This window comes from Glycine soja, chromosome 12 (genome assembly GCF_004193775.1).
Source record: "Glycine soja cultivar W05 chromosome 12, ASM419377v2, whole genome shotgun sequence".
Taxonomy (NCBI): domain Eukaryota; kingdom Viridiplantae; phylum Streptophyta; class Magnoliopsida; order Fabales; family Fabaceae; genus Glycine; species Glycine soja.
In genome coordinates this window covers 37,998,681-38,070,419 of record NC_041013.1, presented here as the reverse complement: position 1 = coordinate 38,070,419, position 71,739 = coordinate 37,998,681, and the positions used below count along the sequence as shown (strand labels likewise).

At 31.9% G+C, this 71,739-nt stretch overlaps 7 protein-coding genes across 10 annotated transcripts in view; 3 read left to right on the top strand and 4 right to left on the bottom strand.

Moving 5' to 3' along the window:
- Positions 1 to 5,919: 5,919 nt before the first annotated feature.
- Positions 5,920 to 6,566, top strand: LOC114378518 (heavy metal-associated isoprenylated plant protein 3-like). The gene is made up of 2 exons (XM_028337117.1): positions 5,920 to 5,999; positions 6,089 to 6,566. The coding sequence occupies exon 2, from the start codon at positions 6,124 to 6,126 to the stop codon at positions 6,514 to 6,516; it is 393 nt and encodes a 130-aa protein (XP_028192918.1). The 5' UTR covers positions 5,920 to 5,999; positions 6,089 to 6,123; the 3' UTR covers positions 6,517 to 6,566.
- Positions 6,567 to 11,182: 4,616 nt separating this feature from the next.
- On the top strand, positions 11,183 to 15,107 carry LOC114379524 (ABC transporter F family member 1-like). 2 transcript variants are annotated; one of them, XM_028338201.1, is made up of 6 exons: positions 11,183 to 11,318; positions 11,480 to 11,705; positions 12,423 to 12,496; positions 12,611 to 12,821; positions 12,906 to 13,140; positions 13,759 to 15,107. In XM_028338201.1, the coding sequence occupies exons 2-6, from the start codon at positions 11,496 to 11,498 to the stop codon at positions 14,814 to 14,816; spliced, it is 1,788 nt and encodes a 595-aa protein (XP_028194002.1). In that variant the 5' UTR covers positions 11,183 to 11,318; positions 11,480 to 11,495; the 3' UTR covers positions 14,817 to 15,107. The 2 variants fall into 2 exon arrangements, with proteins under 2 accessions (XP_028194002.1, XP_028194004.1); XM_028338203.1 differs by having other exon boundaries at positions 11,201 to 11,364.
- A 2,541-nt stretch (positions 15,108 to 17,648) lies between these two features.
- LOC114378333 (auxin-responsive protein SAUR50-like) lies at positions 17,649 to 18,460 on the bottom strand. The gene has a single exon (XM_028336904.1). The coding sequence runs from the start codon at positions 18,290 to 18,292 to the stop codon at positions 17,882 to 17,884; it is 411 nt and encodes a 136-aa protein (XP_028192705.1). The 5' UTR covers positions 18,293 to 18,460; the 3' UTR covers positions 17,649 to 17,881.
- Positions 18,461 to 27,177: 8,717 nt separating this feature from the next.
- LOC114380091 (dolichol kinase EVAN-like) lies at positions 27,178 to 37,729 on the bottom strand. 2 transcript variants are annotated; one of them, XR_003659650.1, is made up of 15 exons: positions 37,195 to 37,729; positions 37,001 to 37,113; positions 36,691 to 36,882; positions 36,286 to 36,390; positions 35,941 to 36,011; positions 35,765 to 35,845; positions 35,472 to 35,686; positions 34,609 to 34,798; positions 33,884 to 33,949; positions 33,321 to 33,409; positions 33,102 to 33,216; positions 30,378 to 30,492; positions 28,631 to 28,682; positions 28,443 to 28,543; positions 27,178 to 27,671 (listed from the first exon to the last, which is right to left on the bottom strand). XR_003659650.1 is itself a non-coding variant. In XM_028339018.1 (14 exons), exons 1-14 carry the CDS (start codon positions 37,428 to 37,430, stop codon positions 27,558 to 27,560), a joined length of 1,740 nt encoding a protein of 579 aa, XP_028194819.1. In that variant the 5' UTR covers positions 37,431 to 37,723; the 3' UTR covers positions 27,178 to 27,557. The 2 variants fall into 2 exon arrangements, 1 of the variants encoding a protein (XP_028194819.1); XM_028339018.1 differs by lacking the exon at positions 30,378 to 30,492 and having other exon boundaries at positions 37,195 to 37,723.
- Positions 37,730 to 39,874: 2,145 nt separating this feature from the next.
- LOC114380261 (ABC transporter G family member 3-like) lies at positions 39,875 to 46,612 on the bottom strand. Of its 2 annotated transcripts, none has more exons than XM_028339264.1 (12): positions 46,420 to 46,612; positions 45,008 to 45,631; positions 44,825 to 44,904; positions 43,771 to 44,057; positions 43,476 to 43,647; positions 43,080 to 43,193; positions 42,847 to 42,975; positions 41,663 to 41,854; positions 41,441 to 41,527; positions 40,741 to 41,013; positions 40,467 to 40,574; positions 39,875 to 40,271 (listed from the first exon to the last, which is right to left on the bottom strand). In XM_028339264.1, exons 2-12 carry the CDS (start codon positions 45,477 to 45,479, stop codon positions 40,011 to 40,013), a joined length of 2,175 nt encoding a protein of 724 aa, XP_028195065.1. In that variant the 5' UTR covers positions 45,480 to 45,631; positions 46,420 to 46,612; the 3' UTR covers positions 39,875 to 40,010. The 2 variants fall into 2 exon arrangements, with proteins under 2 accessions (XP_028195065.1, XP_028195064.1); XM_028339263.1 differs by having other exon boundaries at positions 45,008 to 45,617.
- A 3,657-nt stretch (positions 46,613 to 50,269) lies between these two features.
- LOC114379083 (cell division cycle protein 48 homolog) lies at positions 50,270 to 56,036 on the top strand. Its single transcript, XM_028337644.1, has 9 exons — positions 50,270 to 50,399; positions 50,549 to 50,714; positions 51,340 to 51,568; positions 52,501 to 53,267; positions 53,602 to 53,823; positions 53,912 to 53,983; positions 54,069 to 54,350; positions 54,582 to 54,941; positions 55,527 to 56,036. The coding sequence occupies exons 1-9, from the start codon at positions 50,371 to 50,373 to the stop codon at positions 55,821 to 55,823; spliced, it is 2,424 nt and encodes an 807-aa protein (XP_028193445.1). The 5' UTR covers positions 50,270 to 50,370; the 3' UTR covers positions 55,824 to 56,036.
- A 14,267-nt stretch (positions 56,037 to 70,303) lies between these two features.
- Positions 70,304 to 71,739, bottom strand: part of LOC114378649 (high affinity nitrate transporter 2.4-like) — a 2,463-nt gene continuing 1,027 nt past the window's right edge. The window contains exons 2-3 of the mRNA XM_028337296.1: positions 71,367 to 71,482; positions 70,304 to 71,272 (exon numbers count right to left, since the gene is read on the bottom strand). Coding sequence (XP_028193097.1) covers positions 70,606 to 71,272; positions 71,367 to 71,482 — 783 coding nt within the window. The 3' untranslated portion in view covers positions 70,304 to 70,605. The remainder of the gene's footprint in view (positions 71,273 to 71,366; positions 71,483 to 71,739) is intronic.

Below are 71,739 nucleotides of genomic sequence, written 5' to 3'. Positions count from 1 at the left end.
TATATAATTTTACACATATATATTTAAAGTTTTTCGAGCCCAGCCCATATCTGGACGATGTTTCTCTACGATCGAGACGTTATGCATGCCTTGACACACAAATAGAATTAGGGAAAGTAGCTGGAGTCAATTAGTGTTATCAAAACGAAATAGTCTGCTTTGTTGGACTCAATTCACCTTAATTTATCTTATAAATGGATTAATCCAACTTGATTTATCTCTTCATAAGTCCTAAAAAAAATAGTTTACATCACATATTGATGGGTTAAATAGATTAGTCCACATAAATTAAAAAATATTTTTTTTAAAAAAAAATCTTATGAAAAATAAAATACATTAATGATTGCATTTTGCTAACAACTTCTCTTGTTTTGGTAATTCCAATTTCAAAAAAATTATTTTTTTAAGTAAAAAAAGAACTATTACAAGTTCAACAAGACAAATAATATTATCATACAATAATTTTTCTCATCACTCATATAAGATAATTATTATAAGTCAAACACAACAACAAATAATTATATAACAAAAATATTTTAAGATCATAAAATAGTAATAATTTTTTTTTGATGGGTCAATTTGACCCACCACGGATTCAACCCAAATGGACCGAATCGTAGATGGGTTAGGTTTAATTTTTTTTAGCCTTTTATTTTTTGCTACTCTTCCATTTTAACGACTTTAGAGCCAATACCTGGCATTTATTAGATATTCTGAATCACAATTTTTTTTTATCCTCGCCTATTTTTTTGTCATGTCAAAATTCTTTAAGAGTGTGTTAGTTTATCGTGAAAGGAAAAAAAAAGTAAAAAAGGAGTGAAAAGTTATATTGGTGGGTAAGAAAGGAAACAAATATATGAGATATTCTCATTCACAAACTTAATTTTTTTTTATCATATCCTCATATTTTGTCATATTTGTGATTTGTCATGTCAATTTTTTTTAACTGTGTTAGTTTATCATGAAAAAAAAGAAGTGAAAAAAAGAGTGAAATGTTATATCATTTGGTAGGGTAAGAAAGGAAACAAATAAAATATATATGTATATAAAATAATATAAATATCTTAAATAAAAAAATATAAGATAAATAAGGATATTTTTGTCATTATGCAAAAATAATAATTTATTCTTCACTTTTTCATCCAAATTGGACATATTGCTACCATATATAAATCCACTTAAATTTTTTAGCTAAAATACATTTTTGTCATTTATTTTTTTATTAATTCCTATTTTAGTATTTCATCTTTTAAAATTTTCATTTTAATCCTTTAAATTTATAATGTTATTAAATGATTGGCACAAGAATATAAGATCCAGTTGTGCTCATAAAAAAATGATCTATTTAATAATATAATTCGTACTTTAATCCCATTGTGTAATTTTTTTTAACCAGTTAACCACAAACCACAAACAATAGGTTGTGATATTCATGGTTTCTAAAGCACGACAAAAACAAAAATCCTTTTATCTTGATACTAACACTATTAGTGTTTTAAATATTAAATGGTTAAAAAAATAATCCTTTTGTCTTGATATTTAACCATTACTACTGTAATAGTTTAAATTCATAAATAAAAAAACCATCTATAGAATTTACGAGAGTAGAAAATGAAATAATTTTGATTGAAATGGTAAATCAAATTTAAGCGAAATGGTATGCTCAGATCGATCCAATTCAAGGAGCAATGAACATAGTCAAATTATATATAAAAAAAAATCCCATTAATTATGTTAGAGAAATAAATGAGAGGAAATAAAAATGTGGAAGAGGAGTACCTGAAAGCGTTTCTTTCGCAATCCCAAGTTAAAAAGCTTCTCCACCTCCCAACAGACGTATATATAAAAATACGTTTTTCATTTTTTCACACTCAAAATCATTATTTTGGTGCTGTTTCAAATTAAACCTATCAGGTTTTACAATGGAAGTAACGCTTAGTAAATAATCTTTCAGAAATCTCTCCGAAACTTTATTCATACAGGTTTTCTTGTGACGTACTTAAAATAATTTGGAGTCTATCTCTATAAATCTTAATGTCAATAATATAATATAAGATGCTTATTCATATCATTTGTGTCAACATGCTTAGAAAAAAAATATTTTACTTTAATTATTTTACTTTATATATGTAGCAATGTAGCAAACCCTTATTATTAGCTATAAGTAGACATTTAGCAAAAAAAAGTTATAAATAAAATATCATTTACATATACAATAAGAAAACATATTTTATTCGGTGACACTTTGGTATACACATTAGTCTATGAAATTTTCAATAAATCCAAATGAAAGAAATTATTTCATGAAACTTAAGACACCAATATAGATTAAGATCTTGTGTGAACGCTTAGGTTGAATATTCAATGAAAGAAGCAAGTGAAGGTGGTTCCTATCCTTTTGATCCATTGAACACAGTATGTTAGTTTTCCATTTATTTTAAAACAAGAAAATAAATAAATAGTTATATTTCTTCATTTATCTGAACCAGAAGTCCATCCATAAAAAATAATCAGAAGTCCAAACAATAGTTTATTTGATATGTTTTTAAACGTAATTTATTTTATAAATTAATATAAAATAAAGAATAAAACCATTCAATCACATGCTTATTTTAAAATTAACTTTGACATCAATTTATTTTAAATAAATATACATGTGAACACTTAGAGGATAAATGTCAATTGATATGTCTTTTAACATTAATTTATAAAATTAAATTTTGAGGAGGGCTAATAACACACTCATTCAACTCAATGGGTTGATGTATTGGTGTAAGGTCTTATTGCATTCACACGAGTAAAAATGATCTAGCTAGAGAGTTTATGTTCAATTTCCACCGTATGTAAAAATTTTCTTAAGTTAGCAACAACCATACATTACTAGCCATATTAGTCTCTGAGTATGGGTGTTCACGGGTATATGTCACCCGTGAACCCAAATTAACCTAAACCAATCCAAACAATTTGGGTTGAGTCATTTATGTATTTAAATCAACATTGAATCAAACAGATCAAAATTGTTCATGTAAAGGTTTGATCACATGTTTAGATTTATAGATATCCGATCAAAACCGAATTGAACCGATCAAAATTTTTAGAATTGTTTGATTTGATTTTAAATACTATTAATATTGGGACTCTAAGGGTTGGAACACAATTCTTAATGCATTACTTGCAGGTACATTGTTATTTGTTTTAGCTTTTTGTTATATTTAGTTTTTCTGTCATGTTTATAATATCAATGGATCATATTTTGTTAATTTGTTTTAGCAAATCTGGTTTCAACAAATCTGATTGCAAGAAATTAATTTGTAGAAAATAGGTGTGATTCAAACTATTATAGTAAATCTTGTTGAAAAATATTTTATTTTAATTTGTATCAGTTTATTTTAGAATATTATGTTGATGGTATTAAATGAATCAATTTTACTACTTTCAGATATTTGATAATATTATATTAATTGTATTGGATATTTGGATGAATCATGATATAAAATAGTAATTCTAATAAAAAAATCAAATTTAAAAGGATAATTCCTTGGTCCGAATCGAACCAAACCGTTCATGAATGAGTTGGATTGAGTTTCAAAAAGAAAAATTATGAAAATCGAACTGAATCAAACCGATCAAATTTGATTAAGTTGGGTCTTGAATTTGACCAAAATCGACTCGAACCGGACCGCGAACACCTCTATCTCTGATCCAATGGGATGGGAAACACCCGTGGTGATAGAGGACTGTCCAAGGAGAAAAATTTTGGCTTATGGATGGACCAATCACTAGAGCAATGAGTAAGAAATTTCAAGAAGAATTCAATGAGAGACTTAATTCTTTCATGGAGGAAAGAGAAGAAGAAGGGAAATTCATTTATTTTAGTCAACTTTTAGAATAAGATTTATTTTCATTTTTAATTGTATTTTAGACCTATTTTTAGACTTTTAATGAGCTATGACCTCTTATTATTATTTGTAAGTCTTTAAATTATTAGATTAGTTATTCGGTCTTGGGCCTAAATTAAATTATTAGTAGGAGTTATAAATAGACTTCTTACACACTTTGTTGACAGGTTTTTTTATGAAATTTCATATTGGACACAATTAAGAGAGTGTCTCTCTTGATTCTTGTGTGAAACATAGGTTCTTATCAAAGAATTCTATTCTTTATGACGAATCATCTTCAACTTGTTAATCTTTCAAGATTGTAGCGTTGTTCTTTCCATTTCCTTTACTAATCTCACCTTTTTCTTTTGTATTTTTCTCAATTTCAGAGTGTCTCAAATAGGTTCCTCAATTTATTAATGCTAAAAATTGGATCCGCAAAGTAGGTTTTTTATTGAATATTTGAATGAATCATATGATATAAAATAGTAATTAAAAAAAAGGATCAAATTTGAATGGACAATTCATTGGTGTCGACTGAACCAAACCGTTCATGAATGGGTAGGGTTGGATTGAATTTCAAATTCTTTTTATGAAAACAAAAATCAAATTTGATTGTATTGTGCATTGAAGTTGACCAAAATCGACTCGAAGAGACCTACAAACACCCCTATCTCTGATCTAGTGGGATAAGAAACATCGTGATCTTTAACTTGGAACCAAACATACACTAATCCTAACACACATCTTATTATTGATTGAAATTTATTAAAAATTATAATGTAGGAAGATACAATCATTTAATAAGATGCGAGACCGATAATTTTTAATAATTTCCAACACATTTCAATCAATTAAAGAAAATATATTAAAAAAAGTGTGTCTAAGAGTACCACACAAATATTTCTCTTAATTTTTGTTAAGAGAAACAATATTATTGGTTAAAAATGATAACATTCGAAACAATTTACACCATTGTTACGTTACTTGTTAAGCTACTAAATTAGCAGTAAACTCTACATTTGATTTCAACCCAGAGTTTAAAGTAAATTAAATGTGTAAACGGAAAAGGCAAGGAGGGTTAAATGTGTGAGACAGCCCACGTGGAAGAGCAAGAAGGTCCAGAGCCGCAAATTTGATAACGGCCCAACCCAATCACAGAACGTACTAACAGAAGCCGATGTAAAAAGCTACAGCCTCAAGTTATTATAGTAATTTAAAAAGAAAAAAAAAAAAAAGAAATGTAGAACGTGGCATATTTCACAGTTATCAAGCATTTAACCTCACCTTCCCCCTATCCCCTATCACTATAAAACTTCACTAGCGTCAGTTACGTTTACTTACTGCTATTTTTCATAATCAATAATGGGTCAGGTTGAACTTCAACAACTCCTTCTTTGTTTCTCTTTTTCTTTTCCGCATTGTTAAATGTATATTGTTAGTGTTAATTAAGCACTCCTTTTGAATTGCAGAAGCAGACGAAGAAGAGTGATTATGGGCACAAGAAGAACAAGGAAAAGGACAAAGGAAAGAAGAAAGAGGAAACAACATCCTCAAATCCAACAACGTTAGTGTTAAAGGTGGACATGCATTGCGAAGGATGTGCTTCCAGAATCGTGAAATGCGTTTGCGGTTTCGAAGGTTTACATGCCAACTCTTAATTCTTAAACATAAAACATATATCTTTTTAAAATTTTAATATTGTTTATTTATTTATTTATTGTTTTGTTTTGATTTGATTTAACTGAAGCGTTGAAATTAAACATTCTTGTTGAAGGCGTGGAGAGTTTGAAGCCGGAGATTGAGACCGGGAAGTTGACCGTCACCGGAAACGTTGACCCCGCCAAACTGAGGGACAAGCTCGCTCGTAAGATGAAGAAGAATGTCGACATTGTCTCTTCCCTTCCCAACAAAGACAAGCCCAAAAACAACGACAAAAAATCTAAAGACAAAGAGGTTCTCTCTCTCTCTGTTATTATTTTTAGTTAAAGTGGTGTTTTTTTTTGTCTGATTTTTTTTCATGACAGGCTCCGGTGACGACGGCAGTACTGAAGGTGACGGCGCTTTGCCCATGCCAGGGTTGCAGCGATAGGGTTCGCAGGGCGGTGTTGAAGACAAAAGGTGTCTTTCATAATTTTTTTTATATTTGTTTTCAGATTTTTGTTTGGTGTTTTTTTATTGACGTGTGTTGAATTGGTACTGTGGCGTAGGGGTTAAAGACGTGGGTATAGATAGAGAGAAGGGGATGGTGATGGTGAAGGGAACGATGGATGTAACAGCTTTGGCAAAGAAGTTGAAGGAGAAGTTTAAGAGGAATGTTGAGGTGGTACCTCCCAAGAAGGAGAAAGAGAAGGGGAAGGAAAAGGAAAGCGATGAGAAAGGGGAGAATGGCTCTGCCAAGAAGAAGAAAAAGGGTGACAATGGCCATGGCGGCGGCAAAGGAAACACTGATAAGGATAATGAGAGTGGTGGTGATAATTGCCAGGGGAAAATGGACCAGAACATTGTCAGCTATATGGTACCTGCATATGGTTATGGTTATGGTTATGGTGAATACTCTAATAACTACATGGGGCAATATCATCCTGTGTCGCAGATGTTCAGCGACGAAAATCCCTATGCTTGTCACATTATGTGAGGCTTTGAGTTTATGATGATTTGACGATACTCGGCAATAGAGGATTTGATTTGGTTCTACCTTGTGGTACAATAGAGAATAGTGTATTTAGTTTTTTCTTTCAGTTAGTTAAAAAGACAATCTTTTTTATTTTTATTTTCTAGGTGTGGAAAAGCCTATAGAAAATTTTTCAGTTAATAGGAAGGTCTTCAATATATGATTAACCAATGATGTTCATGTTATAGACTTTGTTATTGTTAGTATATGATGCAAATGTAAATGTTGAAATGGAAGAATACTTAAAGAACCAATTAGCTTGGTTTAGCTTATTTTATCACTCTTGATAATTTTATGATTGGGGATTTGGGGTTGGGACGGAATGAAAATAAGAATGCCGCACCATTTTAAAGACCTTATGAGGTGTCAATATTGTGAGGAAGAGGTAGTTGTGTCTGTCCTTTCTAGCTACCTGTATAATTTGTCCTACTCACAGGCCAAGTGCCATTTCCTAGGTGCCAGGTTTGTTAGTGAAGTTTGAACCTACCACGAGTAATTGAGGATGTTGAACACTCAGTGGGGTCACTCTACTGCTCTTTTCCACCCATGCTACCAATTTGGCTCCTTCCTAGTTTACTGTGTACGGTTATGCTATATTGCTCTCCCTTTCCCCTGCTGAATTAGGTGAATGCTTGATTGTAATTGAAATTATTATAGTGCGTTTTAATGTAATTTAATAAATAAAAGTAAAATAAAATTAAAAGTTAAGGGTTATGATTCTCTTACAAAAATATATTTTTTACCTGATTTTCCAAATATGTACTAATGCAATTGGGTAGCTGGGGTTGGATAATTTTAACTTGAATTATATTGCAATTTCATTGAGGCAATGAGAACCACTTTAAAGCATCGAGAAATTGGGTTATAGTACCGCCGCTCAGTTGTTCCTCGGCATTGTTTGCCTACATATAAAACAGACACAGCAGTGCAACATAAACAGACCGTGGCACCATAAAATCATAGGTGTTTTATGCAAAATAATCAACCAATTACATTGGAAGTTCTTCTTCGCTTCATGATTTTAAAACCCATTTCTAGATACACAAAATTATCCAACAATCTTATATTGTATCTGCTTTATATTGGAACTTTATATTAATATTAATGTGAGGAAAAATCGTAGTCCAATTTTCATAGCACAGTGGTTATAATATGCTTTGTATTGGAACTTTGTTTACTTTCTTAAGCAATGGTTTAATCTCTTTACTTATTTAGAAACCTTCATTGAAGTTGAATATGTTCAGCATATATATAATGTAAATTGGCTTAAAGGGAATGGGTTGCGTTATCCTAAAGAACAATAATATACAAATATTTTATTTTTTTAATCTGATCAACATTTCTCATCTTTCTTTTCCTATATCTTTATCTTTTTATCATTTATGACATAAAAAAACTATCATAATTATATTTTTTTTATCTCTTTCTTTCTGAGTGTCCATTAAACTTTTTTTTTTCCTCTAAAAAAAGGAAATGTGATGATGCGATAATTTATTGACCCAGTAGAGCTGAAAAAGGATAGAGAATAAAGGGTCTGTCACCATGTGGCAACTAGTGTCATTATGCAATCCCATGTTGGTTTCATAATTCCATGGTAGCATATGTCCCCTTCAAACGCACATTACAACACCACAAAAATGAAAGTCTATTAATTTTTTTTTCCTGTTATGAACCTACTAAAGACATGCAATATGCCACTTTTTTTTTCAAGTTAATAATTGGAACTTTAACAATATGTCTCACCTCAAATTTATTCTTATATCAGCTTTAATTGTACAACTTTAATATAATAATCTGATTTTCATGTGTGAAAAAAAGTTACGTTAAGTATATAGAAAATGATTTATATAATACCATGTCTTAGTATTGCAGTTAGTAATAATACTTATATATGTGTTTCTTATTATTCTTTAAGTCTTTCTAAGTATCTAAGTATATATATTAATGAAAGTAGAATTAAAATCTTGAGATTTGAAACTTGATGCAAGTACAAACGATGTATTACCACCTCAGTAATAAACAAAAGCTTGTAGACCATAATTAAATATACCTATAAGCAGAGAAAAAGAAAAGGCCATGTATATATAGAGAGAGAGGAAAGGGTCTGCTTCAATTTTGATATGTTTAGGCAAAAAATAATGAATAAACAGGATAAGAAAATAAATTTAATAACTTGACTCATTAAAAATGCTATAGAAAACATATATTGGTTTCATCAAGATTTAATCCTTCAAAGATGAACTTGAGAAAACTTGCCTACCTTTTCTTAGTGTAATGGAGGGAAGAAAGAGATACAACAACAACAGTGCGTTAGGGAAGAGAGTGCTTTGTTAGTTTCTATTTACAAGTGAGTTTGGTATTGAAAATTTGCAAGGAAAATAGCAATGTGCCCCAATTTATGGTTCTTTTTGTAGAATTTGTATATATTTTCTTTATTGTGTGATTTTATAGAATAGAAACTCTATTTTTGTAACTTAATGTTGAATCCAACTCAGTTTTAGGTCAAAGAAGAGAAGGTAAAAGTTGTTGATGACTCGCTTAGTGAGGAAGATAGGCTCAGAGAGACTCATCCGCTTAGCGAGACATCCAGCTCGTTTAACGGATGGGAAACCCTAAAAAAAGATAAGTCAGAGATCTGCGCGCTCAACGCGCAGCCAGCCCGCCCAGCGAGGTCATTGTCTCTTCTCGCGCTCAGCATGCCCACTCTCCTAAGCGAAAATCCATCAACTCTAACTCAGTGAGACATGCTCGCTGAGCGAGCCTTCGAAAGCTGAGAAGTCCAAAAGCATTTAAAATACTGAGGTTGGTGGGAACTAAAAGAGACAACCGGTCTAGAGCAACAAGGAGAGCCTAGCTTCGTGAAAAAACAGAGAGATGTAGGGTTTAGAGGCTGGAGAAGACATTCTCCATCATCTTTTTCCAATTTCTTTCACCAAAAATAGTTTCTTTCTTGTATTTTGAAGCTTTTCTTGTAATGGAAGGCTAGAACCTCGTTGTTGGGAAGTAACTACTGAAACTCTTGATGTAATACTCTTACTATCTATTTAATGTTATTTCCTGGTGTTCTTTACTTTTATCTATGCTTATTTGACATGCTTGTGGCTTGATCACCCATTTGTATGTGTAGTTAGACCTTTTAGTATTGGAAAATGCTTTAAAACCTTATAACTTGATAGAGCAAGCTAGAAATCTGTATGTCTAAGAATGGAGTGCAGTGATCTAGTTTATTTTACATTGTATGCTTAGTGCAACTCTGTTAGAATGAGTTTGTTAAGGAATCAAGAACGAAAGCTAAGAGAGTTAGGCTCATTCATCTGAGGAATCATGTTCTGAGTATTTTCTCAGTGTAAAAACACTAGGATAGCATTAAATAGAGAAAAACCTTTCATACGGCAAGAGATATTCATTAGGAACTCTCCAACGCTTTTAACTTGATAGTTGTCACACTTTATAACTTTAAATATTTTGTTTTTGCTTAAATAGTTCAATAGTGCAGAAACTCAATTCACACTCTATATTTATTTTATTTCAAGTCTTAAAAGTGTTTACATACTGAATATACATAGTCTAAGTGAAACAAATTCCTTGTGGATACGATACTTGATCTTATCGTTTTATATTACTTGTGCGAATTGGTGCACTTGCCAATCGAACATAACATGTTTCTCTCTCCCACAGAATCAAAGTGCAGATTTGACAAATGAAAAACTTGTCTGTGACAAAAGGGGAGTGGCTTCTCTCTCTCACAGAATCAGATCAGAATAGATAATGAGTGCAGTGTTTTCCCCTTTCCTATTCCTTACCGTAATTGTAACAGTCTCTTCAAGTCACTTCTATTCATAAGTTTATGAAGAATTAAGATAGGGTTATAGGGTTTTTAAAAAATTTCAAAAAAAAAAAAAAAGTTAAGATAGGCTGTTTGAAATTTACTTTTTCAAGGGAAGAAAAGTCACACCTATCTACTCCATCAATTTTTTTTTTTTTTATTGAATCCCTTCCACCATGTTAGTCTTGATATATGATACATGATACATCTTCTCAATAATCTTGCATTCAATTTATATCAATTTATAAATCAAATAGAATTTATGTTATTATAAGTTATAAAGATAATAAATTTTAGTGTAAGCAACTCAACTTGATATCTCTTCGGAATATTCACATATTACAAAATTTTTCCTAATTGTAATCCTAAAATCCCTACATACAATTTAAGACAATTAAACAATTATCAAAATTGAATATCAAAAATAAAAAAACAATGATCAAAACTACAATTTTTTTTCTAATTGTAATCCTAAAACCCCTACATACAATTTAAGATTAATTTGATTTTTTTTAATTTTTTATTCAATTTGATTCTCTAATCTTTAAACTAATTGAATTTAATCTTTTAGTTTTTTCTATTTAATTTGATTTATTAATTTTTAAACTGATTTATTTTTTTAAAAATATGTATTTTGTGATGATAATTTTAAATTATCATTTTTATGATTTAAACTTAAAAAATAAAATTAAATCAATTTAAAAAGTGAAAAATTCAAATTAAATAAAGAATTAAATTGAATGAATAAAAAACTTATTTAAGCTAGAATATACTCGTGGAACGTTTTATCTGCAACATTCTAAACTTTAGGTAACTCCCTCCGGGACACGTGGTCCGTGGAAGCCGACACTTCTATATATTCGAAACCTCACCTTCTTCCCACTCCAACCGAAGCCTGAAGAACCCTAAGCCCTCTCTTGCTCGGGATTTTACTCTCACGGTAGCACCAGACATAGAACTCTAGATCTCTTGTTTTCCTATCCAATGTTTGCATCTTCATTCCTCTGATTTTTCCCTTTTCCCCGTTGAATTTAATTATGTCTACTTTTTTTTTTTTCCCTTTTTCAATTTCTAAATTGGTAGTTGCTTGTTGCTATTCAGAGATTAGAGATTGAAGATGGTGTCTGACGCGAGCAAGAAGAAGGCTGCGCAGAAGAAGGCGGCGGCAGCGGCCAAGAGAGGAGGCAAAGCAGCAGCTGCTTCGTCGAAAACGACGTCGTCGGAGAAGGCCGCCGACAAGCTTGCCAACGGAATTGGGGAAATTCAGATATCCGATCGAACCTGCACCGGTGTCCTCTGCTCGCATCCTCTTTCCAGGGATATTAGGGTGAGAACCATGTTACTCTTATTACAGCTCAGCTGATGTAGAATGTTGAAGAAGGTTGAGCTGGAACAAAGAAACTGGTTTCCAAAGATTTGAATAATCTGTTTCCTGTCTTAATATTAAAGAAAACAAGTACACGCGCCTAAAGCGCTTACTTGTATAGGTGCCTTGATTCCCCTGAATTTGGCTCCATCTAATGTAGTGATAATATGTGTCTAAAATTATGCTGTTATTTGAACTTAGATTTAACATTATTTCTTTTTTTAAGGGTCTAGCTAAAAGTTTATTGCAAAGATTTTTCCCTTTTGTTTGGCCTATTAAAATTTGCCTTGATTTTTCAATTGAAAATATTCCGGCTTACTTTTGTCTGCATATAGTGCATTGTCCCCCCGGAAATAGGAAACTAGAAGAATAATCTATAAGTTCTATAAAAAGACATTTCAAGTATAGCAAGTCTTGCTTCTAGCTTATTGTTGCTTACATGGGAGCATAGCCAAGCAGTTGAGTCTGTAGCATTGGCATTCTACCATGTTGCCAACCTCACAAACTTGGTTCTCCTTCATGAATGTAACCAAATAGCAACCAATTGCGAATTCGTTGGATGAAGGTTGATGTTGTAATATTATGCAATGAAAAGGATATTTCTGCCTTATTAATTGTAGCTAATTGCTTACAGTGATCAGTGTTGTATTGACTTGTTTGTTTATGCCGTCATTACAGATAGAATCTCTGTCAGTTACTTTTCATGGACATGATTTGATAGTTGATTCCGAATTGGAGCTAAATTATGGAAGGTTTGTCATCCTTACATTACAATTTTGTTCTGCTTCTGGTTAGGATGCTCAAGTTTATAATTGTACTATTCTTTTGGTGATTATGCTTGCTTAGTTACTTTAAATTCCTTTCAGACGTTATGGCTTGCTTGGATTAAATGGTTGTGGGAAGTCTACCCTGCTTACGGCTATAGGTTGTCGAGAGCTACCTATTCCAGACCACATGGATATTTATCACCTTACCAGGGAAATTGAAGCCTCTGACATGTCTGCATTGGAGGCTGTCATAAGCTGTGATGAGGAAAGGTTGAGATTGGAGAAAGAAGCTGAAGCTTTGGCAGCGCAGGTGTGTTTAAGTAACATAGAATCTGCTTTTTTCTCACTCTTATGTTTTTGGATCATTGGCTCACTTGATTGGTTTTTGGTCCAGGATGATGGGGGTGGGGAAGCTCTTGAACGTATTTATGAACGATTGGAAGCCATTGATGCATCAACTGCAGAAAAGCGTGCTGCTGAAATTTTATTTGGTCTTGGTTTCAACAAGCAGATGCAAGCAAAGAAGACACGCGATTTCTCTGGTGGTTGGAGAATGAGGATTGCTTTAGCACGTGCTCTATTTATGAACCCTACCATCCTTTTACTTGATGAACCAACCAATCACCTTGGTATGCATTGATTTTCACGTGGCTGATGTGATGATTTTTTCTGCTGTCTCACTTGTTGTGATTTTAAATGGAAGGTCCTGTAGATTCTTTATCTATGATATAAATTATGTCTATCAAATATTAGCCATGAACTTGTTGAATCCTTTTAGTTTACCCAGTAGGTGGGTAGGCCTCTGCATATAGTTTTTAGAGCAACTTCTCTTTGGTGTCTGCTTTAGAAAAAGGATTAAAGGATTGCCATGGAAGGGTTGCTTCGAGATACAATAATATATTCCCAGCTGCTGTACATCAACATGGTTGATTTGTGAATGCCAGATCCAATCGTTTCATTCTTGTAAATGTTAATTGATCTTTCTTATTATATCTTGTTGAGAAATTGTCCACCCTGCATCCCGTCTCTGCATTATCATTTCATTTTATGGTGGTTGCATTTCTGCTAATGCAACTGATGCAATCTGAACTAAAGCTGTCATTGATGTTACTTTTATACTTTCAAATTAAATTTGATCTTTTTTGTGTGTCTATATGATATCTGCGACCGTGAGATGTTACATATGTCAGTGTGTTTCACCTTCGGTCCTGGAATTTATTCATAGTTTTTGAAAAATATATTTGCAGATTTGGAAGCTTGTGTGTGGCTCGAAGAGAATCTGAAGAAGTTTGAACGTATTCTGGTTGTGGTTTCACACTCACAGGATTTCCTTAATGGTGTCTGCACAAATATCATCCACATGCAAAACAAGAAGCTGAAACTCTTCACTGGTAATTATGATCAATATGTTCAGACACGTGCTGAACTGGAAGAGAACCAGATGAAGCAGTACAAATGGGAGCAGGAGCAAATTGCCTCGATGAAGGAATACATTGCCCGATTTGGTCATGGATCAGCAAAACTAGCCCGCCAAGCTCAGAGTAAAGAGAAAACTCTTGCAAAAATGGAGCGGGGTGGACTTGCAGAGAAGGTGGTAAGAGACAAAGTTTTGGTATTCCGCTTTGTTGATGTGGGAAAACTTCCCCCGCCTGTCCTCCAGTTTGTTGAGGTGACATTTGGGTACACTCCTGATAATCTGATCTACAAGAACCTTGACTTTGGGGTTGATTTAGACTCTAGGATTGCTCTGGTTGGACCCAATGGAGCTGGGAAGAGTACGTTACTGAAGCTAATGACTGGTGATTTGGAACCTCTAGATGGCATGGTTCGACGCCACAATCACCTTCGGATTGCACAATTTCACCAGCACTTGGCTGAGAAGCTAGACTTGGAAATGTCTGCCCTCCAGTATATGATAAAAGAATACCCTGGAAACGAGGAGGAGAGGATGAGAGCAGCCATTGGGAAATTTGGACTGTCTGGCAAAGCGCAGGTCATGCCTATGAAGAATTTATCCGATGGGCAGAGGAGCCGTGTGATATTCGCATGGTTAGCTTATAGACAGCCTCACCTGCTACTTTTGGATGAGCCAACGAACCATTTGGATATAGAAACAATTGACTCATTGGCTGAGGCATTGAATGAATGGGATGGTGGCATGGTGCTTGTTAGCCATGATTTTAGGCTCATAAATCAGGTTGCCCATGAGATATGGGTGTGTGCTGATCAAGCTGTGACCAGATGGGAAGGTGACATTATGGATTTCAAGGAGCACCTAAGGTCAAAGGCGGGTTTATCTGACTGAAGAAGATAGTGGGACTGGGACACTCCAGCATATCACCATCTAAGGACTACGTTACGTACTGCTGCTTGAGTTGGATTTCTCCATGGTGATTTTTTTTATTTAAATGGCTCTGCAGAGTAATCGCTTTGGAAATCATGTCCTCCCCCGTTAGATTGCAGTAATTTGTATTTTTATCCTTTAGTTGCCGATCAGCATGATAAATAACAGGGGACCTTAGATGTAATACCTATCTGTATGTGAATGATATGTTGTACCTAGAGTATTATATTTACTGCACTAGTTTCCTCTGCCTCTCTTCCTCCTAGTAATTTTTTATCCTTCGCAAGTTCCCTTCATCTTTCCCGAGAAAATTATTAAGGCCCAGCTATTTTAGAGGTATACGCAAATCAGACTAGATCGGGTTTGATTATACTCGTTACTTCATCTGATCAAAATACTTCAGTTAGGTTGATGATAATAGTTAATTCTTCTGATGAAAAAAATACTGAAAATACTGAAGATTTTTTTAACTATAACGTAGTATATTTGAGTACAAGATGTACTCAAAATACTGAAGCATACCTGATTAGACTAAACGTCCCATACACCACTGTCTCCACAAAATTACAAACTTGAAACACCCCTCACTCTATACTATAGTATCCCATCCCCTGATGCTATCTATCAAATATTGCTTTCCCATTCATGAATTATGACAAGCCCAAAAATAGTTCGTAACTTTATGATATGACTTAACATAATCTTAGTCAAATATGATTAGACTCGTGCTCCCGCAAAACATATTTTCGACTTAGAAAAGTAGATCATCATTATAAAAACTAGCTGAGAGCTGTGTTGACCTCTTCATGTTGTCTACCATAACCATTCTTCTTGAGTATCTTCAAAGCCAACTTCACTTTATCCTCAGAATCCGTATTCTTATGGTTTTGAGAAATTATTACTTGGTACGGTAATACTATATCTATAATCTTCGATCAATCTTCACGTAATTGAGATTTTTAATTGACATTTTTTTTGAATAAAATTTGATTACTTATAATAGAGATTAATTAGGAATACATTATGTTATAATCCCATATTATATAATAATTTTTTCATGATTTTGCTAGCAAGGGTACAGAAAACACAAAGCAAGCAGTTGACCGTGTAAGGCTGTAAGTATCTGATTCATTCGGAGCTGCACCCCTTTGATAACATCACCAGGTTCTTGTATCAACGTCCACATCATGCAGTTACTTTTTTTTTTTGGGTACCTATATCATACAGTTACTTGATGTTTGCTTCTGATGTCTCAATGATTAATTCTTATATGTTGCGAAAGTGCCATGTTTCTACTATTCACCGGTGACTAATTAGTAAAAAAAGGATTTATAATAAATTCATAAACTAATTTTTTAAACGCAATTAAATATGTACAAGAGACGAAATAGGCATAAATGTCTTCATTTAAAGAAAAATTATACATAAATACTCAATATGTCAAGTGACACCTAATAAGAGAGAGATAAAAGTAAAAAAAAAGTATAAATATTATAATTTGATACTAAAAGAGATAAAATGTTTGCTAGGTGTTTAAAAAACATGAATGTTATCATCACTCATGATAATTATTTTTCATGCCTGGCCCGAAATTGAGTACTAGTGAGTGTTCTGCTTGCACAAACTTGAGTATTAGTGAGTATGTGAGTGTATATCTGCATTATTCATTTCATTGTACATCAACAGCTGGTATCATAGGGGCATTCCCAAATCGCAACTTTATGCATGAATTTAAATGCCAAGAAATTTTCATGGCATTAAAGTCAGTCGACAAGCAGTAGAATCATTGGTTGCAGCCATAATTTCATTATAAGTAAGGATGCCCCTAATTATCATAACACCTTTTATCTGGGTGGGGATAGAGGGGCCAAAAAGTGCATCTTAGCTGGTGGGATAAAGGAGACAAGTTGAAGACATTTTATGAAAAAAAAGGAGCAGTTTGAAATTTTCTTAACAGGCTTTGTTTATAATTTAGTACAAATTTGAGATAAAAAATCTTGTTTGAAAATTTTAATTATTGTTTTACTAAACATATTATTATTCCTTTTCAAAAAAACTAAACATATTATTGTTTATGATCGAAATTTACCTAGTGTTCATCCCAAACTAAAAACAAGAGAGTATAATCATCGTTGGAATCATGTAACAAGAATAATATTTTTACATGAGATAAAAAATGAAATGTTTGTGAATTTAATTGTGTAAAAATATGCAAACATGCTGACGTTGGTGTTTATTTGGCCGTGGAAAGGGGATTAATTAATACACTGGTTGCGATTAAGCATCTAAAATGGGTGTTCACTCTTTTTGAAGGAGGAAATTAATATAGAAGACTATAACTAGTGCTGGTTTGTTTGTTTTTTCGTTTAAAAATTCGTTGAATGCCACTAAATCACGTTTAGGTGCTCAAGAAAGTGTGAATAGGGAGAAACAAACACACTGTATCGTTGAGTACAATGTCCACTTATGTTGGAGAGAGGATTGTACCTTTTCCAAACATATATACACAGTTCTTAGATCCTTGTCTTAATGTTGGTATAAATTTTGTTTAACAAAAATAAAATAATTACGTACTATAAATATTATAAGCCTGCGTCAATAAAACGATGCATTATACTAATATATATAGAAAATTCATATACAATATCCGTGCACCATATTAATTAGTATACACACATACGTACCTAGTTCCTACCATGTTTATATCTGATGATAAAGATAATATCAATGAAGACAAACTAAATGACTAGTAATTATTATTAGTAGTGGAATATTCTTATAGTGAATCGTGAATGAAATAAACCAGCAATAAGATACCAGTAAGTAAACTCCTTAAAACTAAGTCAACCCCCCCAAAAATGATGAAAAACATGTATTATGAGAGGAATCTCAAAGCTGGAACTTTTTATTAGCTCTTGGTGGAAGAATCAATTAGACAGTCAAAAATCAATTTGACTAAAGGTGTGTGCAGGAACGAAAGTTAATTATGTAAAAATTCCAGTAGACTACATTATTATTAATAGTTATTAAAATACCAAGGATTTTCTACAAGTTCCCTCTTGATGCCATTGGTGAGCAAGTAGTATCCTCTCAAGTTCACAAGGCCTGCAAGGAATGGTTACTGCACCCTCATGATCAAAGCCGTACTCTTCTTCTGCTTGCTCCAATAGCTTCAAAAACGTTGGGTTTGTTAAACAGCTTAGTGGCAGCACGAACCTCTTTTGTTCCTCTCCACCACCCTCTGCAATCACTGCGAAGTGTCCTTCCTTCACGTCCTCTGGCACATAGCTTGAGTTTGAAGAATCACACCCTTCTTTGTTTCTCCCTAGCAAGATCAGTCTCTTTTGGAGCTTCTCAACCACGAATTTGAACTTCACAATGCCACCTACTACGCTCTTCTTTTTGCTGCTGTTTCTGACACTACTGAAGTTGGCCATAATGACAAGTAGTGTTTGTTGTTTGATAATGTAATAATAACAATGAAAGTGTGTGTTGTGTTTGGTGATGGTTGTTTGAGTGTTTGAGGCAGTTATGATAATTATATATAGGTGTAGCCAAAGGGTGAGTGTAGATAAGATTATTTGGATGGTAGCAGCTTAAGATGAAGATTGGAAAAAAAAAAAAAGGTGTAGAAATGTAGATAGAGATTATTGTTGGAGTGTTAAATTGGGGAAGAAGAGACATGGCATGTGGGTGCAGTGTTATACGACTTTTCATACCATGCAACGTCCCTTTTCGCTGGTCGTGTCGGATTCCAATTCCCTAGCTAATTATTATCCCATATAATTCCATTCCATTCCATTCCATTACTCTCTTTGGTAATATTGGTAACCCTTCTTTCCATTTCTACACACTATGGGTTAGTTTTTTTCTTTTTTCTTAACAATTATAAAAAGTGTCTTACTAAGATATTTGGTTAAGAAATTAAATTTTATTTATTAAAAATCATATGAGAACATATTTACAAATAATAATTTAACGTATTTTTTTCACATTTCACTAAAATATTTTTTACTTTTAATTACTTTTTTTAAACATTGTGTCCGGTGCTGATTATAGCATTTACGCTTTATGAAAATATGCGATTCTATTTTTAAACTTTTGTATAAGAAATTGTGAATATTGTTTCTTTGACAAAATTGCTAAATTCGAGAAAAGCACTTTGCAAATATAAGGTCTCTTATATAATCACACAAGGGTCTCCCTAAGTTGAATTCGGGTAGTTTTAGGGAAATAACAAAATTAGATGAGTTCCGATTGGACGTTTAAGTTGACGTATATGTATATATTTTTGAAATAAAATTATAAAAATTTGAAATAAAAAATGGAGACAAAATAGAAAAAGTGCAAAATGCTACTTCTCTGATTACGCCTTCTTTTAGTAACGACGATGACATTCACTAGGTCTTTTTCGATGACAACCTTATCATCACCGTTAAAAGCAAAACCTTTCACTACACAATCAGATAAGAAAATAGACTAGACTGTTGCAGTAGACGTCAATAATCTAATATTAAGTTCAACTTAGGTCAAACAAATTTGTTAAATAAGTCATCATGTATAATTTTAATAAAAAAAACACTTATTTATTTTAAGGAGTTTAATTTGGACATACCCATAATGTAAATATTTTTACATGAGAAATGCCTACAATGATACTCTACTTAATGTGATTGATTAAAATTTATTAAAAATCATCAATTTTGATGACAAAAAATAGGTATTGGTGATTCCCTTGTAACAAAATTCAATTCGAACATTATTTTGTTAAATATAATTTGGGTCAATTTAAATATGTTTACATCATCTTTATAAATAATTTTATTTTATAATTTTAAAAAGATAAACTAGAAAAAAAATATTTTCTCAATCAAACCCTATTCTTGTATACCATCATATATAGCTTCCTCAGACGAAAATGATTTATATAGATCATTCTATGCATATATTTTAATATTATATATTAATAATCGCCGTGTAAATAATTATTTGTTATATTAAGTGGTAGATTAATTATTAATTGGTATTTAATTACTATTAATGGTCTTCACATAATATACACTTGTGTATGTTAAGGGTTGGTATAATCTTAAAAAGTTAGTTCTTTATTTTTTTTACAGCAGCAAAAAGTTAATTAATTAAACTAGCTGATTCTGTTGTATAGTTTTTAAGAGTTTATTTTTTCGTAACTTATTACTTAACTTAAGCAACCAACAAAATGGTTTCTTACTTTCTTTATTTAATTTGTGTTCACATAATAATAAATTTTGACTGTATCTTTTATCATTTTTTCACCTTGCCAATTTGTCCAAATTGAAGGACACTTATGACATAATATTTGTCTTTTAATAACGCTGCTATCTATGATCTGTTCATGTTGGGCACGTGTATCATTCCTCTCAGTAGCTTGATTCTCTTCATCTAGCCGATTTTGACTCACCTTCTTCCTGATCATGGTTCTGTTCATAATTTCATGTATCATATCATCAACGTACGATTTCCATGTGCACATGTTATCTGTAGTTCTGTAGTTTTGTACTGAGAGTTTGATCGAGATAATATGCATGGCATGCGTCAAGCAATAGGAAGCTTCCACAGAAATTGCACAAACCATTCTTTCTTAAGCAAATGTTTTGCCAAATCAGAAGAATTGCATCCAGCTGTGATACGTTAGTCATCGTCCTAACTCCAACCTTCGTTGTCAGAACGGACGATCTTCACGTTTTATCTGTTATTACAGATTCTTTTTTAGCTTTATTAAATTTTCTGATAATAATTACGAAAATTTTATTCAATGGTTAAACCGATAGAAAAAAACATATTTTATATCATGTTATTGAATGATATAATAGTTATTTAAATTATCTGAACGTAATGTGTCTTTAGATTGATGATGACAAAATTAATTTTAAATAAAATTTATTTTATAGAATTAATTTTAGTAGAAGTAAAAGTTATTTTTACTTGCTTTAATTATTCTCATATTTTTTTGCATCATAATTGATTACAAGGTGATTTTGAAAACAATCCAAACATGTAAAGTTTGACCAAAATCAAGATTAACTCATCTCATTATAATATATTATAATTTTAAAGGCTTTCAAACAGATTCTTAATTTGAATTTGATGCCTATTTGTCTTAATCGTGGTACACTAAAATATAGAAGAGAGGCCAAATTTTTCGTACCCCGATTATATATATGCGGACCAAAGAAGAACTGCAGGGTACAGATTTGAAAGTCTAGAAGGTACAATTTTGAATCTTATGGCTAGAAAATTTTAACTACATATGGAAATATATATTTTTAAATAATGCCAAGAAAACACGACTTATTACAGTTTCATCAAAAACCGTAGTAGAAGGAAGACTCGGACCAGAACTTTTAGATTTAGCAAATCATACTGCATTACTCTGTTGCGTTAATTAATTAATTATGCAGGTTAACATTGTCGTTTACTTCAATTATTACTAATGACAAATGATACCATCGGCTAGCTATACACAGGTTATTTTGTTATATTTGTGTATAATTGTTAAAAAAGCCACTTCGCTACCAAAGATCGATGCAAGCAACACACTACTAATTTATGGAACACGGGCCAAATATAAGGATGATAAAGTATATAATATCCTGCACATATAGATATTCGTAAAAATATCCCATATCCCCAAGCAAAACGGTTAATTATCTATAATATTGTAGTTGGTACGAAGCCGGTATATACCCATAAAATTACACAACTATGAGTGTGGGTACACAAATACTATAATACCCAACTCATCCCATCCCACACATATCATATAATTTTCTATGAATTTTTTTTTTTGCACAAATATGAGGGCGGTACAAATATTATAATACTCAATTGGTTTCATCTCACAAGTATCATATATAATTTTTTATGAAAAATAATTATATTTTTCATGACTAATACTCTAAGTCTTCAATTTCTAATATCTATCAATATTCTCATTAGAGTAAAAAATCTTAAACTTTTAATTAAAATTTTGTTAAACGATTAGAACATTAATTTTAACAATTGTCATGTTAGATGATTCTTTTTGTAATTTTTATTTATTTATGATTTAAGTTTGAATGAATTAATGTTATGTTTATTTGTTTTTAATATTATATGTGTTTTTAATGTTATGTTTGAATAAATTAAAAATAAAATTTTACTATAATTATAATAATTATTTTAATTATTTTTTTATTGATTTATTATTATTAATCTTATATATAAGTAAACTACATGTGTATGAATATATAGATATTCAACATATATAAGATGGGAATTAAAATTGCTAATTGGGCACGAATGAGTTGGGTATGAATATTATTTTTAAATACAGTTTGGAAACAATTACTATAAAATCCTATCCATTGTTATCCCCAGCAAGCAACCACTGTTGGCTATTGGAGGATGAGTCTTATGTGGATCATATATATTAAATTTGAACTGTATAACTAAACAGTCAAAATTTAATGTTATAAGATCACTTAAAAAGTTATATAATTAAATTTTAATTTTTCATATATGATTATGCAAGTCTAAATTTAATTATTTTTCTGTGATAATATGTTTTCTCTCGTGGTACATTAAAATTAAATATAGCACCGGACAAAATTTTGGTACCGATGATATGCGGACCAAAAATGAAGAAGTGCTCGCGACATCACTTTGAATTAAATCGTATGGCTGAAGGTACAATTGTGATTGTTGTGGCTAGAAAGTATAAGAACATAATAAGGCTATGACCGTTTACTGATTCATAAAACCTGTGGAATATTCAGACACCGAATTTTTAGATTATGTCATGTTAATGATATGGGCTAACACTGTCATTTACTTTAGTTATTACGAATGCTTGATCATCGTCTGTGCGTACAGCTATTTTGTTATTATATTTATATATAATTTGTTAAAATGAAATGATCCAAAAAATGTTAGTAACACTCTAATTTGTAGGGTAGTCATCAACAAATCAAATATATAGATACCAACACATGGTTAATTTAAGTGATATGAAATTCGGATCTATTAAAAAAGATCTTAAGTTGGATGCAAAAAAACATTATGGAAATGAGAGACCTCACTAATTAAAGGTGATTAGTATAATTCTCAGTAGAAATTAGTTATCAGCCCAACAAGTAAATACTTTCCACCAATATGTAAAATAACTTAGATTATATTTCATGGCTCATGCATGACTTTAGATTCTCAAATTGCCAAGTAAAACCTAAGAAAACTAATACCTCAGGACACACCACACACAAACTTAACTACAAAGAATTTGCAAGAGACCATCATTACAATTTACAAGGAGATAATTTTTTGTGTTAAACAAAAACTATACTTGACACATTCCACAAAATTGAAAAACAAATCAAAAAATTAAAAACAGACATTTGAATACTTAGGCTTAAACCACATATACCCCTTTTTTAAAAATTAAATTGGGTCGGATTTACGGCATTCACGGTATATGTTAACCCGTTTCCATCGTATTGCTATCTATCACTTGGACATGGCCCCATAAACTAATATTTTTTTGTTTCTTTGATACTTTTGAATGCTCACATTGGCGTACAAGTGTACCCCATGTTAAGCAATTGAGACCTAATTAGTCCCTTTCACTCAAGATATACATCAAGAAACAACACAAAAAAGTTTTTTGTTTTTTCAATGATGTCATGCTGAAGCATTGGATTAACTATTATACAACTCTAGCTGAGTGATTGATATTTTCCTTTGTTTTGCTACACCTGTCAAGAATTATAGACTCGAAACTAGCTGGCTTTAATTGTATTCACGTTGTTAACTGCTCCATGAAAATAACTAGATATAACAATCATTTCCTGGGTAACGTTTATCTAGACTCAAATGAATTTCAAGAAGAATTCTTTTTTAAAAACAATTGAATAAAATTATTATATCTTTTTTTGAACATTTTGGAAAGCGATATTATTCTTTTAATTGATAATAACATTAATATATTTGTTTCTTTATTTTAATTAAAGTAATAATTATTACATAAAACTATTGGTATATATTATTTTATTAATAACACACTAACTTTTAAAAAAGAATTAAATCTTCTTGTATAATTAATGTTTTATTTCTATTTGTATAATTTATTGAAAACTTTCATTTCTAAAAATAAATATAATTTGTTAATATCTGAGCAATTACTATGTTATAAAGAACCATCAAGGTTGAAAAGTTCCTTATAATTTCTCTCTCTATATAATGACTTTAACCTCCCAATATTAAATTAAAAAACTAAAACTATTCCATTCATTTTTTAAATTGTTAAAATTTACTTTGTAAGTGTAATAACCCCTTGATTTGCTATAACTCTTAAAAAAATTTACAATTTCGTTAATCTTATCAATTTGTTTCGTTTTGTAGTATATTTTTTCCCTCACAAAAATCATATTGTAATTATATAAATATATTTCGACAGTAGTTTGTTTGGAAGAAGTCATATCACTTTCAAATACATTTTCTTGTATTTTTAAAAATATAAAAGAAGGCTTTTTATTAATTAGGCGAAAGTGACTTAACTATTATGCTAAATTAAAAACTGAAAACGTTTAAAATGCCAATGAAAAGTGTTTTAGGATTTTAAAGTTAATTTATATCATTTAAAATGCTTAGTAATGGAAAATACATATTCTAATTAAAAATATTATTAAAAACTAAACCAAAGTGGCAAAGTTTTATTCTTATCTATTCACAAATTAATATTCCTAGTTATCTCCTATGTTTGAAAAATATTTTTATTCTGTTTTAGTAAACACGAGAATCTTCTATTTACATGTCACTTTGCTAACAATATTAAAAGCTACTAATAAATAATATTATTTAAAAAATTAATAATAATTTTGATGATTTTTTATTTCTAATTAAGTAATAACCTATTCTTCTTAGAGAGTGGTTAATTATTTTACTTTTTTTGTTTGGTTTAAACGAAGTCATCACCAGTGAAGTTAATTATAGGAAAGCTCATAATTATACACATGAAGTGAAGTCGGAGGGGTGTTAGAATACAAGAAAAGAAAAAGACAAAAAAGTTATAAAAAAAAAAAAAAAGACAGCCAACGTAAAAAATCCACGCAACACGGAGAATATAAGCCATGGAAATTAAGCATGAGAAGCACGAAGTACCTGATGATAAAAAAAAAAAAAAAACAAAAACAAAAAAAACTACATGGTTGATGAAGAGCACCCAATCACGAACTAGAGGAGTAACAATGTCAGAATTATGGTACGAGAAGGATGCATGTGATGAGAAGAGAACTAACAAAAGAAGCATTAAACATGAGATTGCCAACTTTTATTTTCTTTCTTGACAATTTAGGTTATTTTTCGATTGAAAGACTAATCTCAATCATAAATGTTCGGGGAGTTTCATTCCCTCAATCTTCCTACCTATGACCATAATTAACCTTAGGTCATTGAAAGACCAACCTTAACGCGCTTAATTAAGAAGCTCAGACAACAAAATGTCATATTCACAACAACCACCCTTGTCGATCATCCCGAATATTAATTCCACAGATGCCCACCATTCTATCAACCAGGTTATTTTTAACAGGAATAAATTAATGGCTAGTTAGTTGTGTGCAATTTGTTTCTTTTTGTAAATAAAATCTAATGATATTTTCTTTTGGTACAGTATGAAAATAAAAACATAAAAGACAAACTAATCAAGACAGCAGATCAAAGTCGTTCCGTAGTGCAGTTAAAATCTAATGACGATATACCCCTCTAAATAAATTTTAAAATCAGTTGTACTTTTGTAGTAGCACAAAATATTTTTCAATTGATTAATTTGTATTGTTTAATCACTTTTAGAAGTATTTAAAGAGTAATTAATAGTTTGCATGTTAGTTATTAAGAAAGTTCTAGTGTAAAAAAAATCATTATATGATACATATAGAATTTGGTAAGGATTTTTTTTAACTTAATAATCTATACAATATTAATTAGAGTTGGTGCCAAAGAATTATATTAATTGCAATGTTAATTATCAAAAAATTATTTTATTTAGTTTAATAATTTGTTTGGATATTATTTATTGTTAATGATATTTATAGTGTAATTTTAAATTTTACAAAATTAAAATTTAATATTTACACATAAATAATTCTGTAATGTATTTCAATATGCTAGATGTAATCAAAATAATTTGTGACAAATGAATTTTTATTATTTTGCAAGAATTACATATATTTTTGCATCATCATCAACACAACCATATATCACTACACCTGCACCAAATATATTGTTGCTATACTTGCAAAAGTACAGTGTTAGAACATATGTGTAATGGTGATGATAATCGTACATCGATCAAAAGAAAGAAAGAAAAAACGCAACATATTCGGGTAGGGGTACGACGCATCCTCGTCATATCATTTCGCATTTGGCGTAGGCAAGTCTTTTCGGAGTTATTCAACTAACATTCTTCTAAGTTGAGTGACACTTTGATCTTGATAGATAGATGAAGACCTAAGGCACGTGCATACCATAAGCCACCTAGAATGCATTATCACTCTTTAAGATAATGCAATTTAGATGGGACTCCCAGTTGATGAGAAGCTAGTAATTAGTCACGCCACATATTAAGGCAAAATAGTTGAAACTTGAAAACTTACTATTCTCCTACTTAAGGTGCATTACAAGACAACTAGTGGAAGATGTTATTGTTATGGTTACATGAGTGTTCTTTTCAAAAGTTGAAGATCACAAAGTGATAATGTTTAGTTGCAGCGTTATAGCCAAGCTTATGTTTGCAGGCCACTTTAACAGTAGGATACCTTTATAAGAAAATTTTGTGCAAACTGAAGAATATAGTCAGGCGGGTTTAGCTGCTTTGGTATTTTTTTTAAGTGAATTGTACGTAAAATAAAATTCTTTATTATTGCAATGAGATTAGAGGCACAACTCTTCTAAGACCATGTTTAGATAAACCTTTCAAAAAGCATTTATAAGAAGAAAATAAGAATGTAAAATCAATAAATTTCAGACCGGGATAAAGGAATTCAATTCCTATAAATAAAAAATAAACATCATACAGGCGTCACGCAACATTTTCAAGCTTCAACAGTTTTTTACTGTGCCTCTCGCAAACGAAAGCCACATGCGTGGCTCCACCACAACGTGCAACATGACCGCAAAAAAATACGGCCAGATTGTGTTGAAATAAGTAAAATCAATTTTGAAGCGTTTAAAATAATTAAAATATATGTTTAGATTAATCCCAATAACATGTCTTATATTAGAACACGTGTACTGTACAAAGAATTGACTCAATGCAAAACTAATAAAACAGTATGTATATACGAATGAAAAATGAGATATTAACAATTTCTTTACCATTGTCCACTAGATGTTCAACAACTCTCCTCTTGTCATGGCCTCACATAGGTTCCAACAAAAATGGGAAACTGTCACTCTGCATACATTGTGTTATGCGTGTTGGGTATAAACCCTTTAAATGAACACTCGTATATCTATCATTTCTGTATAGATACAATCCTAACTACTATCTACTATGTATACCACAACCCTAAACTGGTAAAGTACAATTGCATTGGTTAATAGTTATCTGACCTCTGCATAAACAATGTGCCCAGAGACAACATATATTTGCAGAGCCTCGTCGCTCGTCCAAGATTAACTAAGCTGTGTCTACAAACAGAGAAGACTATAGAAAAAAAGTGGTATAAATGCATTGTCAAGTTGTGTTGTGTAAGCCTCCAACAAACCACTTACAGTCACAGCTAGAAGAAGAGAGAACCAATGCTGCAAAAAGTTGGTAACAAATACATCATGAAAAACTCAATAACCCAAAAGAACTAATATTATAGAATAGCAGATTTCCATCGCTTAGCTTTATTCATCTCATTTTCTGAATGATAAATGGCAATTTCGTGTACTTTTTTCCTATTAAGCGAGGCAATAAAAGACGAAACTATAGTATAGTTGTAGCTTTCTATTCCTTTCCCTCCCTTTTGAGGAAGGGGGGATCTACGAGAAATTGAAATGAAGAGGATAGCGGTCCCTTAAAGTGGGGCTACTTGTACGTGGGTGAGAAAATAGGGTTGGCCAAAAGGAGAACCAGTACTCCCTTTAAGCCATACTATACGTGGTAATCTGAATTCTGACCTAACTTCACATGCTGAACTTGGATTATATGCATGAATCCAGGAGAATGCTTGGCCACAAGGCTCCTAACTCATTCACCCAAGAAATTGTCAGAGGCCCGTGGCAAAAATAGTACTATGTAAAGCTTTGGTGCTTATATGAACAAAGGGTCATGTGAAACAAGAATGATAGTGGGACACCTCGTCTATGCTAAGAGCGACACAATTCCGGAAGTACTGAACCGAGATATCATGAAAAAAACCCGTGAGGCAGATGGTTTCTGGAGATCAGTTATGCAGGTAAATCAAGTTCGTTTCTAAAACACTTAAAGGTCATCAATTTTATTACTATTAAGTTGACTTACATCCACAATTAACGAAACCCACCCTGCACCCCTAATAATACACAGAGAGAGAGAGAGAGAATCACCTGAGTGAGAATGTATCCAGTCGATGCTAAGAGTGGAAGGAGTAAAGAACAAGCAGCCAATACAGAAGTTATACCAGCTGCAGTACCTTCAACAGTTTTCTCTGGCAAGTGAGAAAGCTACATATTGTCACATTCACATCTCACAAAGGAAGACTCCGATAGAAATCATTAACAACGAAAATACTTACTGCCTGTTTTACTCCACCTCAGAACACCATACTTGTGTCCAACCATTGATGCCTAAACAAAATTAGAGAATCAATTACTATAAACTAGTATTCCGTTCATTCCATGGGTACTCTTGTAAAATATAAAGCATTCAATTAAAATCCAAAAAATGTTCAAAGCTTTTTAATTTTGATTTTTTTTTAAAAAAAAATTAATCTAATTGATAGAAAATTAATTTAATCATCATTTACAATTATTCCATTTTGTTTAATTATTGATTGAAGAAATTTAGGTCTTGATTAAAGAAATTAATCATATTCTTTGAATAATTACTTAAATGGTAATTAAGGTCGATTTGATTTTGATTTAATATGAAAGCTGAGAAAATGTTAAAATATTATATAAGGAAGACACGTGGCATTGTGAGAAAGAATATATAATTTAACTTTGTGAGATTCAAGAACGAGAATTCAAATTTAATATATAGAAATGGATTTAAAAACCTACAAACTACAAAGAAAACCCACCATTAACAGAATAATTTCCTTTTGTATTTCTGTAAAAATAAATATATAGAAAGAAAAACATTTTTTAATGATTTTCTTCGGTCTGGCATGTCTATATAGGCATGACAATTCTTCCCGCAACTCGGGGATCCTCACGCGGACTGCTCCATTCGGGACCCGACGATCGGGGAAAAATTTCCCACGAGGACGGGGATGGGGATGAAACCCGCCGCAGCTAATTTGGGGAAGTAAACGGAGACTATGCTCCCCGCCCCGCAGGGTCCCTGTATCCCCGCGTATATAAAATTTTACTTATATACCCTCATAACTCAACTTATAATATGTATAACATAAATATAAGGATTAATATAGTATTTTCCTAGTAAAAAAATACAAAATAAAATTATTATATATATAAGTAGTATTTTCTTAGTATCTTCCTTCTTCACCTTTGTTCTTTCTTCACTTTTCACACTGTCTTCACCCTTTTCACTTCTTCACCGTTTGTTTCACCGTTTTTTCTTCACAGTTCGTTTCATCGTTCCTTCTTCACTGTTCGTTTTAACCGTGAGCTCATGGAAGCCTTCGTTGCACCTTTTTCTTCTTCGAGTCGCACCGTGCATTTCTGGATTTCGCAACTTCGAATTGTTCTTCCTCTGTTGTGCGTTGTTCTTCCTTTGTTTTATTTATTTATTTTTGTTGTATTTTCAATTCTTTGTTATGCTGCTAGCTTATTGTGATGTTTTGGTTTGGCTGATTCATTGAGTTTAAAATTTGTAATCTAGCAATAAGAGTCAGATTTGTGCATTTACAATTTTACATGACTCATACTTGTAAATTTTGTTATTTGTTTGTTGTACAAAAGATGGGTACGCCTATTGATCCATCAGTTAATAGTATTGCTCCATTAGAAACACAAGTTGCTAATGACGCACAAAGCAATCTGGTGGAAGAAGCAAAAAATTCTCCAAATATAGAAGAAGTTGAAGATGTTGAAAGAAGTCCAAATAAAAGAAGATGAACTTCCGCTGCTTGGACCCACTTCAAAAGAAAGAAAATAGAGGAAAAATGGAAAGCTATATGTAAATATTGTGAAAAGAAACTTGGTGGTGATACAAGATCAGGTACGAAGCGTTTGCACGACCACATTAGAACTTGTAAGCTTCGAACAGTGAGCGGTCCAAAGCAATCAATACTAAAAACTCTTCAACAATCACCATCTAGGAGATAGAGACGAATCTATTTTAATTGGAAACTATACCTTTAATCAAGATGCTGCTAGGATGGAATTGACAAAGATGATTGCATTGCATGAACACTCTCATGCTATATGGTTGATCACATTGGGTTTTGAAGGTTTTGTAATGCTGTCCAACCTTTGTTCAAAGTAATATCCCATTATACATTGAAGCTGGATATACTAAAGTTCTATGAGAGTGAAAGGGCCAAAACTATGAAATTAATTCAAAAAAATTCAAGTCGCATAGCTATAACAACGGACATGTGGACTGCATCGAATCAAAACAAAGGCTATATGACTATTACAGCCCATTTCATTGATAACAATTGGAATTTACAAAGTCGGCTTATGAGGTAAATAATCATTCACTTGAAAGTTTTATGATTTTAATTTTATATAATTGGTAATATGTGTAGTTATAGTAACATGTATTCATAGAACTTGGTTTTAAGATGAATAATTATTTTATTTTAGGTTTATGTATGTTTCTGCACTGCATACTGCTGAAGTTCTTGTAGAGATTATAATTGAACATTATTTTGAATGGAATCTAGATAAAGGTATCTACAATAATTGTTGATAATTGTAGTACTAAGGATGCATGATTCCTAAAATTCTTAGCAAGTTTGGACGTAGTTCATTTATTTTGGGAGGGACTTACTTCCATATGCGATGTTGTGCCCATATTTTAAACTCGATTGAGAAGATTAGGGATAGTGTTTCCTTTTGGGTTGGAACACCTAAGAGGGAAGAAAAATTTATTGAGGCTAGTGAACAATTGGAAATTCCTTATTCAAAGAAACTTAGGATGGATTGTAGAACTAGATGAAATTCAAGCATTTGACTCAACAAGAGCCTCAATATAAGTCATTGCCAAGTGATGATGATTGGAAAATGGCAACTGAAATTTGTGAGAAGTTGGAAATCTTTTATAAAGTTACTGAGTTATTTTCGGGTACACAATATCCAACTTCAAATGTTTATTTTCCAAAAGTGTGTGAAATTCGATTGGCTTTGAATGAATGGATTTTTTCTTCTAATAGCACCATTCAAGGTATGGCTGACAGTATGATTCCTAAGTTTGAGAAGTATTGGAGCATGATCAATGGGGTGATGACAATAGGGGTTATTTTGGACCCTAGGTTGAAAATGAAGTTGCTAAATTATTTTTTTCCTCATGTATGAAAGTGAAAGCACAAATCAATTGAATAAGGTGATAAAATTATTAGAAGATTAGGTTTCTGAATATCAATCTAGGGAAAAGAGGACTACTTCTATTTCCACTTCATCTTCAATAGTGCCTGGTTTGTATAATAATGGTGAAAAGGTTGATTGGAGTTCTGACTTTTTAAAATATGTTCAAGAAACTTCTTCTGTTAATTGTGTTAAATCTGAATTGGGTTTATACTTGGAGGAGTCTGTATTGTTTAATCAATCAAATATTAGTAACTTTGACATTTTGGGATATTGGAAAAACATTGGAGTCAAGTATCCTACCTTGCAAAGGATTGCTAAAGACTTTCTAGCTATTCCAATCTCAACAGTTGCTTCAGAGTCAGCAATTAGACTTGGTGGACAGTTCTGACTCCACATCGTAACAAATTAAATGAAGACACTGTTGAGGCATTGATGTGCTCTCAAGATTGGTTGCGTAATGAGATTAAAGGTAATAAATTTAATTTTACTTGTAAATTTTTCTTTTAAGCAATTAATTTATTTTAATGATTGTATAATTGTGTCATTAGGTTACTTAAAATCAAAGATGAAATTTTGCTCAATAGTTGACGATGTAGACACAACAACGCCAATGGTATGAAAATTTTATTATATTAATTCAAGACTTTTTTATATTTTCTAAACACATATTTACATGTTTTATTGTGTAGATTTGATGTTGAAGATGTTTCATTGCAGTTGGATGGAAGTATGCAGACTTAATTCAGTATGATGATGTTAATTTATTGTATGAAGACTTAATGTTATGCTAGTTTTATTATTTTTATTGTGTAATACTGTAACATTAATGTGTAGTTGGATATTTCTTGGATGCTTTTATGCTTGTGTGATTTTATTAATATTATTATTGATTTATTTTAGTATTTTTAGTCATGTTTTAAACTTAGAATTAAACCTTAAATTTATTATTGTCGATACCCCATCACGGGGAGCAGGGTAAGGTTCGGGGACGGGGAGCGAGGAGTACTCCTCGCCCCCTCCCTCGCCCCCGCCCCGCGCGGGTGTCATGCCTATGTCTATAACATAAAATGGTATCCACAAAACCATCATCCTTCAGACAGCCTTGCTGGAAATTAATCAGTCTACATATACATGTAAAACTGTATAAAATTTTTATTTTGACAGAACTATATACAACTATTAAAGTATTCAAATTTCTCATTAAAAATCATAATTAGTTTTTTATGAAAAATCATCATGACTGGCTAAAACAAGACGAGTAAAAACTTGTTTAAAAATTTATCAGACTTTCAGTATCAAATTTCCAGGTTGATTCAGGTTCTTGCACTTATGGTTACTATAAACATAGTTGACTAGTCTAAAACAGCTACATGTATGAACCATATTTGATCTTATGCACTACGACACAAATTCACTTTTTTCCCATTTTAATAGAAGATACAATTCACCTTTTGAGAATTTTTTTAATTTAGGAGTTCATGTTAATTACTTGCAACGGCCAGGAAGTTCATATGATACACACCAAAAAAATAAAAAATAAAAACTTACCATTGTGTCTCCAATTCCTAGACTCAATATTCCCGCAAAAGGAGCAAGAGGTCGATCATTGTACCCAGTAGACATCCAAATAGGAAGCGCACATCCCAGTAAGAGTGAGAAATGGCTGCACAAAGAAGATATAATCACAAAAGGGAATTAAATATAGCTCTTATGCATCATAAACAGCATGTTCTACAATTTGAGTTATAATGGAAAAGGGGTTGATACCTGACAATGAGAAGATCAGAGTCACGGTGGTCGGTGAATGCATTCATAAATTGATTTATTGGGTGTCCCAAAGGCCAGATTCTCCATACCTAGGTCAATTGTCAAACAATGTTAATATAAAAGCAATCAAGAAATGTCTATCTATCTTTTGTTGCAATTCTTATGTCACATTTAGTCCTAATTTATAAATGATGCAACAAATTTTCATGAAATCCAAAACACTAATGTTCATGACATTTTAAGAAAAAAATTTCTTGCAGAATGTATCCTAATTACATATTCTTACCCCTTTCCCCTTTTTTTCTGTTATCAAAACAGGGACAATTGCACATACATCTCACGGGACCCACCCAAATAAATACTCTCAAAAATCTAAATGGTGGGATGTTCTTTCATAGCAGTTCTTCAAATTTTAAGTATCTGAATTCAAATTTTGATTCCTTCTGCACTATTGACATCGGCGATAAACAATGAACACACACTCACACAGCAACCATTTTAAAATATGACATCACCCCTCCTAGTGCTCAGTTGAATACTTGAATGTATATCAAGATACTTACTCGAATAATTTCTAATGTCAGGAAAATTGCCAAAGCCGCACCAAAAGCTAGATCAAGAAATTTTGGCTAAAAGAATAGAACAGTCAGCAGTAAATCAGACAGACAGTAGTATCAATGAACAACATAAAATTTGTATCCAAACTAGTGGTGGCCCCTACAATGCACAGGTGTAAAGAAAAAAAATAAGATAAATGTTTTTAACTGCATCATGGAATGACCATTCTTTTTTCTTTCATATTCTCAACCTTAAAATGATAACACTAAAATACTATATGTAAAAGAATTATTTAAAAAATAAATTAAAAATCCTTGGAAGAAGAAATTTAGAAAATTGACTCCTTTTTATTTATTATTTATTTTAAAAAAGAAGGTATTGAATAACTTTAAAAAAAATAACTTAAAATAAGGATTTTTTTTTTTAAATAAGGTGGGAAAATTAGAGACCATCATCTGTATTGATCAATAAGTAGAAGTCATATAATGAGCAGCTTTTGTTTAACTTAGATATGGAAGGATCTATTACAAGTTTCACAGAGGTAAAGGCCTTTCATCCAGATTTGAAGGTTAAGGATGGCTATTTTAATACGAGGTAAAAGTCTACGTCTACGGAATGTTTGTACATTTTTCCAGTGTAGTAAACAGAAAATGGATAATGGATGCCAAGTGGCAAAGATCCCTTTTCTATAGTAGAATAGAGACCATACAACCATTTAGTCCCAACTCACCTGGAAGATAAGGGCAGGCAAAAACATCGAGACAGCCATCAGATGGTAGTATTTCCGCAAAAGAATTCTCTCAATCTTACTGTTCTTCGAGATGTTATAGAATCGCAAAACAGAAACACAAATTATACACACCCAATAGATACATAAAGTCAGTCTTTTGGATGGCTCCGAGAAAACAAAGGAAAGCACCCTGCAATGAAATGCTTCAAAAGTGAAAATATAGTAATCTAACAAAATAGCAGGTATCATAATAAAGTGAAGAACAGCTGTTTGACACAAAATAATTTGTTTGAACCTGAAACTACCACCATAGTCATAATTGTATTTTAACAAGCCTCAACTTCTGAAGTGCCTGGAATCTAGTTGAATTAGATTCATTTTATTTACACTATCACTAATTTCTCTCCATACAATCTGATGTGGATTCATTATATAGGAGAGCATAAATTTAGGCTGCTTTTATATCAAACCAAATTTTTTGGAGAATTGCATTCAGATTTTTTAAGATGAGCACATTCATATAAAAATAAAAACCATAGTCAGTATAAGGTTGAAATATATGTGCTTAAGCTTAACTCTGCAAATGAGTGTGGATGCAGTGGAATCAAATACTATCACAACATTCTTCATTCCACAGTTTCTAGTGGAATTAGCAGCTTAGATTGCCTTATCACCTAACAGGTAAGCATGCATCACAGCAGCCAGCATAACAAACTATATCCCACTCAATTTATAGCATTAACAAAACTACTTTCCAAGTGTCCTATTTTTATCACTTCCATGTTATATCAGATCACATCTGAAAACATCAGTAGCAGGCAGCAAACAAAATAATCCACCTATATCAGATATTGATGAGATACCAGAAAAAAGGATGCATTCGAAACTCATGCACGAACTGCATCCATGATGGTACAATCAAAATCAGGACAATTCCAAGGGAAGCAACAAACATAAGAGATCTCCCAATCTCACAGTATCTTCTTGCTTCAGCAGAAGCTGTACTTATAAACCACTCCCATATTTGGAGAATGTATTTCAAAGCTATTGGATATAGCAGAAGACCAAGCACAAGCCCCTACAATAATAGAAGTAGACAACTTTAATTGATCTAGCTATACCATTAATAATAAATTTGTAACTTATGGACAAATACCTGAATTATAATGCTGATCTCACTTCTACTTATTTCATATTCTGCAGTAACTAACTCTGATGACATCAATAGTCCATGTAGCTGTTCAAACAGTGTAATCACCAATTATTATGCACATACATACATATACGTAGGTTAGGTCATCTGGGAACAATATCATGTTAAGAAGCCCTAACCTTTTTAATAGTAAGCAACAACATGTCACCAAAATAGAGAACAATACCGGAAGTCACCAAAAATGTTTCGCCTGGTATCAGAGGCAAAAATAGGATTATTAAAAGAGCAGATGAACCAATTTCAATTGATATGACAGGTCAAGATGATCAGATTTGGCAAAATAGAAAGTGCATTCATCTTCCATAGTTAAGTGAAGGAATCCATGAACTATAAAAACAGATCAATTCCAAGCATTTCTTCCTCTTTTTTATGAAACTTTTAATCCCATATCAGTTGTGACAAAAGTAAATCCCAAACACCAAGAAGAATAGGTGACTAAGACCACAAGTATAAAATAGCAATACCAATGGAAGCACATGAGGGAAAAGTTCTGAGGAAATGCTGAATTAGTTTCACAGATGCCAATCCATGACAAAGGGCCCACATTAGCTTCAGTGCTGGGTGCAACCCTGCGAAGGAAGAGGCAATGAAATTTAAGCAGAAGGTGCATTCAAAACCTATATTGATTTGGCTCCTCTAAAGTGAAATGATAAAGTAGGTATCCTCAGTCATTAACAAGAAAATTATGGGTTAATATTCCAAGTTTCCAACACATTTATCAACCATTGATTTTCTCATCAACAACTAAAATTGCTTTACTCTCTAAAGTGAGCGTTGCTCACTTTAGAGGAGTACAATGAACCTATATAATAATAGTATAACAGGAATGCTTATTTCACAGTTCAAAAATCCTCCCAAGAAACACATACCAATTTGAGATGTGGTAGCAAGGGCAGCAACAGAAACTAGAGCTTGAAAGAAAATGGAGCATAAGCTAAACCTCACACCCCAATGAGAAGGGGATGAAGGGGCACGGCGTCGTCGAGCGAAGGCGAGGAACAAAACGACGCTGCAGGCGCTGGCAGATGTGGCCCAGTATTGCAATGTCAGATATTGAATCTCTATAATAAATTCAAATTTTACACATCACGAAATTGCATATTGCAACTCCAAATAAATAATAATAAAACAGGCATCGATCACAACATAGCGAGAACAAAAATGAATTAGAATGAAAACCTTCAAGATGAAGTTGAGCGAGTGAGAATTCCCGCGACAGTTGGACCAATTTGGAGAGAAGAAGAGAAGGGAGAGTGACAGCGCCGAGCAGAATTCCAGAAGAAGCACCTGGCCTGAAAAGGAATTTAATTAACCGATTAACGAAGAGAGAGAGAGAGAGAGAGAGAGAGAGGAATTGGAGAATTGGTGGGTACCTGGTGCGGAAAAGAGAAGGGGAATTGGAAGAATCGAAGGAGATATCGAGGGAGAAGGAGGCGAGGGCGAGGAGAGAGAGAGCGAGGCCATGGGAGAGGAGAGAGAAAGTGAGGGAGTAGAGGATTCTGCAGATGAAGAAAACCACCACCGCTCTCTCGCCGTTCAGAAACGACGTCGTCATGGAAGGACGCCACCAGAATCGGGTTTTACGCGGGAAGAGGATCAGATCACGCATGCAGTGAAGCAGAACAACAACGCAACACACGGATTCCTAATTCCTAATCCTCTCTCATCTCTCCCTCCAAACGCAACCGTCACGGTCAGTTTACGCGGTTTTCAAACATTATCAACGATGATATGATATTAGTAATTCATTAATCGTAATTTAAGGTCAACTAATTTTCAAATGTTAGGTTGCAATTTTTTGTTGGTTCATATAGATTACGATTCGGAACTTAGAATTGAGAATATGCTGCGTTGCTGTGAATTGGGATTTTGGACTTTTCGCCTTTGGGTGACCGATGAATCGTAATGGTTTGTCCTAATTTATTTTTTCTAATTGAGTTTTGCTTGTTTATGATACAGAAAGAATTAAATGAGTTAGGTCTCGAAAATTCATAAGGATGAAAACATGTTTCAAAACTCAGAATATTTTTAAAGGTATTTATATATTATTTATTGACAAAATTTTCGTATCAATGAAAACTAAACTCACATTCTCCTAGATATGAATTTTTTGACATTTATGACAAAAGGTATGAAATAGTTGTAAAAACATACAGGATATCATTTTCTTTTATCTTCATTGTGTAGTAATTATAGAAGAAAAATTCTAACGTTATTCTTAATATACTGATTCAAGAAAACCAAACTACTTGATGAAAAAAAAAAGGATTAAAAACACAATTATTTAATACTTATGTTTTCAATAAATTAAAAGTCCTTTCTCTATAGATGCCTTTGATATATGCAACTCAAAAAATAATCGTATTAAAGAGCAGCTTCTTACTTACTCCTCAGTCCTCAGAAACTGTGTCCCAAACCCAAATGATGGCTCTTTGGTGCTCTTACATGACTCGTTATTCACTTTGTGTTTAGCTTAGGTGGTAGTTATGAATTAACCTTCCCTACTTAATAATCAAGAAAAAATAATGATTTCTCATCCCTCACTACGTAACAATTATACCCCGACGTAACAATTATACCCCGGGGCAGAGGGAGTGGGGGACCTGTAGAGGTCATGTTCCTCTTGGATCAAGTCAAGAATCTAAAATGAAAAAGTTGAATAGATTCTTTTAAAATCTTTATTAAATTGTTTTTAATACCTATTAAAAAATTCACTTTTTTAAATTAATCAAAATTTATTCAAAAGATCTTTAGAAATCATAAATGATTACGATGAGTCTTTGAAATCAATTTTACTCCCAAAATTATTATAAAATTTAGAAAGTTATAGAAAATAAAAAAAATCACACACATAAGAGGTTAAATTAGTTCAGTCCAATTCAGATCTATAACCAGTTTGTTTGAAGTCCTCTTAAAATTTTTACTATATAAAGAACACTAGTACAAATATTATGCACATACAATTTTTCATCTAATATTTTTTTATCTTACATGTTATTTTTTTAATTGAATATTTTAAATAAGAATCCAAGGAGTAATAAAATACTTAAAATAACTTCATATCTTTTATAAAATGATTAACTTATAGAAAAACTAAATTCGAACAAATAAAAAAATTACTTTCTTTTAATAATAATTTATTAGATTTATAGTTTCTATTTTTGTTAACTATACATCTATACTTAGCTAACTTTTATGAGCATTTATTATGTCTTATTCATTTAACCAAATATTTTTTAAGAATATTTCATGTGTTACTCAAGTATCTATTTTTGAAATATTTAAATAATATATTTTGATTATAATAAAATTTTCTTTTCACTTAACTTGAATAAAAAAAATTCTATTTTCTTATTCTTTTACTATTCCTATTAGTCGTACTTGTTGATTAGTATCTCTTATGCTCAACATAATTTATATATTTCGTTTTGCTCATAAGAAAATATTAGGTATATATTAATCTTTTTATAAATGTAAAGCATGTTAAATATTAAATATTCTTTTCCAGTCATTTTTTTTTATATTGCCACCCTAATTATACCATCGACAATTGTTAATCCTTTTGTTTCATCCTACAAATTTTCATGTGAACTATTAACCGCCTGTGGTCAAGATATGTCCCAACACTTGATGAAACAAAACCACGCTTGTGTAACACGTTATGCAAACAACCCAATATCGATGAAAGAAAGAGCAACTTAAACGTAACATGTGGACGAATCATATAGAGGAGCGTGCCCCCTTCCATCAGCATCGAACCTGCAACTCAAATTTCAATGCTTGTGGAATTGACTACGTCAAAAATCAATTATTTATCACAACAAACATGTAGCTTTCTGAAATTTGTTGCCTCAGCTGTCAGCGTGACTGAAATCAGTAATACCACTAACATCATGAGCTCTCATGGTTAGCACATACTACAGGAAGTACTTGGTACTAACACATGAAAGAGAACAAGTATAAATTAAAATAGATAGAGGGAAAAAATGTTGTAAAAAATAATGAATAATACAACTCTTAAACCTGGTATTGAGCAAGGCATTTGGAGGGAAATCAAGATAATGCTAATAATAATATTACATTTGCTCTTCATTAATCAAAGATAAATTCACAAAACTAAAGAGTTAACAAGCAAAACTCGATCAAAAGGAATTATACAAAGTAAATGGCTGAACAACGTTCCTTCCTATCAACTTGTATCTGTTGTGTCCCTATTATTACACTTGAAACATTTACGCAGGGATATTTTTCTCCCCATGAAGAAAAACAATAAAATGAACACAAAAATACGATAACCAATTGCCATTAGAAACAAAACCAACAAATTTTTCCACTTCGAATTGCTGTCGGGGGAGATATTGTACACATTTTGGAGAGCCTGAAAGCCAGATATGGTCCTTACCTGCCCCACTGCAAAGGAGGTTCCTAGGTACTCATTCTCCAATAGCCCCTGCCAGATACAACCAAGTAAATGCTTCAATAAATACCCATCTAGGGAACAAAGATTGGATCATTTAAATCAAATATCCTCCTAGTTTTGGACGTTGAATCCCAACAAAAATCAGAAACAAACATAAAAGTCTAGTCTACTCAGAATTACTTTCTCTAGGAGCTGTGAATAGAAGATGCAAACACATCAACTTACCTGAATAGAGTAAGTATGAAAGGCTATATACGACATTGGATACATCCACACGGGTCCAGGCAAAGCATTTCGAACTCTAAAATAGCCTGCCGAAAGCATCATGGCCACCTGAAATGGCATACATATGCATCACTGGCTAGTTCAAGAAACAGCTAAAGTTCTTATGTAATCATGACGACTTTGAGCAAAAATATAGACCAGCAGACTGGTAGTTGAGCAGCATGTAACTTTTGTTTTACATCTATAATCTATGATAAAGGACAGTGGAACTCACATGTATGCACAACAGTGTCAAGACACTCCAAAACACATCTTGCCACAAAGTAGCCACAACTAGCATAAGTCCTTCATTCACCAACAAAGTCATGAAAAAATTCAGCACAAAGTACATTAACAAGCTGAATTGATCTTCCAGCCCAACAAGGAAGTAGAAGACTAGACTCGAAGAAATGGAGATGAGAAAAAGAAATGGGATGCTGGACAAGAGCTGCGCAAGTAAAAAAACTAATGTGCTGGAGTGCTGGTTTGATTCTTCACAGGCATATATCTGCAAAAGAGCAAATCATTTTACTCTGTCAACCTTTCAGAGATTACAGAGTGAAACTGTAGAGAATCCATATTCCAATTCTCTAAGTTAAAGCAGATATATATAATATTTTTTCTACCATGAAATTATAAAACTTATGCTAGTGCTAGTGCTAGTGCGTTGTTATTAAAAATAAGTATGGTCCATATTTCAATGTTTGTAAGTTTAGGTTTAAATTTCTCATGAGTTAGTAAAAATCATCAAATAAATTAAGGCATTATGTTGTGTAATCAAGGTCTGTATAGACCAATGCATCAAACAAAAGAAAGGATCCACAATGCAGACAATTTAAAAATATTTGCCAAATGAACAAATTATTTATTATATGCATATTAAGCGCATCAAGGCAAACTAACATTGTGCTAAAGTGAAACAAGCACATAATTACCTTGATTTCTTTCATAAGTGCAGGCACCCTGGCAATGCTTAGAAGGGAACAGAATGATACAAATACAAAAATTGCTGCAACTCTTGTCTGCAATTTGAGAGATGTTAAAATTTAGTTCCTAAGTATCATAACAGTATCTAGAACTGCTGAGCATATATAAATGTGGATATAAACTGAGATACACAATGAAAGATAAAATGCAATAGTCATGTCCATACTCACCACAACAGAAGACAGAGAATGCCCCAGACCAGAAAATACAGTACCAATACACAGCGTGAGAAGCATGTAAAGAATAAGATGCAGCCAGTAATATTTCCATTCCCTTGACACAACTAATAATGATCTCCATGTCAAAACTGCTATCCGCGTGGCATTGCTAGCTTTACCTTTGCTTTTGAGAACTGGACCTTCCTGCAAAATCAAGCCTGCTTTAAAAAGTCTCCAAAAGTTAACATCCAACACTAACTGTCTTCTGAAGCAGTAGAGCAGATCAGAATAAAGCCTGAAACAAATTTCTAAGCAGGCTATCTGATAGGAATCTTCAGTTTAGGAAGAAAAGAAAAGGAAAACAGAAAAAGATGGATCTGTTTTATTGAAAGGATAGGGAAAACACAAAGGAGTAATCCTCCTTTCACACAAGGGAAAGCCCCTGTTCAACTAGGGATACAATTTGATAACCCCTCCTTGTCCTAGCAAGGATCCCTTTATACTTCTCAGCCCAACTTCCTCTAACAGAAATAACTGTCTAACAGTTCTAACTGAAAAGTCTAACAGAATTAACAGTATTCTGTTTTTAGACTCTTTCCCTCCTCCTATACACTAATAGAGGTCTTGGTTCAGCTTGTGGCTGACCTTGATCCTCTTTCCTAACACTATCATGAGAAGTGCAAGTCCCATACTTCAACAAAATCATCTGTCAGTACAAGTCCCTTTTGAATGGTCTTCAATAAAACACCATCTACTATCTCCAATTGGCCATTAGCATATGCAGAATGTCCCAGCAGCCAGATTACAAATTTCTAAAAACTTAAATATTTGTAATGTACCTCAATTGAAGCACAGTTTTCTTACCCATTAGTTCCAAATAAATGATATTTGCCAAACCTACCAATAACTTGCTCGTCCACTTTAAGATGACAGGATTGAATGATCTACTAAATTGTAAATCTTTTACGCTCCTATTAAAAATCTATTAGGTTTACTATGACTAATTGCAACCAAAACTTTCAATCTACCATTAAACTCAATTGTTCAAATGATAGGTAGATATAATGTATTAAAATCTATAAATTGGCTTTGTAATATGATATTTGTGAAGGAAGGGACCTATGGTGAAACTCCCAGTCCACATTAACAGAAGATCTAACTTCTATAATGTTTCTATTTCAGCAGTTATAATATACCTTCTCAGTAAGTTTCAGAATCATAGTTTCAACAGCAGCTGCATCCGCTGATGACTTATAAGTTGCTTCAAGAGTGCGTATAGCAACAGCAGTGTCCATGTTCACAGAAGAAAAATCTCCATTGTCATCCTATTATATGATGTGATACTGTTAATAAATTAACATAAAAATCTAATAAGAGACATCCAAAATGCATCGAGCACATCAATCATTAAATAATTAGAAACGTTTACCTGCCAGTTTTTACACATTGCAATTATCCTGTCAAAATCTGTATTAATTGCACGTAGAAAGTGATCAGAAGGACTTTGCATGATTGGGCAAGGAAATCCAGCATTTGAGAAGTGCTTCATCAACATAAAATTATAGAAGTCAGTAATAAGATATGTATTCCAATTTCCATACACTATCACTAACAGAGAAGGGTAGCAAAGAAAAAAGGGAAGTTCATGATGATCTTGCAAAAATCATCTTTGATCAATTTTCACTAATAAATACTAAATGGTGTCCCTACAAAGCATAAAAAAAATCAATCCCCCTTAACTTATTTTAATTTGTAGACCAAAAAGGATTACTAACTCATCATTAATCAAATTTCATGTGCTAGATTCAAAATGTATAGAAGTTACCTGCAAGCAAGCTAATGTTTCTCCAAAGAAGAGGGTATTTCCATTTGAAAGTAAACATATGTGGTCAAAAAGGCCAAAGACTTCTGTGCTGCTCTGATAGATGGTCACTATGAGAGTGTAACCAGTGCTTGCAAGTCTCTTCAATGTAACCATCATTAAAAGTGCCGAGACACTTAAGAAAAATAGATAAATAGCAAACAGTTGTTAATGATAATGGCTCTAAAATGCGAACACAACCAAGCAACTGATAGATAAATATTACAATAAAAGGAATTAAAAGAAGTAAAATACACACCTGTCCAAATGATAAAGAGGTTCGTCTATAAATAAAATACGCGGTCTCATCACAAGCTCCCTGGCAATGCTAACAAGCCTTCTCTCTCCACTAGGAAGTCCTTTCATATAACAATGTCCACCTATAAGTTTATTTGCATGATCACCTAAAGACATTGCATGTATAGCATCCTCTACCACACTCTTTTTCTGACAAAAGAAACCAGGAAGCTGAAGAAGAGCTGAATAATACAGAAACTCCCGCACAGTGAGGGATCCAATCAGAGTAGTTTCTCTCTCCACATAACCCTGAAAATTAAGAAACAAATTTCAATATAGATATATAAGTGGAGCAACCTAAAAATTAACAATAATTATAAATCAAGTAGGTAAAGAACAAGTCAAAGTCATCTAGTAATCACCTACTGATCCCATCAAAAACCAAAATTTAGTACTTATGACGCAAATGAACTTCTATGATAGAAAATGCTAATATCTGAAAGATAACTATTGCAAAGATACTTTTAAACTTTAGCATCCATTTTCAAAAAAGGATTATTAGCTTACAATCAATATACAACATGAAAGCACGGTTATGATGGATAGGCAAATAAGTTCAATCAGATTGATCGCTATAAACCAGTATTATCAATTGCGGATTGCATAAAATGACAGAAAGCCAATTATCAGCTATGTCATATAGCAGATAGCATTGTGGACAAATAGCACCAAAAGTTGCATTTGCATAGTGGTTGAAATATATGATATATATCAATTATGTATGTATTAAAAAAAAAGTTACATGCAAATAAAAGTTGGCATAATATTAACTCAAAAGTTCAATTGGCCAGAGACTCGCTGGAGACGACAAGAGGATGCAGGATGCATGCTGCATCTGCAGCCACTGCAACCACAACACCCATAGCAGCCGCAATAGTGGACGGAGTTGCGATCGCGGTTCCAAGGAATTCCACAATGCAATAGCACTATAGTAGTGCTATAGCGGTTATTAAACAACACTGCTATAAACACAATGGAGATTCAATATTAAACAGTCAATGATATGCTGAACTCACATATGAACCATAGGGCATTTGTGATTTTGCTCCATTCACAAACACTTCACCATACATCCTGGCAGAAGGATGCAATCTTCCTGAGGTAAGAGAAAAATTCATTTTAGCTTTGGCTATTCAAATATACATGGGAAGATCATGAAATGCTTAGTAAGAAAGGACAAAGGAAGTGTGCTTCAAGACCTGCAATGGCTCGTAATAAGGTAGATTTCCCTGATTTAGCAGGCCCCATAATTACAGTCATGGTCCCAGGTATCGCATAACCAGTTGAACTCTTAATAACCTTATCAGAGTACTTCCTTTTTCCCTTTATCGTAATGGTCAAATCTTTCCAGGCAACTGAAGCCCCAGCAATTTTCCGCGGAATAACTGCACCCTCCGGTAGATGTGGAGACGGCAGGGACCCACTGTTGAGCTTTGAAAGAGAGGGAGAAGCTGGTGTTGTTGCAACATTAATAGAGTCACCTCCTTCCTCAACTCTAGCATCAATATCAGTATCCTCCCACTCAGGTGAATCCTCAAAAGAGATGGGATGCCTAAGTGAACCAGGTTTACGCAGGTAGAAAAAGTTACTTGATGGCACCCTACTTGCCGGGCTGCTTGCCGACGATGATGAAGATCTATAATTATCTGATTGAGACTGTATTTCTTCCATACTTTCCAATTTATTTTTACCATATATCAAATCTTAAACATCATTTGACAGCCAGCAGAACCCCCTTAGTAGCATACCAATTCAACTTTGCAGTCAGTCAAACTGCTAGCAACACGCATCTCTCATTCACAACATTTTCTGTACACAGAACACTGTTAACCAACAACATGCCATGTAAATCCGTAATCAATATTAAAAAGCAATAAAAAAATAAATAAAGGTACAAAATTTATGGTCAAATCATAAATTTCATCTAGTCTCGTCTATGAAACAAAACGCAGACACCACAATGACAACCTGGATAATGCAATGAACTAAAGTGCCGCTATCTTTTCATGAAATAGAAACTCACTATTAATGATTAATAATACAAGGCAAAATGAAACAATAGGCAATAAACAAGAAGCAAAAAGGGATAAAATTAATGATTAATCCTACAAGGCAAAATGAACAATAGGGGAAAGAAAAAGCAAAATGGGATAAAATTCCGGAAAATAATGACAGAGTCTTAACAAGTAAAAGGGAGATTGAGGTATGCAAAGAATGCAGATGCCCTATTCCTCATCTCCATAAACACAAAACCCATATCTATTGCCTACGAAAAGTGAGACAAGTAACCTCAAAATCAAACCTTGCACCCGGGATTTCCCATTAAGGCAACCCCTTCTCTCAACTATGCCTTATTAACCTCTTTCACATTACTCATTTACCATTTAGCACGACAAAAAACAAACTTCTCACCGCACACTAAACATAATAACCCAAATAAACATAGAGGGTAAGAAAAAATAATGAAGACTCCTCTGTTATTGCCAAGTCAAACTGAGCAATCAGCAACACAAAACCCCACAAAAGCTTCAATCTTAAAATGAAGGCCAAAAAGACCAAACTTGGTTAAAAGAAAGTAGGGAAAAAATAGAGGAAACAACATGGTACATACCTGTGATCTAAGCAAAGCATGTGTTGAGAGAGTGTAGAGTGAAGAAGCGGAATGACACTAAACACTAGTCGTAGCTTATATGGGAGAAAGAGGGTGATTTGACCCGCAGAACCCGAGTTTTTTTTTGTATTGCTTGCTTTCTTTCCTTAGCATTTCGCATCTCAGTGTCTTGCATTCTCTCTCACACACTTTTTTTTTTATCCTCTTTCGTTTATATTTTTTTCTTTTTCTTTTTACTAGTACTATTTTTCTCCCCTTGTCTTTTCTTTTATGGTGTGGCACATACTTAGTGTTACTTTTCCTTTTTGTTAAGACAAGTGTTGTGTGCAATGATGTTGGCTTCCGAGTGCCAACACGACAACTCTAGTTGAAGCGACCAATTGGTGCGTGCCACCTCTTTACTCTGACCCTTTTTAAGTGATCCCATTGCATTGATTCGGTAATAATAACACGACTACTATGAATCCACGTTACCACTTTGCCTCCGGATCAAGAGAGTTCTGCATCCATTGGAGAGCAGTGGAACTTGATTGCAGTTTTGTTTTGTTTTTTTAGGAATTATGTAAATTGATTATAGTTAATTAAACAATTTGGAGAAATTTTTTAATGTTGTTTTGATGATATACACATTGAGAGAGTTTAATATATATACATGTTTTTAGTATTATTTTGGTATAAATTTTCTCTAGAGGTTGAGTCAGAATATTCAAGTAATATAACCATTTATCATCTTAAGTACATATTATTTCCTCTTTTAACTAAAGGTGATGAGTTTTTATTATTAATTGTATGAATCAAATGATTTTGAATTCTTTCAGCTTAACTAATAAGTTTAAGTTTAAATCTGAATATGCAGTATTAAATTTTAATTATGTGATATAATTAAAATTAATTTCAATCAATCTTCTTTTGTACACATGAAAACTTTCATTTGCCATATTTTATCGGGCAAATGAAATTGTGGGTCATTTGACTCCATCCAAGGCAAATACTAAAAAATAAAGACCCTCATACCTTTTGTTTTTATTAAATACTTTATATGAATCACTGTCAATGTACCCAAAAAAAATATGAATCACACTGTCTAACGTTTTTTGTTGGCATACACTGATACACTTTTGGGGGCTACTCATCAAACTACGCAAAATGTGTACAGCAGTTGATACATATTGACAAAGGCAAAAGAAAAAATTGTGAGCTAACTAGTCATACATGACATGATTTGTCGGACCCATATTATAATATTCAGCTTCCATTCAGTTAAGTAACAAAAGATTCAAGCACATACAACTACTCTTCTCTTTTTTCTTTCTGCTGGCTAGCCCTGCGGAAAAAGTTGAACCATGAGTTATGTATTTTTCAGGTTTATAGTATTTATTTGTTTATTTTTTCTTACCACGCATATTTCTCACATGAATTTGAGTCATAGATAGGTGGCAAATTTTCGTATGAAATATTTAATACAAGCAAATTTTTTCGTGGTCAATAAGGTCCCCTACAAGCAAATTTTCAAAATCAGGAACAAGAGAAGATGTGATACAGCGATATTCATGAGATTGCAACTAAGGTTGGTTCCATACTTTAATAGAGAAGCCATTACCAATCCTTCACCTTATTTTATTTAATCAACACTCCTGAAGCATGAATAGGTTAAACAAAACTTGGATTGTGTCGGATAGGAGTATTAAAAAATTCTTTAGAGTAAGTTTGGATCAAGAATTTTAATTGAGGAAGGGAATTTATTAGAGAATATAAATTTCTACCATCTAAAATTCATTGGATTTTTTTTTATGAAGAATTTAAATTTTTAGAATTTTAAAACAAAATTTTAAACAACTAAAAATGTGGAATTTCAATTTCCTTCTAAAAGGTGAGAAATTGAAATTTTCTTCTATAGAAGCGTTCACGTATTTTCTTTATCATCTTTATCCTCTCTTTCACCTGAAAAGTTTTTGAAATCTCATTCTGTAACTTGTGACTCTTCCCTCACGCCGATGATCCTCTTCAAGAAATATCGTCCGAGTTAGTAAAGCACATCGATCAAGTGTGGACGTAGGAAAACATATACCTGCTAGTCAGGGGAGCAGCTATCACTATCCATCACGCAGCGGAGGTGTTCACCGACGCGGAAGACCTGAGTCATATCTTACGCTATTGACGAAATGTTGTGGTCGAGTGTGGTGAGATACACCGTCGTATTCCGGTTTTCCTACAAATTTCTATGTTGCATTAGTGTTCTTCTCTTTGGAAGCACACCAATCATATTTTCTCTTTTTTTTACTTTCATTTTCTTTCATCCTCACGATTTTAATTTTTTTTTATCCAAATACAAAATTTTAAAAATAAAAGAATTTCATTCAAACACACACTTAAAGAAAAGTATTTAACTTTGAAAGCTTTAGAAACAACAATATCTTGATTGCTCATCAATCTCTAACCCTACTTTCCAAATTTGAATTGAGTCACACTTATCTAGTCAGAGCAAACTTTTTTCAAACCATAGGTTAAAGCTTTCCACATTCAAAAATGCTGCACGTTACTCATTTTTTTTGGGGGGGGGGGGGGGGGGGGGGGGACAAAAGATACGTTATTCCTTGTTTGCAATAAGAGCCAAGAATGAGTTGAATTAGTTTCCTGTTTCCATCCCTGCATGCCCATCGATTTATTGACGATTTATTGATAAATTTTTTTGTTTACTTGTTAAAGCGAAACTCGAGTTTTCATATGTTTAAATGATAATGGCTTGATTTATAATATTATTATAATAATAAGCCAATTTTGAAGAAAAAATCATTCAATTTCGTAAAAAGTTTATATAATCTGGCCAGATTTATACTTCCCCTTGACATTTGTCACGAGCCAAGCTTAAAAAAACTGTACGATTTCTTAATGAGTGAATCTTATTCAATCTGATTTATTACTGTCTTAATTAGCAAACATGAATTTATTGAGAATCTTATAGGTTAGTATTATTAGTTATAGCCTATTAAAAATGTTTTATTAGTGCAGTAAAAAAATGTCTTATTAGTCATGACAAGATGAAAAGACGTTGAAGGGACCATCTAAGAACGGCTAGGGATATAAACATAACTATGTCACGGATTCAACGTTTTTATCTCATCATTGTCAGCATTGCACAATTAATACGCAATGACATTAGACACGTTAATTATAATTATAACTTGCAGTATTAGATTCTAGCTTTCTTTTTTCGTCAAGTATTGCGAGGCTTATTCACGAAGCTTTTATCGGACCAAACTTGTATTTTAAGGGAAAATTATGACAATATATGCAGTACATGATAGCAATAATTATCATAATGTTCGCAGTATTTAAAATAATCAAGACCACCAATTTCAGTATAACTTTTTTAATCTTTTTATTCAACAAAAAAATTTCATCAGTTCTGTTGCAAGTATGTTTTTTCTACATATTCTTTTAACATTCCAATATAATTTTCCGTTGGATATTTTACTTATCTCACCTCATTATTTGCTTGTACCATGGATGTCCCTAATGCACTTGGGTGCAAATATTTAAATAATTATCTTTTCCTTTTATTAGTTTTGTTGGTTTTTGTTGGATTTTTGCTCCACGTTTGTTTTTGTATTAGAAACAAATTGGGCCTTACGATGGACTAGCTGGTCAACAAGGTAATACAGGCCGAGCTTAACCTAGGGGATTTTCTTCCTACACCATACATATTTCTTCTACAACCAACATTTTTCTACAAAGAAAAGTTAACAGGAAGAATATCCCTTACACTAGGAACACAAACACAGTTTGGGCTTTTAAAACCAAAGGCCCACAAATTAACAATACCTTTCTCGTCAAACAAGACTTTTTTATTTAAATAGAGAAAAACAAACCTTAAAAAATACAAAACCTGCTTAGGTTCTGAACTTTCTGAATTCTTCACTTTGATCATCATCTTCTTCAATTCCAGCAAGGATGTCACAGCAAGGCGAATCATCGGACCCGTGAGTCAACTCTCTGCACCTTCGTTGATTTCATTTCAGGAATCACAATTCTTTTTTTTTTTTCTTTTCTTTTTCTTTGCTCACTATACTATGGAGCTTGTTGGACTGTGAGGTTTGTTTGATGTTGGAGTTTTTGTTTGGAAACGCAGGAAATCGGGGAAGAAGGACTTCTCGACCGCGATTCTGGAACGCAAAAAGTCGCCGAACCGGCTTGTTGTGGATGAGGCTGTCAACGACGACAACTCCGTAGTGACCATGCACCCCCAAACCATGGAAAAGCTTCAGCTTTTCCGAGGGGACACTATCCTTATCAAGGTTACATTTTGAACCCTTTTCTCTCTTTCCCATTACGTTTTCCTTCGTGGGTCTTCACTCAATTTTTAAATGAAGAAGAAATGACGATGATTTTTTTTTTTTGAAAATAAAATAAGGATGAATTTGCTCCTACATAAGTTTTATAACCATCTTTAATCAATTGGTTATGGTTAAATTATATAAAACCCGTTAATATGAACACCCCTAGAGGTAACATGAGGTGGGCAGATATCGAGACAAAATAAAAATAAAAAGAGACTTCTTAAAAGTGGTTTAACTATTTGTTGCACGTGTATCTTTGAATAAAGAAAGGGTCTTTCTTTGGAGTATGTAAGCTACTTGGTAAGGGATGAATAAATTGAAGATTTTTATGCTATGCTACATCTAACAACGTTAAATGTTATATTTATTTTCTAAAAAAATTCCTTTACTAGCATGCTGGTTTGTATTATTTTTTTAAAAGAAATTTGGTAATTTTGAATGGCTCTGATGGAAAACTTCTGAGTATTGGATTTGGATTGTTTGATGGTGATCTTGTTAATTTGTTATGGTGGTGTGTGTGATGTGTTATGCTATTACGTGCTGGGACTACTTCCAAGTCATATGTAATTGGTTTGTGTTGCAGGGTAAGAAACGAAAGGATACTATTTGCATAGCTCTTGCTGATGAGAACTGTGAGGAGCCAAAGATCAGGATGAACAAAGTTGTGAGGTCGAATTTGCGGGTTCGGCTTGGAGATGTTGTGTCTGTGCACCAGTGCCCGGATGTTAAGTATGGGAAACGTGTGCACATTCTTCCTATTGATGATACCATTGAAGGTGTCACTGGCAATCTGTTTGATGCTTTCTTGAAACGTGAGTTTCCACCTTGCATTTATCTGAGCTAGAATATCTCCTAATACAGCTTCAGTTATTACGATGCTTCATTACTGAATTCTGTCTTGTTTATGTTATGAGTACAATATTTAGGTTTCATCAATGCTTCATAATAATTTTCACTTGTTTTGCAACTATGTGTTGCCTCTCTCCATATTTTGTGTTAAAGGGATTCCTCGATTAGTGTCTCTTTAAATAATTGATGTAAAGAATCAAAAGATTCAGCCTTGCTTCATGGGTTGATATTTATAATAAGCCTTTCATCTTGCAAAATGACATTGTGTTGCAGGAATTTTTCCTTATTCTAGTCAGTATCTTTGCCTTTGATGTCTTTCGTTTTGTTGGATGCCCTTGTTGATTTACCTTCAACCAGAGCTCTTACTGTCTATTCTATGAAATCATCCAGTTATATTTCTTGGGATACATGCCATGGGGCATGGAGAAATTAGGTTTGTTTGGTTTGAGATAACTTTTTTGTTTGCGCTAATAATTACAAAAAGTTTACCTTTTTTTCCACTTTGTTTTATGTTTTTCAAATATTTGTATAGGACATAACAAAAACTGGAATAGTATTTTTGTTGATTTTACCATTCCCTTTACAAATATTGTGATTTGTGAAATAGGAAACAAAGTGACAATAAGGTGATGTTTTTTTTTTTTTTTTAAATTATGTATGAAAACAGGAAATGAACACAAAATATTTTCCCAAGCCAAACCAACAATACTTTTCAGGGATTTGATTTTATCACTTTTCTAGTTGATTCAACACATTTCAGACCGACTCTTTAGTGTATCTGTATAATCTTCAATCTTTAGTTTCCTCAAGTTATATCACAACAAAATAGAGTGTATGAATATTAACTGTACTTGTATAACGTTCTAACTTTTTCTTTTATGTATAAAATTTGCAGCCTATTTCTTGGAGGCTTATCGTCCTGTCAGAAAAGGAGATCTATTTCTTGTCCGGGGAGGGATGAGAAGTGTAGAGTTCAAGGTCATTGAGACCGATCCTGGGGAGTATTGTGTTGTTGCTCCAGACACTGAAATTTTCTGTGAGGGGGAGCCTTTGAAAAGAGAGGATGAAGAAAGACTGGACGAAGTTGGGTATGATGATGTGGGTGGTGTCAGGAAACAAATGGCTCAGATTCGTGAGTTGGTTGAGCTTCCATTGAGGCATCCACAGCTTTTTAAATCAATTGGTGTGAAGCCTCCCAAAGGAATTTTACTTTATGGACCCCCAGGTTCTGGGAAGACATTAATAGCAAGAGCTGTAGCTAACGAAACTGGAGCTTTTTTCTTTTGTATTAATGGACCAGAGATTATGTCCAAACTTGCTGGAGAGAGTGAAAGCAATCTCAGGAAAGCGTTTGAAGAAGCTGAAAAGAATGCACCGTCCATTATCTTTATTGATGAAATTGATTCCATTGCCCCCAAGCGGGAGAAGACACATGGTGAAGTTGAAAGGAGGATTGTTTCACAACTTTTGACTCTGATGGATGGATTAAAATCTCGTGCTCATGTTATTGTTATTGGAGCTACTAATCGTCCAAATAGCATTGACCCAGCATTGAGAAGGTTTGGTAGATTTGATAGGGAGATTGATATTGGTGTTCCTGATGAAGTTGGGCGACTTGAAGTCCTTCGCATACATACTAAAAACATGAAGCTATCTGATGATGTAAGTTAGCATTACTTAACTTTCATATTTGTTGGTGGGTATATTTTTTTTTCTCTGTATCTCATTTTTGCATTTTTGGGCGTGGCTAACATCTTGTGCATATGGGTTGCATTCATGATTAAAATCATCAATACTGTACTACTTAACTAAGAAAATTCTAGTTTTAGTACAGTTATCTAGGTATCTCTTTTTATTGTAACGTTTCTACATTCAATCTGGTTTTATAACCTATCATCAATACATTCATGATACTGTATTTTTTTTCTCTGTATCTTGTTTTTGCATTTTGATCTTTAATGTTCTGTTGTTCAATTGTTGTGGTTTTCCTCTGTAGGTTGATTTAGAGAGAATTGCAAAAGATACTCACGGGTATGTTGGTGCTGACCTTGCTGCCCTTTGCACTGAAGCTGCTTTGCAATGCATTAGGGAGAAGATGGATGTAATTGACTTGGAGGATGAGACAATTGATGCAGAAGTACTGAATTCCATGGCAGTTACAAATGAGCATTTCCAGACTGCCCTTGGAACAAGCAACCCATCAGCTTTACGTGAAACTGTTAGTATTTTTGTTATATTTTGAAATCATTAGTTGATGAGGCTTTCCTTCTGTGGTCTAATTTCTTATTAATTGTCTGTGTTGACAGGTTGTTGAAGTGCCTAATGTCAGCTGGGATGACATTGGAGGCCTCGAAAATGTCAAGCGTGAACTGCAAGAGGTAATAAATATTTCCTTATATTCAATTACATCTTGCTTATTTCTATATCAATTTATCTGTTACTTTTTTGTTTGTTTGAACTCAGACTGTACAATATCCAGTTGAGCACCCAGAAAAGTTTGAGAAGTTTGGTATGTCTCCATCAAAAGGAGTACTCTTCTATGGTCCTCCGGGATGTGGGAAAACTTTGTTAGCCAAAGCTATTGCTAATGAATGTCAAGCTAACTTCATCAGTGTGAAAGGTCCAGAACTGCTTACAATGTGGTTTGGTGAAAGTGAAGCTAATGTTAGAGAAATTTTTGACAAGGCCAGACAATCGGCTCCATGTGTCCTCTTCTTTGATGAGCTTGACTCTATTGCCACTCAGGTTAGTCACTTCATACTCTTAGCCTTGTTACTGTGCTTTATCCATTAGCAATATTAAACTGAATTATATTTTAATCTTGTATTATTATTGCTTGTACTTGTTTGGAAAAAAATTCTGAGGATCTCAAGCCACTGATTTTTTTTGTTATTTAATATTGTCACAGATGTTTACATCTCTTTAATTTGTTATTCTTAATGTACGTGTATGTACCTTACTGTGTAACTCTTGCAGAGAGGAAGCAGTGTTGGGGATGCTGGTGGTGCTGCTGATAGAGTTCTAAATCAACTTCTGACTGAAATGGATGGCATGTCTGCCAAAAAGACTGTGTTCATAATTGGGGCAACTAACAGACCTGACATTATTGACCCAGCACTTCTTCGGCCAGGCCGTCTGGATCAATTGATCTATATTCCTCTCCCTGATGAGGATTCCCGTCATCAAATCTTTAAAGCCTGCTTGAGGAAGTCACCTGTCGCAAAAAATGTTGATTTGAGAACATTGGCTAGGCATACTCAAGGGTTCAGTGGTGCTGATATTACAGAAATATGCCAGCGAGCATGCAAATATGCAATAAGAGAAAACATAGAGAAGGTATCCTTTTCGTTAATAGATATATATTTCCTTTCTTAGAGCCTTAGAACATGTGTCATGGATGCCAACATATGGCAACCTTCAAATTCTTTTTGGATCAGTGTTGTTAAATAGTGGGCCATGGTGGAACGGCGTGGTGGATTTTTTGCCAATCGCTTTAGGCAATTTGTGAAGGAAGCCCTGCCATGGTGGCGCCATAAGGCATAATGGCATGTTTTTATGGTGGGCCTTCTGCCATGTTCCGCCATTGGTAACAGTGCTTCTGACTTAATGAAAGTGTGCTGCTAATTTATATATAGTTTTGGGTTTTGGGGGTGTCTTTTGTCTCTATATAGTTGGAAATGACTTCAACTAATCACTGTAATGATATCTGAGCCCCAAAGTTGCAAAGGCCACAACCTGGATTGGATCAGAGCTGTATACTATGTGGATGAATTGGGTGGGTTACTACAATGGGGCCAGTAGTCTTCTTGGAAGCACTGAGATATTTTTTTAGTTTCAAGATTTTGATTGGCCTATGACATAAAACTCGATGAGTTTCTTCTGACAAGATTCGACCTGATACATTTCCATGGTTTATTTCAGGACATTGAGCGAGAGAGGAAGAGTAAGGAAAACCCTGAGGCCATGGATGAAGACACAGTTGATGACGAAGTTGCCGAGATCAAGGCTGCTCATTTTGAGGAGTCAATGAAGTTTGCACGTAGGAGTGTTAGTGATGCTGATATACGCAAATATCAGGCATTTGCTCAGACCTTACAGCAATCAAGAGGGTTTGGAAGTGAATTTAGGTTTCCAGAGTCTGGAGACAGGACTACTACTGGATCTGACCCCTTTGCAACTTCTGCTGGTGGGGCTGATGAAGATGATCTGTATAGTTAGGTTTAATTATTATAGTGATGTATGAAATCACATGTCTACCTCATAGGAAGTGTCCCTAGACTTCCTCTTTGAAGCCTCTCTTATATTTTGCTTTTCATGTACTCTAATTATCCTGAATTGTTACTGGCTTAACCTTAAATACCATATATGGTATGTTCATTTTATGGATGATATTGTTATTGTAGAAAGTAGTTGAGCATGTGCATTCTTGGACGTTCTCATAGTGTAATTTTCTTCTGGTTTGGATTTTGAGAAAATCTTTGTATGGAAAGAATTGTGTTTGTTTTCAGATTTTTTTAATTAGAAAAAAGATTAATTTAGTTTTTAGTCCATCAACCTTTTCATATTATAATTTTTTCTCTCTCAAAATATTTATGATAATTTTTAATCCTTCATTAATTTGTCATCATTTTTAGTATCGATATAATTTTTTGTTATTTTTAGTCATTTATTTATTTTCATTGTTCAAAAGTAATATCAAATATAAAATAAATAGCGACTAAAAATTAACAATAAAAACTAACCGTGAGCAATAAAAATAAACAAGGAATTAAAAATACTCAAAAAAAATTAGAAGAACTAAAATTGCTGACAGATAATTTATGAAAGATTAAAAATTAAATAAAACATTTTAAAAGACTAAAAATTAGAATCTAAAAAAAGTTGAGGAACTAAAAATTTGATTAATCCTAAAAAAAAAATCATCTTATTTTTCATTGTTTCTTTAAAATATTCATATTATGCAAAATGAAAGAAAAGCAGCAAAGTAAAAATTTAAAATAGAAAATATTTCTTTAGACCTAACATTTACTTACGGTCTTTGCCAATTGCCACTGTTGCATACTTTTTGTAGTCAAATGGTCAACACAATTTGGTGTAGACAGCATCATGTTCGATTCTGAAGTTTTAGTTACTTCCAGTTGCTAGGTTTCTTCTTCCATACACAGAATGAGTTAAGAAGACACTGATATCTTTCCAATAATTGGCATTAATTTGTACAACATTGGAGTTGCTTTTGCCAGTCAGATTGTTATACACACACGCATTGCACTTTTAGTCTTTTTGAGAAAAATATGAAGAAAGAAAACTAGACCCTATTCACCAGAGCATATCAAACAGCTAACCCTGAAAATAGCACTTTGGATGGGCCTACGTATCATACAAAGTTCCTTAATTTTTTGGGCATGCCGAAATTCACTCGTAAGGAAAATTTTGCTCCAGCCTACAAAATTTGGTGAAAAATAGGTATATTTAATACAACAATTTTTAATTTACTTAAAATTATCTCTACTTTTTTTTATTTTTTTTCTTTTTACGTAACTTATCATATTTCTTACTTTTCTCTCTTTCTTCCACTGTTATGTCCAAAATTGCGGTATGTGAGGATTACTATCCATTTGGTAAATAATTCAGCGTACAGCGTAACCGTGCGTAGGCCACTTTTTTTCGTACCTTTTCTAAATAAAAAAATATATATATTTCAGAAGGAACATGTTAAATGTTACGAATCAATTTTTGTAACAAACATACCAAAGGTGATTTCTGCGTAATTTCCTTTTATATTTTTCTAATTATTTTTTAAAAGAATTGCACCGTAGATATGATGTTTTGTGTGATTCGTATGCCTGTTGTCTCATACCAAATAGCAGTGTTGATTTCAGAATTGATAATAGTTTCGTATATGTTTTCTAAAAAGAAATTTCAAAAACCATAAAGAAAATTGTTTTATTATTTTTAATGATCTAGAAATAATAGCTTCTGAAAAAAAAATCTTTAAATAAAAGATGTATCACAAAACCATCCGTAAATCATCCTAGTTGATCTACTGAGTACAAAAAATAATGAATGTACACTCCTATATATGAGTGGAAGAAAGAGAGATATTAAAAGAAAAAAGTAAAAGAAAATAGAGAAAACCATAAATTTGATAAATATAGAAATGAAGAGAAAAATAGGAAAATAAGTGAATTGTAAGAAAAATTAAATGTACGAATATCATAACTCATTAACACCTTTGCCACCACGTTTCAATCTCCTAGTGAATACTGAATACTCACTTCCTTAGGCCTTGGGTGTTGAAAATCCAGTGGTTCATATCTTGTTTTAAATAGACATAAAAACTGGTTACAGCAGGAAAGCAAATTCAAAATTCAACCAGTATCAGCAAAATCAAAAGGTTAATGTATCCACCCATAGTACAAAATTGAACTACATATATATTACACTAAACGATGATATCTACAAAACTACAACACTACCATAACCATATTACTTGCTAGCTCGGAGTTTCATTGGCTGGTTTCGAATTCTAGCAAATTACTTTCTCAGTATTACATCCTAAGCATTTCAAAATAAATAAATAAATAAATATCATATTTCTTTCTCCAACGTCTGGCTAATGTCTCAAGCATTAATTAGCTCTACATACATATATGATAGCAGGAAAAGGTCACAAGCATCTTCACCTTCCCATGCACATCCTTCAAAATTGTAACCCGCAAAATATATCATCATATAGTATGTTTGGAAACACGTCCAGAATAGAGGAATCACGTTTGGGATGTGGAAGCTAAAACTTCTTAGCTTCTCAAAATCACACCCGAAACGTGAAAAATTACATCCGAAACGTGAAGCCAAATATGCTAATAATAAGCAAAGTAAGAACATACGTGACTTTCTCATCCTTCAAGTTTCAACCACTCTTGACCTTGAAAACCCATATACAAAAAGTTCTTCCACTCAACAAAACATCTTCAAGGCTTCCCCGAATGAATTCTAGAACAGCCACCAGAGCCTAGAGTCTTGTAGTTCACGAATCTGCTTGGAGCCGAGTTATGCCTTGAACCTTTTGGCAAGCACCCCTTCACTTCTCTTCCTTGTAAGGCTTTCTGCTTGTGATTCAGCTGTGGCTTCACGTAGTTTTCAACTTCTGATGAAACTAGTGGTCTTGTAACTGTGCTTGGAGCACTTGGGGGAATGATTCGTCCACCCATGGTTGTGCCAACAAGAGAATTTAGTGAAAGGAGGAGGTAAATGGCTAGAAGGGAAAAGTGTGTAGTAGACATGTTTAAATTTTTTTGAAGTACTACTCACTCTTTGATTTGAGCTTGTGAAGAAAAGAGAGGTTACTTCTATGCTTGAATTGTTGTAAAGGGGTTGCAATCTAAGTGCCTTAAATAGGCTCGTGAATAGCTAGCTCATTGGTACGCTATTTACTTTGGGGTTTTGATGAGTTGGCAGGGTGGGTGCACGTTTGGTCTGTGTAGGCAGCAAGTGGCTCGTGAGTTCATGTTATTACACCTAGCCATTTTTTCCCCTTTCATTGTTATTCATTTTTGTACATGCTAACTTATATCACCTTACATGCACCATGCTCTATCTGTTTCAACCTTTTTTTTACTACATCATCCACCATATGAGAAATTATATGCTATACCCTCATTAATGTAGGAGTTTTGGTATACTACTTAGTTTTGAACTAATAATTGTATCGGTTTCCATTTAATGAACTATCATATTTATTTATATTATTGTTTTCTTCCTTTCATATTATTTACCCGCATAATAAATTCTTGGAGAGGGTCAATAAATTTTAAATATGGCTAAATTTTGGACTAAAAATTAATCTTATAATCTGCTCAAAAGATCGAATTTATAGAAATATTTAAAGTCTCACCAAAGCCTCAAAGGTTCTAATTGTAATTGATAAAAAAAAATCTTTCTCACTCAAGAGTAGCCATACATATTATATACATCCTAATTGTGTGATATTTTTTGTATTATTAATAACTCAAATCCAAGTATTATCTTTTGTATTTGTCTTACATTGAGTATCGACAAAATAATTAATTTTAGTCATTGATTAAAAAATTAGTGGTTAATATTTCAATGCATGTACGCTTAATCTTGAATCTTTAAGTAATATTAACAGTTGTTTTTCTCTTTACAATTACTTAACTATCCTCTAAAATGAACAATTCACTTAGGCACCAGATCGATATTTTTTTTAAAAAAATTATCGGCAGTCACCACATGACACAAAAACTCTTCCAATCTATAAACTAAAAGGGGAGAATCTAACAGCCACTCTTTTGTGGAAAATAATCTAGGTTTTGTCAAGCAATTGGGGATCGCTTTTAAGGAACATTAAAGGTTACATAATAATGTAGTTAAAAGTTTCTTGCGTTTTTCTTCATGGCAGTTGATCAGTCATTGTAAGAATTCAAGACAATTAACAAAGTTTCTACCATGACTATCGCCATAGTCTTTAGCTTTCATTAAATTGGTGGGTAACCCTATAAGACAGCCACAATGATCTTCTTTTGGGCTGGCATGCAGCTTTGTCCCCCACCCACAAATTATGAAAAAGTTCATCTTAATCAAATGAATAAGTACGAAAACTACCGACACAATTTCTATTGATAAATAAAGTTTATTCTCTCTCTTCCGTGAATTAAAGGTCTCGTTAAACTCGATTAATCGACTTTGAATTTGTTTGTTTTTGTGTCATAGTTTTTCTGTTATTTTCTCCCATCTGCAAGCAAACAAAAACATATTTCATATTTATTTTTAATTAAAAAATAATTTTTTTTCTAAACTATCCTATCTTAGAACATAATATCAAATATAAAAAAGTTTTTAATCTTATTAAATAAATAATATTCTAAAAAAAATTCATTAAATAAGATATCGATAATTGAGATTTACTTATATTTAAAATAAAAAAAATAAGAAATTTTTATTGTTTATATTAAAAATACCGTAAATAATACTATTTAGCATGTTGAAAAGTAGCTCAATCATTTTACATCTTATTAACGGTTTATTTATCACTAAATAAATAAAGTATTAATTTTTGAATATTTTTAAAATACTAAACATATCTACTTTTCTATTTAATTTTAAGTAATGGGAAAATTAATAGACTCAAACACCCCACCCCCAAAAGTATTACTCAAATAAAAGTAGAACAAAACTTAGATGCTTCTCTTTAGATACTTTTAGCGTTGCTTTCAATCAAAATTAAAGTTTTACTATAGTAGTCTATGTAACAACTAAAGATTTGCATTGAAAAACAATGTTGTAAGTTATCAAATTAAAATTCTAGTTATGATTGGAGAATAACACACAGTAACATCAGTAATTGTATGCACGTTTTAGCCGTAAAAATACCCCATATATAGCCACAAATTTTCCATTCAATACTTGATTGTTTTATCGGGGTCCCATACTTAAGAGATGATTCCATGCCAATATATATCTGGTGAAGTTTAAAGGACATAGAAATGAACATGATCAAGTGCAACTCCGCTTATGATTCTCCATGAAATATCCAACTTTCTATATACAGAGTCCGTGGGAACAATTGGTTAAGTTTGGTAAGAAACATAATAGACATGGTTGCGTCCTTCACTTTTACCACTGACGGAATAATTATCCAAAACCAAAAAGGAATGAAATTAAGATTCTACCAGAAACATTTACCATACCTCATACATGGTCGAACGGCCCGTAATAAAATGTGCAAACTTCACTGTATTTATTATTCCCCAACTCAATAAATTTTTAAACCACTTAAACGGACGAAAGAGATTCAGTTTCCACATGAGGGCGTTTCAGTAACATCAAGTTTTAAAAATTTTCAGCTTAATAAATAACTTTAAATTCAAGTTCTAAATATACATGTGTTAATTTTTTTAAGAAAAGTTATCATTCGTACGTAATAATCCTATTTAATTTGAACAAAATTATTTAATGTGAAAATCCATATATATATATATATATATATATGTGTGTGTTTGTGTGAGGGTTAGAAGAAGATCTGATTTCTCTGTTATCCCTATCCATTCAAAATAACGTTACATAATAATTGTGTTAATATTTAATCGTAAACTCATTTCATAAAAATTTTGAAAATCATATTATTTGGAAGGAACAACACGAGAATAACTTGAAAAGGGATAGTATAAAAGTCATAGAAGAAGAGAGATATGAATTGAAATTTGAAGTGCATGTAGGTTAGTAGTAATTTATTGTGAAATGGGGGTGACACAGAAATGAGTAATGTCACGGCGAAGGGTTCGTTATTGCGTAGAAGCGACAAAAGGTTCAGAAAGAAGCAGGCCCAAAATTTACTCTCCTCACGCGAAACACGTCAGAGGTTAGAGTTGCGCTCCGCCTCCGAATCTAATGCCTTCAACAAATCTTTGTCGCCTTGCCTTTTACTATTTACACCCTTTCTGCCAATTGCCAAAGCCTATTTATTTACAGTGTTGGGTTTTTCTTCTTACTGGAATGGTTTTGCACCAAAGGCTCAACAGCACGCTCCAACTGCAAAAACTTTCATACTTCCTAAAAATTTATAATACTCATTATATAGTTTGGTGTGATTGTAAGAATAATTTTCACACGCAACCAGACACATGACGTATTCATCGACAGATTTTATCAATGTATTTATAGATTAGCAATTTTCAATTCTATCCATGCTTATTGAATCTTCATTATTTACTCTTTTTTTTTTTTTTTTTACATTCACTTCTTATATGCGTATATCTTTATTTTTTCTATTCCTATTTCATGTCTCACTATAACTTTATATACTAATTTAACCTACTTACATCCGTGTAAATAAGGTATAAAACTCAAAAAAATGTGAAACATTTATTATTATGCAATCAAATCATATAAGCTCTACTATAACACTTTTAAATTTTAAATGTTTCACATTTTTTTGAGTTTTATACTTTATTTACAATCTGTGAATATAAAGTAATTGTTGGTACCATTTTCCAATTAACAATTTAATGATTTAACTTTTTCCATTTATTTTTTCTTGTTAAACTAACTTAAAGGATAATTTTTAATTTTTAGTTTTCAATTTCAATGGCAAAAAATCATATATATATTAATATTTTTTATCCATACGTGTTACAAGTCTACAAGTAGGAAAAAATTCTGAAAAAAAAGTTTGTGTTTTGTTTTAGCTCTCTAAAAGACAAGATGATGAAACAACTCGTTTATTTTCATTGAATATAGCTTTATTTTATTTAAGTTTATATTGAATAAACCAACAAAACACATGAATATGTAAAATGAGTTTTAAGGATAATTTTCTAACAAAATATTTTTATGATATATATAATACTTACTTTTTAGTGTTTTATATTTTTCTAAATTGTAAAATTTCTTTAAATAACATATTAGTTTTGAAACTAAGAATAATTTTTAAAAATATAATAATACAAAATCATCCTTATAATTCGTCTCAATCCTCTCCTTCGTCCACGTACGTACGTATATTTCCCCTATGACAAAATAGGTTACGGGGATATTTCGGTGAACCAATTGGGAATTTGATTTCTCTAGAATTATGTTTTTGTCGATTAAATCTCTTTGGGATGAAAGAAGATATATAGATGGAAAGGATTAATATTAAGGTTGAGGAAGGATGCATCATGCATGATAAATACTTGGAGTGGTTTTATATGGAAAAACATGGGCAAAAAGTAGGGCAGAGAATACCTCATGTACTCGTTCTTCTCGTTCTTCTTCTTCTTCAATATTCCCTAATGCAACTGTTACGGTTAACACATGTTGCATATCTTTCGTTGAAGACTTAATAACACTGTTCATCGGATCGAGACCCACCAACGTACATGAAGAGCAACCCTAGAAGCAAGATAGTAAAATTTAAGAGAAAGAAGATGAGGCAAGGTCTAAGCCTTTCATCCATGCATGTTGTACGCCCACCAGATAAATTGGCGTGAGTTTAGTTTACTCGCTACTTATAATGTTGATAGAATTATTTGTTTAGATTTTAATTCGACTAAACAAAGATCTAATAAATGTATGAGATACATTCAAGATAACCTAATTTGGCGGTATTATTAAATATTTATACGGTCAATTGAGCTAAAGTTATTACCCCCTTAATTAAATTTTACTAATTTAATTATTAAATTAAAAATTATTGTTGAGCAGATCATGTTAAGAAAAATTTAAAACTAGTTGATACTTCACCAAATAAAATATATTACTTTAACGGGGTACTTTTTAAAAATATAAGTAACTGTTGAGTATATATGATTATATAATTACAAATGTTTGATTTATCTAAAATTTGAAGTATATGATGAATGAATAAATATCAAAATATTAAACGGTTGAGTTTATAAAATTTAACACACAAATATAAAGAATTTTGGAAGAAAATAACTTCATCATAGTTTATTTATAGAGTAATATAATCTCTCTATATAATCTTATAAAGGTTACTTGTGAGGATTAAATTCTACAAAATTAACAAGCTATTACATCATTTTAATATTTTTTAAAAATTAATAAATAATATATATAATAATTAGTATAAGTTATATTGATATAATTTAATTTCTTTTATATATATATGAACATAATATAAATAATTTCAAAAATAATATAATATCCTATTATACCTAATATTATTTTATCAAATTAATAAAATTTATTATTTTTATATAATTACTGATAAATGTAAAATTGTAAAGTGTAACCCAAACTTATCTGAAAAATACATCAATTTTAAAAAATCTTGTCAAACTTATTTATATACTAAATCGAGATAGTAGGATAATACAAATCCATTTTTTTTTGTCAATATAAGACAAATACTAAAGATCTGTATCTCTCATGTCGATGGGCTCGTATCAGTTCCATTTAGCAAAATTAGAAATCTATTACATTCCATCCAAAGGCCGAAAAGAATAAAAAAAAAATATGACTACCCTCCAAAGGCCAGAATCAGTTAATAATACAGGGAAATTTGAGGCATCGAAATTATTAAAGTTGAAAATGATATTTGAAATTTTGTTTCTAAAAATCATTTTCCCTTTTTTTCTTATTTTCTTTTCAATAAAATAAAAATTTATATTATTATCTATATTTTTTTCTTTCTTTTCTCAGTTTCTTACTAACCAAACATAGATTATCATTACTACCTCAAGCACATAGATTAATACATAGGAGATTGTTCTAGTTTTTAATTTTTTTAGGGTGAGCAAGATTGATCTAGTTTAATTAGTAACTTTGAGTTTAAATCATTAACATATACTTGTGTTACTGTTAAATAAATATTTGAATGGAGAGTCATAATAACTTTATTAGGATCCAACAAAATTATTTTGAATGAACAATAGATGTAGTGTCTAAAAACACAACTTACAATTACTAAAGGTATTAATTATTTTTCTATTAAGCTCGTCATTGAATTGTGTACATAAATTTATACCGTTCAATCAATTTCAAATTCACCTTACTAAATTTTTTCTCCATCAATTTTCTCAGACTTTATCCATGCCTCTCAAACAATTATGCTAATTAACATTCATAGCATCGAAACAGGTAGTGTGGCGTAAATTCAAAATTAGTTACTCACCAATCTTGTTCGTACTTGGTGATAGGTATGGCAACCGAAACAACTTCATAAAGCTAGCAGTTAAACATAGTAATACGGGATAGATAAATGGGTCTCGTTTTTTACGGAGATAAAGGAGATATTGCAGATTTGGCTTTTCTACTATGTCTTTCCATGTTATTTGTATATTACTCCATTAAAATAATAATGTATAACAGTAGTGTTAATATTTAATGATGACATTTAATTTTAAAAATAATAAAAATGATATGATTTTAATGAGACATAAATAACATGAGAAACAATAACTATGTTAATATTTAATGATGATATTTAATTTTAAAAATTATAAAAATTATATAATTTTAATGAGACAACCCAGAAACAAACAAAACATGAGAAAGGAGCCTCAGTAGAAAAGCCAAATCCAGATTTTGCTGGGTTGTTCAGTTGTGTTGGGTGGAACTACCATGCTAATTCATTGCAATCTTAATGCTGGATCTTGTACCATGCTTCTTAATTTAATTGTTTTCAACTTATTAGAGATGTTGTGCCTGGGGAAACCCCAGCAATGAAGACACGTCTTATTAAGATGTGTTGTTTACTTGCGCACGTTATTCGGGGTAGTTGTTAGTACTTTGAGTAGTTCTCATAAATCGAATCCATTTAATGTAAATCATAAAAATCAATTTGAGAATTAAAACTAAACTAAAAAATCTCTGTATGTTGTTCTTTCAAAAAATAAAATCTCTGTATGAATTTGATTAAACTTTTATATATTTTTTATAATATATACTCCATTATTTTAATGTGCTTATAAATTTAATAGCTTTGAATTATTTTGAAAACTGTTCTTACGCGTTTTTTTTAATTATATGATTTTTGTGTTTTTATATAAAAAAAATTATAATAAAATGTATATGAATGTATAATATACTGTAATTCGTTATATTGGATTGTGATATGTGATTATATTGAAATGTTGTATTGAGTGTTGTGATTACTGAGTAGTACATTGGTTTTTCAAATATTGTTGGATTACTAAGTTTTGTATTCAAATTATGACACTAATAGTATGTTATTCTATTTGTGGATAATTTTTGTATTAAGATAACATTTCAAATAACATTAACAAAATAAAAAAAATACATCAAGAAATTAAAACATTCAATTTAATTGAAGTAGTTTTTAAATTTAAGTGAATTAAATCTTATATGATATCTATCTATAGATAGATACTATTAAAAAAAATATAGGCCGTCAAAATGATCAAAATAGACATTTTATTTTGTTGACATGTGTTTTTTTTTTTTTGTCTTTTCAGTTGCACGGCACCAAAACGAAAACACCAAAACAGTGAGAAGATTGAAACGAAAGCCAAAGCGAAACAAGGAATATTGACACTGCACGTTCTTTTTGCTTCCCAACTTTCCAGTAAAACAAAAAATTCATATTGCAGCAACAAAAAATTTGATCAATTTTATATAATTTAAAAATGTTTGATATTTCGTGAATTAACTTCATTTTAACATATAATTTATTTTTTAAAATATAAACAATATTATATATTTTTTAAAATATATAATATTTAATTTTTAAGGTGCATAAGTCTCATGTTATTTTATTGTTAATTTTTCTTTTATTTATATTCTTTTTTCAGTAAAGGAACACATCTTTAACGTAGTAGTTTGTTTGTTTTAGTATAAATATTTTTTTTCCTATACATTTTAGTAACAGGGAATTTTTTAAAATTTGATAATTATTTTTTTTATTCCTTCAAAAAGTAATTTGTTTTTATTAGTCCTACAAATTTTTTAAAAGTTGTGTTTAATTTCTCTTATTCTTTGTGTTAATGGTATCAATAATTTTTTAAAATTTATTTATAATTTTTAAAAGTTAATTTTTTAATTAGTCCTACAATTTATTTGAAGTGATTTCTCATCATTAAAAATAATTTTACATAGATTCTTTGTGTTAATGATATGATAACTTATTTGAAATGATTTCTCATCATTAAAAATAATTTTATTTAAATTCTTTGTGTTAATGGTATTACAATTTATTTGAAATGATTTCTCATCATTAAAAATATTTTTTATAATTTAATCTATATAGTAAATATATAAAAGAGTTGACTAGCAAAAACACAAGTTTAAAAGAGTACATAAATATATAGAAAAGTATAGTTTGTTGAGACTTTTTCTAATATCACGGGATGACCTACTTAATTATAGATACATTAATTTTAACCGTATAGGAAATTTTATATGAAAATTAATCAATCATAACTTTTTTGCAATTTAACTTATAACCTTCGAAAAATAATTTATTTTTATTAGTCCTACAAATTTTTTAAAAGTTATTTTTAATTTCTTTTATTCTTTGTGTTAATGGTATCACAACTTATTTGAAATGATTTCTTATCATTAAAAATATTTTTTATAATTTAATTTATATAGTAAATATATATAAAAGTAGGTTAGCAAAAACACTAGTGTATAAATATATAGAAGAGTATAATTTGTTAAGACCTTCTAATACAATGAGATGACCTCCTTAAATATAGATACAACAATTTGAGTAGTATAATTTTTTTTATATAAATGTTAATCAATCATAAGTTTTTTTTTCAATTTAACTTATAAAATAATTATTATAAAAATAAATATTTTTTTATAATGTAATCTATATAGTAAATTTACAAAAGAATACGATAACAAAAACACCAGTTACAATATAAATATATAAAAGAGTATAATTTAGGGGATGACCTCCTTAAGTATAATAATATATATAACAATTTTATTAGTATAAGAGATTTTATGTGAAAGTTAATCAATCATAATTTTTTTTTCAATATAACTTATAAAATAATTATTATAAAAATTAATAAATTTATTATATATAATAATTTTGTGATTAAATAACAATATGATTTGTGCACACATTATTTATTTAAATTATAGTTTGAGAGGGTAAAATTATTGAAATTTATAAGTTATTTTTACTCATTTTAAAAGAATATATAAATATATAAAGAGTATAGTTTGTTAAGACCTTCTAATACCAAATGACCTCTTTATCCAAACCCAGAAATGAAATATAATAATAGATATAATAGTTTTAGTAGTATAAAAATTTTTATATGAAAGTTAATTCAAAACATTGATTCGGTAAAAGTTTTTGTAACATAAATCAATCATAAAATTTTTCCAGTATAACTTATAAAATAATAAATTTATCATTTATGATAATTTTGTAATTAAATAACAATATAATTTGTGCACATATTATTCATTTATTAAATTATAGTTGAAGATGGTAAAATTATTAAAGTTTACAAGTCATTTTCATTCATTTTTTCGATAAATAAATTGTTGATCCAATTATATGACTTCAGTTATTGTTGACACGTCCATTAAACACGGGTAAAATGAAAATTTTGAAAACTAGAAATAGGAAGAAGATAGGTGGATAAATACATATCACATATGCGTAACGGTCACATATTATGTGAAGGAAAGTAGAAATGAAGATGATTTGTTTTTTAGTAATTGAAAAGATCAAACTTCTCTTATTAACTAAAAAGTTGTTTGAAAAAAAAATACAAATGATTTTTATATTTTTTCTTACAATTTTTATACTTTTTTGACATATTTTATTTGTTAATCTGAGTACAATTTCAGTGTTAAAATACAAAAAAATGGAATAAAGCGGAGCAACAACACAAAAAAATGGAATAAAGTGGAGCAACCTACACGTATGCACGAACTGAAACTGACTAGTTATATTTAAATTGGATGAATTTTCACTTAGAAAATGATCTAAAATGAACACTCTTGCTGCATGTTATTGGAAATTTGGAATAGCTTCCCCTACGCGATTGGATTTGAGTGTAGGAGTGTAGGCCCCTTTTATTTCTTTGGGCCCTTCACAATGTTGGACTGTATGGGAAAACGATGTCCTTTAAAATTTGGGTTGGTCATAAGCATGGGATCCATTATTGGCGAATCGATGGCAAAGTAGCAAACCTGTACCGACATGATGTACATTAACTAAACCGAAAATAAAAATGTTACTGGTATAAAATATTTAAATTTTTTAACAATTTAATCTATTGGAGACTTCTCTTCTATATATATATATATATATATATATATATATATATTATTTGTAAGATTTAAATTTGAATTTAATTCTATTCAGATTTATTGTTAGTAGTTTTTTGTGTGTGTTTTGAATAAGAGATAATGGTATCTTTCAATTTGTTGGGTTAAAACTAATTATGCTGGTGGTGTGTAGCTGTTGCTAGCGTGTGCTTATCTTTTCTATTTAAATAAAAAACAATAATAATGTTTGTCTTACCTCCTCTTTGATATGTAAGGTTCATAGAAGAGAAAAATAAGAAAATGTCACAAAAGATGATACTATGAAAAAGTTAAACAGAAAAAGAATTATACACAGATTGTGTAAAATTTTTTTATACAATTATTCAATTACAATTTATTAAAATTTTATCGTCATCTAATTATAATCTATTATATATATAAATTTATTGACCTATCTTAAATAATTTAAATAGGTATGATGTAAAACGAAAACTGATTTACAATGTCATTCCATAGACATTAAATAAATAAAAAATTATAAAAATCTGAAAAAATGCATCTACGTGGCATACTAGCACGCTAATTTTCCACTTGTATTGTCTTCTTTTCAAACGCTTATATTTTTTTTTTGCCGTCCAGAAAACTTGGGAAATTGAATGAAACCGGAAATAGCGTATAGCAAACGACACAATGGTTAGTTGGCCACCATTCTTTTTTCCTGAGCAAGCTGGCCTAGCCAATCTGACTCACTCACTGAGTAAACCCTCTTCAGTAATATTTTCAAAGTTTTTCTTCTTTAACCTAAAAATCCAAATAAGTTCAACATTATGCATTTAGTACTGTTGAATAGCAATTAACAATTACCTCGCGTTAGTATATGCTTGGTCGTTTATAATTATTATATATTCCGTGGTATGTTCTATGCCTCACAAAATGAGACAGGTTAGTTTCTCCTAAAAAACTCAACAATGATTGAGTTGCCTTGCAAAGAGTACAATATCAATATTATTTTTGATTCCATTTCAATTACAGAATATACAACTGATACTATTGATACCCAGAATCAAGATCTGCATTGACATATTGATTATGACACTTACCACAAGTAGACAACTCTCCTACATGCACCACACGCAAACCAGAACCAGAACATTCTATGTCTACATGTTAAAAGATTTTTTTTATTAGAAAAAGCTTCTTCACTCATGGTTCTTCATTCCCAATACTGTTCTCTGTAATTATGTTTCATGCAGTCTTAAACTTCAGATATAGTTGATGGCTAGACATGAGTGGGAGTTGCATTCGGAGGTGTTGGTGCTGAAGCCACTCGCTTTCCTCTCTCGGATCGGCTATTCTCAGCAAACTTGAGACTTTGCTGATGCAAGCCTTTCTGCCTCTCTTCCTCATTCCATTCAGAGGTGTAATAGAATTCTTCAGTGGATTTGTTGACATCTTTTGATGGTGGTAGGAACATGCTACCCCACTGTGGAAAATGAACAACACTCACAGGAAGAGTGCAAGCCACTATCATCACACCCATCAAGGAGAGACCTGTGGCAGTGGAGAATTTGGATGTTGAAAAGAAGACCAATTGGGTGAGGCCAGACCCAAAGTTCCCACCTGCACCAGTGAGACCTGATATGATCCCCAATGACCTTCTTGAGATGAAGGGAATGATGCCAAAAGTTGCACCACATGCAGCTTGAGCTCCTAAAGAGAACAGGATCATAGCCAAAATAGCAATAGGAAGAGAATTGGCTCGGCCAAGCCAAATACAGAAAACCCCTCCTAATGTTTGGAGGATCCAAAGGGTCCAGAGTCTTCCCCTCATGCCAAACAATCTGGCTGCAACATCAGAAGCATATCCACCAAAGGGTCGAGCAACTAAGTTTGCCATTCCAAATGAAGCAGCAATGATTCCAGCAGTGTGCAGCTTCAGATTAAACCTGTTTCACATTAATTCATTATGTAAGGTTGAAAACACCAAGAGTAATTAAATTAATGCAAATAATATTTGTGATGCCTTTGAGCTGAACTAACCTGTCATAGAAATACTCAGCAATGACATTGTCAGTTGTCAATTCAACTCCCATTGAGTACCCATAGAGGAGGGCAAAAATCCATGTCCTGTAATTTGTTATGGCATACCATAGCACCTGAACAAAAAATTGAAATTCATTACTTAATTCAAGATTTTTTCTCTCCCCCAAAAAATCACTTGATAGAAAAGTCAGGCATAAAAATAAGAATAAAATAATACATACACTCATCATGTAAAGATTCTTTACACTATCATTCAATTGCTAACGATTATATATGGATGCAGTTTGTGTAAATCTTTTTTACACTTATTAAATAATATAAACACCATATTAGATTCTAATGATTATATATTTATAGTGTAAAACAGTTT

Coding starts and splice junctions, on each gene's coding strand:
- LOC114379083 (XM_028337644.1), top strand. CDS start 50,371: ATGTCACAGCAAGGCGAATCATCGGACCC. Junction 51,569..52,500: donor GTTTGATGCTTTCTTGAAAC/GTGAGTTTCCAC, acceptor TAAAATTTGCAG/CCTATTTCTTGGAGGCTTAT. Junction 53,824..53,911: donor CATCAGCTTTACGTGAAACT/GTTAGTATTTTT, acceptor CTGTGTTGACAG/GTTGTTGAAGTGCCTAATGT.
- LOC114380091 (XM_028339018.1), bottom strand. CDS start 37,430: ATGCGTGATCTGATCCTCTTCCCGCGTAAAACCCGATTCTGGTGGCGT. Junction 37,114..37,194: donor CCTTCTCTTTTCCGCACCAG/GTACCCACCAAT, acceptor ATTCCTTTTCAG/GCCAGGTGCTTCTTCTGGAA. Junction 33,410..33,883: donor TGACATTAGAAATTATTCGA/GTAAGTATCTTG, acceptor CAATTGACCTAG/GTATGGAGAATCTGGCCTTT.
- LOC114380261 (XM_028339264.1), bottom strand. CDS start 45,479: ATGGAAGAAATACAGTCTCAATCAGATAATTATAGATCTTCATCATCG. Junction 41,855..42,846: donor TTCTGAAACTTACTGAGAAG/GTATATTATAAC, acceptor TTGATTTTGCAG/GAAGGTCCAGTTCTCAAAAG. Junction 40,272..40,466: donor TTCATACTTACTCTATTCAG/GTAAGTTGATGT, acceptor TGTATCTGGCAG/GGGCTATTGGAGAATGAGTA.
- LOC114378518 (XM_028337117.1), top strand. CDS start 6,124: ATGGTGATGGTGAAGGGAACGATGGATGTAACAGCTTTGGCAAAGAAG.
- LOC114379524 (XM_028338201.1), top strand. CDS start 11,496: ATGGTGTCTGACGCGAGCAAGAAGAAGGCTGCGCAGAAGAAGGCGGCG. Junction 12,497..12,610: donor TTGGAGCTAAATTATGGAAG/GTTTGTCATCCT, acceptor AATTCCTTTCAG/ACGTTATGGCTTGCTTGGAT. Junction 13,141..13,758: donor TGAACCAACCAATCACCTTG/GTATGCATTGAT, acceptor ATATATTTGCAG/ATTTGGAAGCTTGTGTGTGG.
- LOC114378333 (XM_028336904.1), bottom strand. CDS start 18,292: ATGGCCAACTTCAGTAGTGTCAGAAACAGCAGCAAAAAGAAGAGCGTA.